This window comes from Prunus avium, chromosome 8 (assembly GCF_965620075.1).
Source record: "Prunus avium chromosome 8, drPruAviu1.hap1.1, whole genome shotgun sequence".
Taxonomy (NCBI): domain Eukaryota; kingdom Viridiplantae; phylum Streptophyta; class Magnoliopsida; order Rosales; family Rosaceae; genus Prunus; species Prunus avium.
The window spans coordinates 28,537,318-28,605,954 of NC_142291.1; the positions used below are offsets into that span (position 1 = coordinate 28,537,318).

The following is a 68,637-nucleotide window of genomic DNA, read 5'->3' on the forward strand; positions in this document are numbered from 1 at the left end:
CCTAAATTGATCTTAAATGTCATGTGGTTGAATTGCATTCATTTTTCTACTTTTAAGTGTTTGACATCCTTCTTGAGATCATATTAATGCAAGTTCTTCATATTTCTATTGCGAGTTAAGTCCCTTATGGTTTAACTCTATTCTCATGTTTATAACTGAGTGTGCATTATAGCCCTCTTCTGAGTGATTCATTTGTGAGAGGACAACTTTGGTGAGATTTGAAGTTGAACTTATGCTTTGTATGATTTTTGAAATTGTGTGAAAACTAAGATTGGGGAATTTGTTGCATTTGGCTATCACACTACTACACTTTGAGCATATTGTGTTTAGAACTTTGCCGCTTTGTAAATAATGTCTAAAAATTGAGCTTTTATTGTTAAAACGTTTAAGTCATGTGCATGAGTCATTTCTCTTCAGAAAATGTTCGGAAAAATTGTTTTAAGTTCTTTGTGTTTTTGTGTTTGTTTTTGTTTTTGGTTTTGCTTAAGGACTAACAATCTTTAAGTTTTCTAATTACTTTGTTTTACAGAGTCAGTAAAACGTTTGTGGGTATCGTATCTGTTAAACCCTCAGGAGACACAACTCCTCCTACTAGGGATGCCTAGAGGTTTAAAGGCTTGTTGCATATGCTAAATGCAATCGAGTTACCTACGAAAGTGGTTTAGTTAACTTCTAGTTTTGTTTTTAACTTTGTTTTGTGTTGTTTTGCTCGAGGACTAGCAAAATCTAGGTTTGGGGGTATTTGATCGGTTCATAATTGTATATTATTTCTTACCCTTCTAGCTTATGATTTGGTTATGTTTTTGAGTTAAACTTGTGCTTTTAATCCTTTTTGTGTTTATCTTTCAGTTAATTGAGCTTTAGGTAACAATGATGGCTTTGGAGAACATAATTCATGCAATTCAAGCATGTTAAGGCCTAATTTGGATGAATTGATGAAGAGCTTAAAGACAAATTCATTATGGCTACAGCCCCCTGCCAGTCCAGTTCCGTAGGTCATATTGCAAGCTTTGTTTCAGCAACCTACATAGCTCGGATGAGGCCACATTATTCATGAAAGTTGCTCCAATTGGTGTGTACTATAACATATCCAAAATTCAGCCCCATTGGATAAATCTGGAGTCCGTTACCTAGCAAACACAGAACCATGCTCAGGATGGATCTTATCAGCGCGGAAAATGAGTTAGCAATTTGTTTCGGCCTTAACTTCTTCCTCCGACCTTGGATTGGCCCAAATAACATATGGCTGGAAAGAAGACATTCTGAACTTCAATTTAGAGTGCTTAAAGTCCTAATTTGATTAAGAGAAGCCCAAGTTGTAAGCCCTTGAAGTTGCTGGTCATGCTGACCTCAGCATGTGCTGGTTGGATGCTTGGTCATGGTGAGCTAGGTATGAGCTATCATTTCTGGTTGGAAGCTTGGTCATGGTGACATGAAGATGAGCTAGGGCTGCTGGTGGGATTTAGTGGTGAAGTGCATCAACCAATTCAAGATTTTCTAATACAAGTGCATCACCCATTTCAGATTTTCTAATACAAGTGCATCAACCATTTCAGATTTTATAATTCAAGTGTTGTATGCATTAGTCTTATTGAATTCTGATTTTCACTTCCCCTAGGCCTATAAATAGGGAAGTTCTCTAAGCTTGTAATAACACCCCAAGGGGGGGAGCTCTCAAACACTTCTCTAGAGCTCCCTTCCCTTCTCTCCCTCAAATTCTCTTAGTTTTCCTTTCTAGTTTTCAATTGTTATAATGAGATCTTTGTGCTGAAATTCTCCTTAAGTTTTTCTTAGTTCCACTTTACTTTTCATTATGTAAATTCTTTTCTTTAGTTTCAAGTTTGATTAGTTTCCAAGTTTCAATTATGGTTTTTGTTCTTATTCATTATGCTTATAAGTTAATATGCTAGTTTGAATGATTGATCACCATTAAGGCTTGCATGTTAGCTATCTTGGTTTGAATTAAGAGTAGACACCATGCTTTAATTCGAATTGAACTATGAATAGGAAGAGTATGTATGGACATTCGACAACAGGGATTAGATACATGCTTGGTTGTTTAAAATGTTCTTCTATGCTTAATGGGTTCCTAATGCTTAATTTTAGGTTAGACAACAAATGATCAAATTAGGGAATTAGGAACACAAGGTTATGACCACACACCATGGCTTAATCATACTTTAGCTAGAATCAATCCGTTAATCTAATTGAACTTGGGAACTTATTTGCTTGAGTTATTTCTTTCTTCCTTGTTTTATTTATTTCCTTGCTTTTTTTTTCATTTCTGTTTTGTGTAGGGAAAATGAATTGGATCATTCAATCACCAATCCTCGTGGGATCGACCTCGCACTTACATACGCTATACTACCGAACGGCTCGTGCACTTGCGAGTATCACAAGTTGAGGATGCAGCTTAATCCATTTTGGTGCAGCTGAAATCCACACAACAGTTGACACGAGTATTTAGATATTTCTGGCGGGTGCTTCGAGGCTGATTCTGTAGAATCGGTATGTAATACCGATTGTAGGCTGTGTTGGGCCTGCAGCGGCTGTTCGTGGCTTTGAGGCAATGCCATCGGTGGCCGATGCCGATTGTCCGAGGCCTTGGGTACTTGGGCGAGTTTATGAGATCCACGTGTCGTTGCACGAGTGGAGGGTCAGATATGGTACAAACATACACGTATGCTATTATTATAATATTAATATGTATATGTGTATATGAGTATATTATAATAATAATATACATGTATATATGTATATGTATATTATATATATTATATATGTATATATGTGTATGTATATATATATATATATATATATATATATATACATATACACATATATGATATATTTATGTGTATATACATGTATATATGACATTATAGTATATGTGTAAGTAAGTTTAATAATAATAATATATGTTATTAATTTTACAATATAATATATGCATTTTATACATTGGTCACCATTAGGACTAGCTAATCCTCCCTTTCCACATGGGATTAGTAGTCCCCTCCTAAGGAGGTGTTTTTGGTGGGCCCGGTATTAGCAATCCCATCTAAGACTAGGATTAGATAAAACAAACATGGTACTAAATTTAGTCCAAGCCAGTCCAAGCCAATCCTGTGTACCAAACGAGCCCTTGAAGAGTTTACAAAGGCTTCCCCTGATTTAATAAAGGAATTTGAGATGAAAAATCTAAAAAGATTATGAAGTTAAGCATATTGCCAGAAGCGATCTTTTGAAGAATACATAGGAATAAATTCTGAGAGATGTAAAATGTCATACATTATATAAATTATTGAAGGAAAATTTCTAAAGAAGTTAAGGAGCCCGAAGCTCAATGTATGTATTCAAATATCATGAAATGAAAGTGATCTAATTGCCTCAGTGAGTGCTTTGATTGAATTATGAGTTCAAGATCAAGTTCAATATCGTTGCAACGTATTCAGATTTTTAAAGAAGTTATTAGAATATTTAGGTCTCTTGAAGAGCCTATGACATGCTAGCATAGTATACAAAAATTTATATGAATAGCTTATTACATCATGCAATTTTACACTCTTGTCCTCGTAACGGTAACGTATTAGTTTGCTTATATTATTATGATATTATAGAATATGATGTTATTTTAAAAATCGTTAATGTGAAAGGATTTGTGAAAATAGTCTAGATATTTTTGGTATTACTCTAACCTCAACAGGGATTCAAACGAATGACACACATACATCCTCCAGTGATGATATTGAAGAAGTTTTTATACAAAGCATTACCAAAGCTTGCTTTGTCGGAGGAAAATGAGATATCAATATCATTTGTGTTGTATCTTCAAATAATTCAAGTTTGTCCTCATCAGGGGGAGGATTCAACAATTTTCTACATATAGGACATATGTGCGCTGTACTCTTTTCCCTTGGACTAGGTTTTGTCCCACTGAGTTTTTCCTATCAAGGTTTTAATGACGCAGCATAAGCACGTCCAACACCATATCAATGATCCAGAAGAATGTTGCACTCTTTTTCCCTTTGCTTAGGTATTGTCCCACTGGGTTTTTCTAGCAAGGTTTTTAATGAGGCAACTATGTCAATTGTATGGTGGACATCCAAGGGGGAGTGTTGTAAATGCATGAGTTGGTGGATGACCACCATACCTCTTAGCATTCACCCTTTCTAATTCTATGTAACCTATACACTAAATACCATAGTTATGGGCTTGTAACTTATGAGTTGTTAATGTCTTGTCTTCTTACCATTGTAAGCCTATAAATAAGAGGTCTTATTAAGATGAGAAATACAAGTTGATTGAACAATTTCTATTGTCTTCCTCGACTTTCCAATTCTCTCTACAATTTTCCTTAGTTTTATAACACAGCTGTCGATTTTTGGGTTTTTTTTTAGTGTGTTTATAATTTTTAAATGGTATATGGTTTCTTTGTAAGACTATGTATGTTTAAGATTGGGTATATAACTAAATTTGTAATTAACTATCCGCTCCCCCATCCCCTAAGAGAAAGTGTAGCGCAGCATACAAACTCGGGCAACAAGCCCCCCCAGGCCAGAGTTGGACCTCCAATGCGTAAAAGAAAGCCCGGGCAAGCCCAAGGGCAATTCTGGACTGGGCTCTTGCCCGAAGTCGCTGACGTCAGCGGCTGAAAATCAAATTTTTTTACACACCCCCCCCCCCCCCCCCCCCCAAAACAAGAAGACGCCACATGGCACTTTCCGGATGCTCCAATCGAATTTTTTGCTGAAATCCGATGCCCTTTAAAAAAATTTGAAATTTTTTTTAAAAAATACCAAAAAATTCTGGATTTTTTCCTTATAAATACCTAACAATTTTATTCACTTTCCACACTGAATCTTCATACAAACTCTTCTTCTTCCAAAATTTTTTACTTTTGACTCTCATTTTTCTCCTACTTTTCATTTGTATCAAAAAACAAATGGCCTATTCAATTTAATGTAACCTTTTTTTTTTCTTGCATTTCCAATTTAATGTAACTTTATAATAAATAGTGACATGTGGCAACCGAAAATATTATCTGAAAAGCTTATCAAAATTAATAGTTTAAGTATTAAAAAAATATAAAATAAAGTAAAGTAAATAGTGTTTGCCATTGCCCTTGCCCTTTGGAGTTGAACCAAAAAAGACAAGGCTGCCACTATTCATGTGAATAGTATCAAACCTTGCCTTGCTCAAACCTTGCCTTGCCCTTGCCTTTTAGGATGGAGGTGCTCTAAGGCTAAGTCCAGTGGGAGCACAAAACCGGGCAAAAGGCAGCCCAGTCAAGCCAAACAGGCCTCCAGCGCGCAGCCTCAAGCCCGGGCAAGTGGTGGGTCCCACCAACCTGGGCAAGCCCACGGGCAGATCTTGCCTGGGTTGCAGCCCGAAGGCGCTGATGTCACGCTGACGTTAGTGAGCAAAAAAATTCAAAAAAAATTCAAAAAAATCCAAAAAAATACCAACAAATTATGGATGTTTTCCCTATAAATACATAACAATTTTATTCACTTTCTAAATTGTTTATATTTTGTTGCATAATCTTTTGTTTTTTCTTGCCCTTGCCCTAGCCTTCATGGGTGGAACCAACCAAGGCAAAGCTGCCACTATTCACGTGAATAGTGGCAGCCCTTGCCTTACCTTGCCCTTACCCTAGTCTTCATGGGTGGACTTGCTCTAATAGTCTTCATGGGTGGACTTGCTCTAATAAGAAAAAGAAACAAAAAAATATCCGCTCCAACGTAAAAATAAAATAATAATAATCATGAAAAACTGAAAAAGAAGGCTAACGAACAAATTCTCTTGTTATTAATAATATTCAAGGAACCCTATTACAAATAGTATTGGTTTTTTTTTTTTTTCCTGTATCTCATTCTGTTTCATGGCTCTCCCAAGCGAGGTCAGCGATCTCTCTCTCTCTAGTGTATTTGATCTTGTTCCTTTCAACAACGAACCATATTTTTCCGCCATAAAATGTTTTATTTGTTAAATTGTAAAGCGTCGTTGCTTCGTGCAGGTCGGGTTGCGCGTACTGCTTTGCCCTCTTGGTTCCAACGTCCTTGTCCGGACTGCCTGGTAAACTTTTTTCTTTTTTTCTTTTTTTTTTGGGTTTTTATTGCTTTCTTAATTCCTTTTTAGGTTTCAGAGTTTATAGTTCTTTCACTGTTTCTATACTTGGTTAGCAAATTAAGTAGTGGGTTTTGTTGAGATAAGCAAATGTTGAATAATGGTTTGTGCAGCTGCTCTGTGGGGATTGCTTTACCCGTTTACTCAACGTTTAAAGCTATTGAGAATAAGAATCAAGCAGAGCAACAAAGGTGGCTCCTTTATTGGGCAGGTCAGAAATCCCATTTCTAATTTTGTGTTCTTCCAAATACACTATCTGTGATCCTTACCACTATTGTTACTTCCTTTGTAAGACTACTATGAGATCAATATTGGGATATTCTTGAGAAATTTAGATACTCTCTAATGGATTGTTAATGTGTTTTCAATGAATTGACTGGAGGCATGTTTTTAATTGTCCCTTTATGAGATTAATATCGCATACACAAAGAATTTCTGGGTAGGTGGTTTATTCCCTTAAATTGAATTCTTTTTCTACCCTCCTAAGATAGCCTGTAGAAAGAAATTTTAGGGAAAACCTCCATAGGGATCATCTTCTTATTAGACAATATTTTAGGAGAAAAAGTACAAAGCAAGAAATGTTGTGGCGAAGAACACCACATTCCATTAGATACCTAACTTTGGGACGCTTAAGGTACAAGATTGGCAGAAAAATGCTGGACTACTAGAGAGGATTTTATTAACGCATGTATGTGTTAAACTGGTGCAGATCAGTGAGTTCCTTGTTTTGGTATTTGGGTCTTTCCCCAGTTGTAGTTGCTGGCGGCAACCCATTGTAGAAGTCCACATTATAATTGCATTGCCCAGGGTTTTCTTGTTCTTTTTTAATGTTGACTTTTTTTTTTGCTACTTGCAGCTTATGGATCTTTCAGTATTGCAGAAGTATTTTCAGACAAGATTCTGTCCTGGTAAAGTTTTCTATATAACATGATTCTTCTTCAATTTTCCTATATGAATATAAAAGTACTCTTATACAAAACAGACCATGGGAACCATAGCCTTTGAGAAAATAGAGTTTGAAGCCTAACCTTAAGGTCTTTCATTTAATGGAAAGTTGTGATCTCTCTTTAGAGGTTAGATATTTCCCTTGTTCTAAGTATTTGATGGAGATATGGAGGTATTCAATGGGAATTGATGTGATTAGGGAATGTGATTTGAGTTGATTTCCGTTGACCTCAATAAATTAGACTATGGCATAACTCTATTGACAGACCTTAATTTGAAATTTAAATCGGATTACCGCCCGCTTTGTTTTTCCTTCTTCTCTTCTCTGCTTCCTCCTCTTCTCCCTCTCTTTTCTTTCTCCCCTATTCTATTTCCTCTCTGAGTGCATTAGTGTTTGTCAATATTCTTCTTCTTGCTAGATGACTTTGAAGGAGTTGGTCCAACTCTTGATGGAAGGTTGGTTTGAATAATGACATCTATGGAAACATTACGTATGATTTGTTTGAATAGATTAGACTGTTGCATTCTCATTTACAATCCTAAATAAGCATAGTTTTTGTTGCAATTGTCTTCATATTTCTGGATTTATGGTTGTGTTTAACAATATCACAATTGTTGCTAATTTAGTAAGCGGTAGTTTCAAGTTTTAAATTTTGTTTTACTGCTTCCCTGAATGAGTAATTGTAATCTGATGAAGGCTCTTTGTGTTATTTCATCAGGTTTCCGCTGTACTACCATGTGAAGTTTGCATTTCTTGTTTGGTTACAACTTCCATCCTCAAATGTAAGCACGGCTAAATTGCTTTTACTATGTAGTGCTTCTTTTTAATTCCTGCTTGCAATTGATTTCTTTGTTAGTGGTATTGATTTTAGTTTGAGAGAACTTCCATTCTTTACCAGTGCTTCTTTTTCTTCTTTTTTTTTTTTTTTTTTTTCTGTTTCACTCCAAAAACTAAATGCGTCGTGTATGTTCAGTTTTTCTGATACTATGAAGGTTTAGAAAATACTCCAAAAAGTACACTGAAGTGAGCTCTTAAAGAGCTTGACTAACTGCTTGCTGTTTAACAGGGGGCAAAGCATCTGTATACAAGCCTTCTGCGTCCATTCTTTCTGAGGCATCAAGCCCGACTTGATCAAGCTGTGGATTTTATATATGGTCAAATGGTAATTACTTCTTTGATATTCTTATGATGTAAGTGTTTGTTTAACCAGCCTTGCTATTTGCTGAAATTATTGTAGATATGGTAAAATTTATTGTCGAATGGTATTCTGCATCATCATGCCACTCATTGAGACCTCATGTTTACATTGACTTTTCTTGTCCACTTCTGAGTGCTGCTGAGGCTTGTTTATGGTTGCACATTCTTGAGGGCTAATAGATTCTGAACTTGCAGAGTAAATTCATCAGTTCACACCAAGGAGATTTACAGTTTGCGAGGGTGCTTTTCATGAAGGTTTTGGCAGCAGGTATGGATGGAAACGATTTGGACTATTTACGTATGTTAGTGTTATATATCTAGTATGATACATGTGGTATTGTTAACAAGAAAATTTCACAAATTATTTGATAAGATTGCCTACTTATATTTTTGTTTTCTTCCCTTTTCTCTTGAATCAGCAAGTGGGGTAGTTAAGGGTGTTGTGCCCCACGGGCAAAGGCAAGCAAGTCCGGCGATTGAAGACCCTGCGAAACAAACTCAGGACTCTGAATCAGAAAAAGATGAGTAGAGCATCACCAGTTTCCGTGACCAGAAATACATGTTTCATAGATCTGGTAGTTAAAGTGTTGAAACTTTTTTCTTTTTGGGTCTCAATAGATCTTGTACATAATACACAAATATTGTATGTTTCTAGTTGCTTGTGGAACCCAAGTCCTCATTCAAGAAGTGATCTTTGACTATTATTCTTGACATGAATTTTACTCTTCACCTCGTTTAACGTCCAATTTGATTTCACAAAGGTTTGTGTATGGGAAAACCATTGACCAACAATGACCAACAGAGTTTGAGGATGACATAAAAAAAATATTGAATGTCAAAATTTGAACCATCGGATTAAAGGAAGTTTGTTTCACTAAAACACCCAAAATGGGGGCTGAAATTATAAAAAAACCAAACATCCAAAATACTTTATAAACACACTCAAAATTCATCATTACACACACTCAAAACCCATTTATAAACACACCCAAAAAATATACAATTGTTGATTTTGGGTGTGTTTCTATGTTTAAATAGTGTTTGGGTTTTTTTATAAATACATGTCTAGGATTGGGTTTATTTATAAATTTGTAAAAGGAATCAAATTGTTCGATGACTACAAGTGCTGCTAAGTTTTTTTTATAAAAAAACTAATGAGCATTTTGTTATGCTAATGATAATTTATTTTAGTAACAATAGTCTATTTTATTAGAAAATAAATAAATAAATTTAAATTTCATGCAATTATTATTATTATTATTTTCTAAATGAAAATGTAAATTCAAGGAGACTGTTGCATTTACCCGCCCCTTGAAATTTAACCATAATCAGGATAAATTAGAATAAGGCTTTTTATCACAAATGGTCCTTGAAGTTTATGAAATTATCACGAATGGTCCTTGAGGTTTTTTTGTGACACTAATAGTCCTTAACGTTTGAACTTTTTATCACAAATGGTCCTTGCTGTCAAAAATTCTGTTAAGTGTATGATGTGGAAGATAAGTGGAGCCCACATGTACAATCACATCGTGACATGTGGATTAAATAAATAAATAAATAATTATTTTTTTTATGAAAATCCATTAAAAAACCATTTAGCCTCTCTCTCTCTCTCTCTCTCTCTACTCTCTAAATGGTTTTTTTAATGGATTTTCATAATAAAAAAATATTTATTTATTTATTTAATCCACATGTCACGATGTGATTGTACATGTGGGCTCCACTTATCTTCCACATCATACACATAACAGAATTTTTTACGGCAAGGCCCATTTGTGATAAAAAGTCCAAACGTTAAGGACTATTAGTGTTACAAAAAAACCTCAAGGACCATTCGTGATAATTTCGTAAACGTCAAGGACCATTTGTGATAAAAAGCCTTAGAATAATAAACCAAAATTAATTAATATTTTAAAACCCATATGCCTTCTTCATTGCTCTAGTCAACCATTGTCTGAAGTTGACAAGTACCAGCTTCCCCTCTCTGCTTCTCTCTCTCTCTCTCTCTCTCTCTCTCTCTGAAGACTCAAGCATTGCTGAGAAGGAAAAAGGCATGGTGGGTCGCCGAGAGAAAGCGCAGTCTTTCTGCAAATCGAGGGTCGGCGTTGCCATAGCAATCGGAGTCCTTCTCGGCTGTGTCTTCGCCTTGTGCTTCCCCAGTGGCTTCGTTTCAATTTCCAATCCGGCCCCTATTCTCAATCACCGCTTCGTCAAATCCATTGCTCAGGTTGTTCTTAATCTTTTTTTTAAATTTGGGTTGTTCTTCGTTTACTTACTTTTCTTATTTTTCTAGTTCTCTGTTTGAGCGATTGCTGAGGGCTTGAAATTTTGAGCATTTTCAATGAATGGATGATTGGTGATTGGGTTTTTTCAATTTGATGACAAATGAAGCCCGTTGACTTGAGATTTTGGTGGATTGACTTTTGATTGAAACCCATTGATTTGTGTGTGTACTCTGTCCCAATGATGGAAATCAGATTATATGCTATCCTTTTTTTTTTGGTCAAATCAGATTATATGCTAGGCATACTGAGAAGTTAGTTTGATTTGAATTTTGATGTATGCTTTGTTTTCAAGCGCTTTCATTCCCCATTTGGGCATTTTTGTGAACCTTTGACATGAGACGACTATCATTTATGCATACTCAGTTAACATGATTGTGGGTTTCTTGTGATCCTTTAATTGCCATACATATAGCTTCTCTGGAGTTCTGAATTGCAATAGCTAATCTTAGAACCGATCGACATAGTTTAATGTGTAATTTTGAGGGTCATAAACATGATATTTATATTTTTGGTCATTTGTGTACTAGGTTGGTTCTACCCTGTGTGAATCATCTGAACGGATCAACCTGTTGAAATCAGAGTTTGTGGCAGCTTCTGAGAAAAATGCCGAGTTGAAGAAGCAGGTTAGGGAATTGACTGAAAAGATTCGGTTGGTGGAACAAAGGAAAGATCAGGCAGAAAAACAGGTTCTTGTGTTAGGTGATCAGAAGAAAGCTGGGCCTTTTGGTACTGTCAAAGGCTTAAGAACCAACCCTAGTGTTCTTCCTGATGAATCTGTGAATCCAAGATTAGCAAAGATTTTGGAGAAAGTAGCTGTTAATAGAGAGCTTATAGTTGCACTTGCAAATTCAAATGTGAAGCAAATGTTGGAGGTATGGTTCACTAATATTAAGAGAGTGGGCATATCCAATTATCTGGTTGTTGCTTTGGATGAAGAAATTGCAAAGTACTGCGAATCAAAAGATGTTCCAGTTTATAAGAGAGACCCCGATAAAGTCATTGATTCAGTTGCGAGGACTGGAGGGAACCATGCTGTCTCTGGGTTGAAATTTCGAATTTTGAGGGAGTTTTTGCAGCTGGGATATAGTGTTCTTCTGTCGGATGTTGATATTGTGTACTTGCAAAACCCTTTCGATCATCTATACCGTGATTCAGATGTAGAGTCGATGACTGATGGTCATGACAATATGACTGCTTATGGCTATAACAACGTCTTTGATGAGCCAGGAATGGGCTGGGCTCGATATGCGCATACAATGCGTATGTGGGTTTATAACTCTGGTTTCTTCTACATTAGACCTACAATTCCTTCAATTGAGCTGTTGGATCGTGTGGCCAATCGACTGTCCAGGGAGCAGGCTTGGGACCAGGCAGTTTTCAATGAGGAACTCTTCTTCCCTTCTCATCCTGGGTATGAGGGGCTTCATGCTTCCAGGAGAACTATGGATTTCTATCTTTTCATGAATAGCAAGGTCCTCTTCAAGACTGTGAGGAAAGATGCTAATCTGAGCAAGTTGAAGCCGGTAATCGTTCATGTTAATTACCATCCTGATAAGCTTCCTAGAATGATAGCAATTGTGAAATTTTATGTCAACGGAAAGCAGGATGCTCTGAAACCTTTTCCTGATGGTTCAGATTGGTAAAAGATTGTTCCCGCTAATCATATATACACGCTTGGGACATTTTGATACTTTGTGTTCAAAAGAATTGGAACGTAAACTTTCCGTAGCATACTTGTGTTCAAAACAATATCCAAGAGTTGTAGGCTTAAAGACTTATTTTTGAATTTTTGAATTATTTTAGGAATGTCAATCCTCTGCCATTAAAAGAAAGGAAAAAAAAATTCCATAAGTGGATTTCGTTAGCTTAGTACTCCTTTACTAAGCACACGTTTATTTACATCAAAATTGCATGAATAAACTTACTTTTGTATCAACACTGCAGAAGTCATTCCATTTACATAAAAATTCTATGTGCTCTTGCATCAAAATGTGTGTATTTTACTTGTACATATATCCCCAAAAAAAGAACACAACAGACTTATTTTTGTTTCAACTATGGCCATTTCTATTTATAATTAGAAAAATCTTTACGGTTCCACTCTCCAATCCAAGTCTCACAACATTTAGTAGAAAACCATCAGTTGGCACAAAACAGGCAAAAATGATGAGATGGGAATATTTTTTTTCCTTTCTTCTTTTCATTCTGGAGCTTTCAACTACAATATAAAAAAAATCAGCAGCGTGGTTATAGCCCCAAACTAAGCATTAGAGGATCGGGACTTGAGTTGTCTCTGCTTGGAGTTTTCGGTTCAGCGCTGTTGCTTTCGCCATCAAAAGATTCAGGGCTGTTGCATTTGCCATCAAAAGACTCAACTTTCGCAGCTTTGAGATCAGAAACAGCATCTGGACCATAAGTCTTCTCTAGTTCATCCTGTTCCATTGGCAAATCAATTTCATGAATTGTTTCTTTCTTCCAGCATTAGAAAGTAAATAAAAGGAAAATAATGAATATCATATTGAAAGTGAATAGGTGAAGCTAAATTCACAAATGGGGTAAAATAAGGGGCAAACGATAATGAATAAGTAGAGTTTAGATGACGAACAATTGTGTCATTGTTTTCTTCATTGAGTTTCTCACATTTCTCAGAAAGCCTCCATAACTTTTGTGGGATCTCGGAAATTTCCCTCTGCAGTGTCTCCGCAGTTGCTTGTAGCTTCTCACATTCCTGCTGGGAAGAAATACAAAACCAAAATATCATATGAAGCACAGCTATTGCCTAAGGGTGAAATAAGTAAAACTTTTGTAACAAATGAGACCAGTCAACTAAGAAGTCAAAATCAACTAAAAACAGAAGAGACAATCCTTGCCTACTCTTGAAATATACTGTACCAAATCTTTTTCTTATCCCTTTTCAATCACAATTCTACAGGATGATACCAGAATGACACTAATAGTCACAAGGCTCCAGCAAAGGTTACTCTATAAGTTCTATAATATGCAACCACAAGATGCCCCTAAGTAGCCCTACTGTCACAGGAAAGACTGCTTTTCAAGCTAAGCCACTACTTCAATATCCAGGCCAAATATGTTTTTTTTCCTCTTGCACAGGCAGAATCGTTTGCATCACTTCTGATTCCTTTGTTTTGTAATCAGTGTTTGGGCCTATATGGGATACACAATGGGTTATTCTATTCAGTTCCTCTTTGGTGCTTTATGTCTCAGACAAAGAGATACATACAAGCAATGAATGAGGAACGCAGATAGACAGAGCTTAGATGACCTTTCTAATTTATCATGTTTAAAATATCTTTTTGATGTAGTATGAACTTCTGCAGCTGATGTAAACGATACATCTCCAATCTACTAATACCAGAATATTTTCAAGGAAGGCTAACTCAGAATTAGATGGAGGAAATTTCAATTTTCACTCATTGAATTCCACGTTAGCTTTCTTAATTATGATACCAGTAATATGAAAAACAAAAGTTCAGGCTAACCATGATGGAATATCCAAAATGTGTTTACTATTGCCTAAGGGTGGTACCTAGGCACCTCAACTAATATCTATACAGTTATCTGATATCTGAAAGTTCACTCATTCTGACCATTTATATAAGCAATCAAAAGTTCAAAATTAGAAAAAGGTTGAGGGTATATCTTGTATTTCCTTGAAATTTTAAATCCCCATTCCAGAGATTGCTTATATCAACTGTCAAGAGTTCAAAGCTAAGGTTGAGTTCATGCTGGTTTGAAAGTTTAAACATCCTTGTACTTTTTATCACTCCTCTCCAAATCCATGAGAGACATAAGCAAATCCTTGCATAGAAACCAAGACACTGTTTTCCTAGAGTGGCAATATTGAACCTTAGGATCCAAGTAGTGTTTGATAGAAGCTGTACTTTTTGTTCTAGAATTTTTTTTTAAAACTTCGATATCATGCATTTTCACAATTAGGTCTTGTTTGCTTCATACTGAAAGTTTAGGCTTTTATTATGCAGTGATTTCCCTCTATTTGTTCGAATTTAATTTGGTTAATAAAAGTGTGCATTCTAAACATTCACAAGGGTAACAAACAAAACTGATCCTAAAATCTCTCACCCTATAATACAAGGAAAGAAAGATGATTGATAAATGAAACCTCTATATATACACGTGCACACACACACACACACATGATAAATGGAACCTCTATAAATTACACACATACACACATGTTGTCAGCTGAAAGACTGCATAAGTACATTACCTGTCTGCGTAATCTTGACCTCTTAGCTGACTCCCTATTAGACTGCTTTCTCTTTTCTATTCTCTGTTCATAATCTTCCTGTCAAAGCAACAGAAGGGGTCAACAAAAGAACAAGAGTTGCATAGGCTTATTCCAGTTGATAGAAGTGAATAGAACTGTTAAAGTTTACAAGAATGATAGCTAATCCAAAGGATCATACGTCCATATCACAAAGGACTCAGGCTATACAAATAAAGATAAGAGCATTTTTCATTGCATATGTTCCTGTAAAGTATTCTCTCTTTTCTTATAAGCAGACAAGTTTGTAATTCTATGAATCATGTGTGCCAAATTCAAAACCTGTGAATCTGTCATGAGTGAAAATTTAAACATGGGATTATACAAGCAGTCTACATAGAAGGTTCTATAGTGCACATCTATGGTGGAACTGCAATTGCTGGTAAAATAATCATCAAGATTTACCAATATAAAAAATAACTTTAAAAGGTGAACATGATAGCTATTCTCAAACATTGATGCTCAAATAAAAATAGAAAGGAAAATCATTGATGAGTACGCTGCTAGTCTCCAACCACACAATACACATCAACAATTCTAAAGTTATTATTGTACCTGAGAAACACAGTAGGCTAGACTCTAGATCATAGCAGAAAAGAAAAAAACACAAAAACAATTGATGAAAACATGAAATCAAACTGTCAAAATAAAAATGAAACCAGTTATGAATCCAGTTCACGTGCATGATTTCTCATACAAGCATCATTGCTGAAGCCACTACAGCTGCGGAACCAGATAGATTTTGCCTCACCTTGGTACGTATGGCTTGACCGCTGGAGACATTGAGGCCCATTCCCAAATCCAAATGGGTCTCAGGCACGTTTACCCCAAAATCCTGAAATGCCAAATCTGTATTTGTACCACTATACTGGTCTGTAGAATTATTCTCAGCATCCCCTGTTCAAGTTCAAGCACCAGAAATCATCAATTAAATGGTTTAAATAATGAAAGCATTGATCTTCAAAGCATACCATCTTGATGCATCAGGTCAAGCATTTGATTTTGAGTTGCTGAAAAATCCTGGAAAGAAAAAGAAAAGGTTTGAACCATATTAGTATACTCATCTTGTGTTCTATCTGTCAGTCACACAATCTCTTCAGAGGAACAGTATTTAATCTGGTCTGCTAGGCCATACCAGTAACCGAGGAAAAAATTAAATTTAAATCTATTGAACATAAGATTAATTAGAATGACATACGCGATTAGCGTCACCACTCTCATCTGATGAGTCCTCACCTCTGCTTGCAGCACTGTTGAAAGAAAACTTTTGCATGAATATATACAAATACATGTTAGGGAAGGGATTAATCATGGAGAGGAATTAACAATACCTTTGTGAAGCACCAACACCATTATTTCCAGAAAAAGAAATTGTCTTCTCACTTTCCGCCAATCCATTACCTACAAACTCCGTACCTACTGAGCCTTCCTCGTATATTGTCAATGATTCTGTGTACTCATCAAAAAACGTTTCCTCTTTCTTCTGAATTTCAAAGGGCGCACCCTGCCCATTTAGTTTAATTGGTTGCAAAAATGTATTCAGTCATCAATGTGCAAGTAACTTCGCTTAATCATGATATAGAAAATATTTTCCTTGGGGAATGCAAGTATCTGCCTTTTATTTTTAATTTTACCACCAAAAACTCAAAATCATAACCCTTCATTCACAATATATATTTGTATGGGATTTTGGCAAACCCTACTAAAGTTTGGTATGATGAAAGGCCAAGAGACAGAAACTAAGACAGGGAAGATATTATAAAATTAAATTAGGATATGCATAATCATCTGGAGAGAGAGAGAGAGCCGCACCTGAGTTGAAGGTTCACTGCTTTCCCTAGTCCCCATTAGTGTGGAAGGTATTGCAAACCTACTGTTTATGAACTCCAATAACTAAACGACTAAGATAAACAAAAGAACTTAAATCAGACAAAGCATGCATTACATCCCATCAAACAAAAAAAAGAAAGGCAAACAAGGTGGTTCTTAATTGAACACACAGTTCTGAGTTCAAATTTCCAATCTTTATTTTTTTAGGATAAGAATACCAAAGCCCTTCCACTCTGAGCTGAGATTAACAACGGATAAATTTCATAGCATTTACTTCGCAGTTTCAAATTGAATACGCAGCCAAAACTAAACATATTGACATAAATTTTCTCAAACAACCCACCAGAAATTATTGGAAGTACAGAACAATGAAAACAATCAATATCAACTTTTCAATGCTAAAATTCTCACAGAAATATATCTGTATATAAAACAAGGCAAAATCAATATCTATACTGCTTACAAACATCATAACAACAAAAAGTAGAGCGAAACAAGAACCTGAAACAAATTATTGATTTTTAAACAAGTTGACAAGAAAAACGAAAAAAATAAAATACCACAAACCCAATTGAATTTGTCACCAAGGAAAAGAAAAAGGGCCAAAATCCCATTCCAAGAAAACTAGAGAGAGAGAGAAAAAAAGACCTGTGGCTGTGTTTGTGGCGCCAAACGAAACACAGAGAGAGAGAGAGAGAGAGAGAGAGAGAGAGAGAGAGAGTGCTGAGTGCTGAGTGGGTTTGGTTTTGCAGTCTTACAGGTTGAGCCCATAATAATACATGGGTATGGGATCTTTCCTATACGAACGAGGTTAAAAAACGAACGGTTAGGATCGTTTGTGGAGGATATCCAACGATCCACAAGCATTACCTGCCTGCCGTGCTATTTCTACCTTTCGTTTCTACTCTGTCCCGCTGCGATTAGGAAATACACGTCTTTCTTCTTTTTTTACAGAAAAAAAAAAATTAAAAAGCGGTCCCGCGCTTTTCTTGCTTTTTTGTTTTTGGTTTTTTTATTATTCTGTATTTAGTTATAGATTTGGTCTCTTCCCATAAAAAAATAAAAATAAAGCCTTTCTTTTTTCTTACATTGAAGGAAAGAAAACCCACTAGGGTTCGATCATGCGTAACCCACTAGGGTTCGATCATGCGTAACCCACTGGGGTTCGATCATGCGCGCCATAGGGAGAAGGGGGAATCCACCACCACTGTGATGGGAAAGCTTATCGATTGTTTTGCTTATGTGCTTTGTGTCAAATCTCACTGTCCCCTCTAAACTTCTATGTATCCATGGGGCTTCATTCCGCATTCCCTGTCCCCTCTAAACTTCTATGCATCCATAGGGCTTCATTCCGTATTCCGTATTCCACATTACTTCATTCCATGTGAAATTTGGTTAGTCAAACCGCTAACTTGTTGATACGATATGGACTATTTAGTAAATTTAGCTATTGAAAAAATTTTAAATCCAAATTAAATATAACAAAACTATCTCCAACTTTCCGAAAAGAAGGAAATGTTCTAACCAAGCCAAATAAATCATCCTCTACACATAAGTTGGTTTATGTTGTGTATGTAATTTCAACCATAACCAAGGTATAATGTCTAAACTGGCAAAGAGTTCGACTGACTGAAAATTTGGATCTGTTAAATGGGAGCCTTTGCATTCCAGTAGAGTTCAATGTCAAAGGTAAAGTTATAAGTGATTTCTGAGAATATGGAGCTATCTCTTTTTCTTTCCATGTTTCCCAGATTTGGACGGTCCAGCAGTTGATGCAGATGCAGCAGGATCCTGCTTCTTAGTCCTGCCGGGATGTCTAGGAACCAACTCGGCAACTTTGAGCATCAGCTGTTTCCCTGCAAATAGTCACCCAAAAAAAGAATAATGAATATAATTATAAATCGAAAGGCACAAGAACAGATATTTCTATTCTGTTTTAGCTAAACTATGCAAGAGTGCAAAGACATCCTTCCCGGGACTAATGAGACAACCAGACAAAGGAATCAATTTCAAACTTTCACTGAAACAACTTAAAAAACAAAGTCCATTTATCTAAACATAACCCTATTTATCCCTGATATCCCAAAACCAAGTTGTTCCGACCTGAACTCTCTTTGTAGATGCTGACATTGCTAAGAACCAATTGTTCAGAATATAATCAATGTACTATCATACTCAGATTTGAAACCAGGATATCTAATTAAAACATTTGTAATGAAACTCTTTGCAAGCAATATTGAGACCATAATGCTGCCATAAAAGAGTGGGTGCCATTCAATAATTTCCTTAACACATATATCTTTGTCAAAACAACAATTCTCTACTTGCCCAGTATCAAAAACATTATGTGAGGGATGCTCAAAAAACCACATTTATTTTAACCGGTATTAAATAATCAGATTAAACGAGTATGTTGCACATTCAAAGAAGCAATTGATAATTAGAGAAGTTCATAAAGTTAAAAGGTGCGTACAGTAGTTGTTAAGCAATACTTACTGGTTGTAATGGCTGGATTATATGGAGTTCCATCTTCCCTTTTCAGCAAGACCCTCACTCTCCCTATTTGCATAAAATCCCGCGAATAAGCCTTATCTATCTACATCATTCAAACACGCAGAATGCATATATTAGTAACACTCACACCCACTGCTGGAACTCTATATACATAAATTCTAAGATACAGATAGTGCATATGTAATGATTGCAAACCTCAATCGCAAATGGGAGCTTGAAATGGCTGCAGCAATCACCGATTTCAGTGCAAGTAGGACTCTCACACGCTTTCTCTACACTTATTCGTCTCCCTTCAGCTACGGTTTTCTTTGAATTAATATAAATAGGATATATCACAACCCATCTCTTTATATTGGGGAGGTCCTTATCCATGTCTCAAATAACAAAAATCCTACAAAAAAATAAAATCGAACAGGAAAACACAAACCCATTACATTTCTTCCTTCCTAAACATGAATAAACAAACATCAATCCAGAAACCCCGAAACTCCGGAAAACCCAGATAATGTATGCATATCTATGATCTATGAACACAGATGGCAAGAAACATAAACAAGAAAAAAAACAAAAAACATATTACACGACATACGACACAACCATTACCACATAATTCATCACAATAGCAGCAAATTAAGAATAATTAAAAAGATTAAAAAAAAAACTAAGTTAAAAGACTACCTTGTCAGTTGCAGGCTGCAGAGAGATTTGGGGCTGAGGAAATGAAGATTAGGGAATACAATGCGCTAGGTGGCCACGGAGAGGAGAGAGACGGAGACAGAGCTTAGAGGAGGTGGCGTTAGAATGAGGAAGGTTCGATCAACCCTAACCCTAAACTATTGCCCTTTTTTATCCTTTTTTTTTTAATTTTTTAATTTTTTTGGTGAACTAATAGTAGTTCACAGGTAATAGTTCAAGAAGTTAGAGGTAGAACACGGTCATAGTTCAAATAGGGAAATAAAGAGAAAAGGGCAGATCAAAATAAAACAAAATCTAAGAAAATAGAAATCTTGTACTCATCTAAATGAATAACCCCAACCCACCAATGATCAGTGGAAGAGAAACCCAGATAAAACAACACCTTTAGAACTCAGAAATACAAAAGGGGAATTACAAAGAGTATATTAATAAAATAAAATAAATTTAAAAGGACTTGGGAATAGAGGCGCCTCTAGCAATTCCACCGCCCCTGCAGAACTTGATCTTCCTGCATCACAGAATAACAAAGAATATATTAATATATAAAAAAGTTGGAACAAAAAAAGCTCATACAAAAAACAAAATACAAGGAAAGCCATGACTGAAGCAAGCCCTACTCTAGCTCTGAGATCTGAGATATGAGATCTGAGATTTGAGATTTGATCTAAAAGGACCGCCCAGAGCCAAAGAAATGTCCTAGAAAAACTAGGGAGATAACAAACTCTGTCAAAAGCAAGGAGATAGCCAAAAAATAGAGGGATCGGGGTGAAAACCACCGGATCTAAAAAGAAAATTAGACGAGAAAGGGGTCGCCGGGTTGTTTTGGGAGAGAAGAGCTTACAAAAGAAAAGTGGTAAGTTTCGATTTGTTTGAGGAGTAGGAGACGGGAGGTTGAGGAGAGAGAACGAGAGGTGGGTAATCCAGCGAATATTTTATTGGATTACAATTATCAGGCTCTAATCAAATACTAGTCATGAAAAATTACCGTTTTGGTGTTAATCACAATAATTAGTTTTATATTTATTATATTTAAATCAATTGTCACCAAAATATTAAATGGGAGCTTCATTAATATATCCAAAATGGGGGCTGAAATTATAAAAAAATTCCACATGAAAAACACTTTATAAACACACCCAAAACCCATTTATTAAATAACAAATTAGTGCTGAAGTTCCAATAAATTACACGCACTACCACTACAAAGCCCAACAGAAAAAACTCAAAAAGCACCCAAAACAACCCCAGCCCAATTTTATAAAAAAGGCCAAAGATTTTACCATCTCGAAAATCGTAATTTCGTTCAAAAAAATGGAAAACAAAACCGTAACTTCCAGCACGCGACTTCAATTAACCATCTCTGCCAAACGTCCCTTCAATCACCGTCTTCATAAAAGCGTCTTCTTCATCTCTCGAAATTGAAACTCCACAACCACCACCAAGCTTGATCTACTGTCAAAAACAAACACCACACACTGACCTCCACCTACAAAACCAAGACAACATTTCAAAGAACAATTTCAACAAAAAAACGCTTCAAAGGTAAGACATTTACAAACCAAACCTTAATCTGCGTTTCTCCTTTTCAATGCTCCTATCTGTGTGTTGGCATAATCCAACATCCGTTGCGACTTTGCAATTTGAGCCTCCAAGGAAGCCACAACCCTGTCAGACCTTTGTGCTATATGCCGATGATCTACCCGTGTGAGTCTACTGACAGCCATGCCTCCCAGCAATATTACTCTGTTTGGCATTGCCTCAGTGAAGGTTGAGGTCGTGCCATGATGGTAGGAGGAGTTTGGGAAGACATGGTTTGGAGGAGTATTTATTTGGGCCGACGATGGTGCAATTGATAAATTCAGATTGAGATCATCGAGGGGAGTGGATGAGGCTGTCATTGTTTTTCTTGATTATTTGATGATTTTCTCTGAGTTTTCAGGAAGAAATGCAGGGCACTCCTCAACTTAACCGAGACGTGATTCAAATATACTTCTGTTGATGAGGGAGCCGACAACACTTCAGATCTCCAAAGTGTTGTCCTTTCTTTTGCCCTTTTCTCTCGAATTCCTTCGCTTCCCGAGCATTTTGCAGTCGTATCCTTTTAAAAGGGAGTATTTTCTACACCTTCACTTTACTTTTAACCTCCCTGTTTTATGATGGATTGTGTTTTCTACTGTACTTTCCAATTGTCGTCATTCTTTTGTTTAAGTTTGGGAAGGATGTTTTCTAAATTTAAAAAATAATAATTTTTTTTTTTTGCAAACTTTATTCTTTTATTTCCAAGTTAAAGAAAAAACTAATAATACAACAGAAATCATTTCTTCACGGCTCTCTGTGTCTCGACCATATGAGCTTTTAGTTTGGCCCTCTGGATGTCCTCTTTTGGGTTTTCACGTACAGCCTTATGGGGCTCATCACTTGAGCTCCCAAAGATCACACTCTTAGCTTGAGCACAACTTCTCTTGCGATCTAGTTTCTTGCATTTACCCTGTCGCTCTAGGGCCTCCAGCTGCTTTCGCATGTCTTGAGAGTAAAAATCTACCATCTTTAATAGCTTTTGATTCTTTTCCTTCAATACTTCCAGCTGATGTTGATTCACCTCCGCCTTCTTTGACCTCTTCCTTTTCAAGCTTCTTATAACACCCTGACATTCTTCAACCAAATTATGATACGCCATCAACCGAGCCATAAGCACCTCCACCTCATTGGATTTCACAATTAAGCGATAATCCACACTTGCGACACATGCCGCACTTTGCACGCTCAATGCCAGGGCATCGCTCATGATTCGGTTTTCATCCTTTGTCTCCAACACACATATATCTCTGGGAGTTAATAAATATCTCTCAACTCCAATGGCGACATCGTTGCCCAGGAGTATTGAGTCATTTACTGTCACGGGTCCATGTGAGGAAGCAAAGTAGGGCATCCATACTGGTGCCGCTCCCTGACCCCATGTCTGGGAAGGAAGACGCCATTTGATTTCTTTCTTCTTTCTTTTCTCTTCTATGTGTTTTTTATCTTATGTTTTCCCCCCTCTTTCCCTTTTATAGACGCAATTTTTTCTGAACCCTAGCCACTACACTTTTAATTTTCGTGTGCCCTCTACGTCTTACGTCCATTGGAGTTGCGCCCACCGACTCAGACATGGGGTCAAGGAGTGGCACCAGTATAGATGCCCTACTTTGCTTCCTCACGAGGACCCGTGACAGTAAACAACTTTGCTTCCTCACGAGGACCCGTGACAGTAAACGACTCAATACTCCTGAACAATGATGTCGCCATTGGAGTTGTGAGAAATTTAGTGACTCCGGAGATATACGTGTGCTGGGGACAAAGGATGAAAACTGAATCATGTGCGATGCCCTAGCATTGAGCGTGCAAAGTGCGGCATGTGTCTCAAGTGTGGGTTATCACCTAATTGCGAAATCCAATGAGGTGGAGGTACTTATGGCTCAATTGGTGGTGGAGCAGAATTTGGTTGAGGAATAAGAAGCTTGAAAAGGGAGAGGTCAAAGAAGGCGGAGGTGCATCAACATCAACTGGAAGTATTGAAGGAAAGAATCATAAGCTATCAAAGATGATAGATTTTTACTCTTAAGACATGTGAAAGCAGCTGGAGGCCCTAGAGTGACTGGGTAAACGCAAGCAACTGGTTCTTAGCATGATCATCTCTGAACAACTGGTTCTTAGCAGTGTCATCATCTACAAAGAGAGATGATCATGGACTCTCTTTGTAGATGCTAACACTTCTAAGAACCAGTTGTCCAGAGATGATCATGGACTTATTATGCCCCAACACTAGAGACAAGGATCTCTATTGCCTTACATGTCATTCCCATTACCCACCCCCGCCCAAAGCGTGACAACCCAAAGCATGAAAACCTGATAAGGGTGACCAGAAATGATAGAATGGACAACTCAGGAGTATAACACAGCTTGAGTCACGGATTAGTCAAACCCTATGTATAAGGTGATAGTAAACTGAACTGCCAAATATCACAATAGTTTTTTTTGTAGCAATATACATAATGACTGTACCTGGCTAGAACTGCCAACAAGATGAGGTATACCTCAAACCAAGGATTAAAAAGAATAGTAATCGAGATTTTCTACCTACAATATTCCCCCTCACTATTAATCATATGCAGTCAGGGAAAGAAAAATGGACAAGCTATAATTAAGGGAACTTATTTCACTGTACCCTCTGAAAATCTTTCATTACTTGATGCAATATTGTTGCACGACATTTTACCATAAAATCATTACTAACCGATGCTCCTAACCTTGATAGAAAAATATAGAATTATTCTACTTTTTCTTCTCCTGAAAACAGAATAGTAGCACCACACATCACACTGAACCACTTAATGCGTGTAAAAATTATCACTTATCAATGCTAATGCTTTTGTTACACCATGTTACAATGATTTGGTCATAGGCAAAAATTCCAAAACTTTCAGGAAGAAATGGCCAGCTAAACGTGAACTAGAGGAAAAGAGGTTTATTTCTTTTTGGGAGCTAATATAATCAATGTACTGTGATACTCATATTTGAAACCTGGATATCTGATTAAAACATTTGTAATGGAGCTCTTTGCAAGCAGTATTGAGACCATAATGCTGCCATAAAAGAGTGGGTATCATTCAATAATTTCCTTAACACATATATCTCTGTCAAAACAACAATTCTCTATTTGCCCAGTATAAAAACATTATGTGAGGAATGCTCAAAAACCACATTTATTTTAACCGGAATTAAATGATCAAATTAAACGAGTATGTTGCACATTCAAAGAAGCAATTGATAATTAGAGAAGTTCATAAAGTTAAAAGGTGCGTACAGTAGTTGTTAAGCAATACTTACTGGTTGTAATGGCTAGATTATATGGAGTTCCATCTTCCCTTTTTAGCAAGACCCTCACTCTACCTATTTGCATAAAATCCCGCGGACAAGCCTTATTTATCTACATCATTCAAACACACAAAATTCATATATTAGTACCACTCACACCCACTGCTGGAACTCTATATGCATAAGTTCTAAGATATAGATGGTGCATATGTAATGATTGCAACCTCAATCGCAAATGGGAGCTTGAAATGGCTGCAACAATCACCGATTTTAGTGCAAGTAGGACTCTCACACGCTTTCTCTACACTTATTCGTCTCCCTTCAACTACGGTTTCTTTGAATTAATATAAACATGATATATCACAACCCATCTCTTTATATTGGGGAGGTCCTTATCCATGTCTCAGATAACAAAAATCCTACAAAAAAATAAAATTGAACAGGAAAACACAAACCCATTACATTTCTTCCTTCCTAAACATGAATAAACAAACATCAATCCAGAAACCCCGAAACTCCAGAAAACCCAGATAACGTATGCAGATCTATGATCTATGAACACAAATGGCAGGAAACAGAAACAAGAAAAAAACAAAAAACATATTACACAACCATTACCACATAATTCATCACAACAACAGCAAATTAAGAATATAAAAAATGAAAATAAAAAATTAAGTTAAAAGACTACCTCGTCAGTTGCAGGCTACATAGAGATTTGGGGCTGAGGAAATGAAGATTAGGGTATACAGTGCGCTAGGTGGCCACGGAGAGGAGAAAGACGGAGACAGAGCTTAAAGGAGGTGGCGATAGAATGAGGAAGGTTCGATCGAGCCTAGGTTCCGTTAAACCCTAATGTTTTATTTTTGAGGTGCCTCCTGGTTATTTTGAGGTGCCTTCCTCATTCTATCGCCACATTTTGGTGGGTGGGTATACAGTGTGCTAGGTTGCACGGTTGTATAGAACAGTACCAACCAATGTCGGCAACGTATTCATTATTTATATAATTTCTTACATATTGTCCCCCCGATTCCGTTAACCGATGGTATTTTATTCTAAGAACCGACCGCCAAACTAGATCATCCGATTTGATTCGGCTTATTCACCAAACTTCAAAACAAGTAGGCCAAGTCAAATTGTACCAATTTGTTCAGTTCGACTTGTCTCATTTGTTTCATCGTCGGTTTGGTTCGATTTGATTCTGTTTGATTCGGTCAATTTTTGGTCTAAATGTCCCGCTCTAGTGACCAACATGTAGGCCCTCTTCAAGTGCATGTGAGAGAAGAATAATGTCGGCCACATTACCCGCTTGCATCATTTGGTCCAAACCCAACTACTGTTTGATTTGGGTCATTCATTCTCAAATTTTCTTTTTCAATTAAACGGCCCAAATGTAACAAAGACCCAAAAAAAAAAAAATCTTTTTTAAATTGCTACCTTGTTTCCAACATTCCTTCATTGTTGGGGCACAAAAAAATTTGGGTTAACCCTACACTATTCACATCGCTCTTAAGGTCAAAAACTCTGAGAGGTCATTGTGCTAAACTACTTCATGTCTTTAGAGCATCTCCAGGAGAGCCTCCAAATTTTATTTGAGAAATAGATATTGTAACCGACTCTTTGTACGCGTTTCACGCGTGATGCCTGACCTTGCATCTTCTTCCCTATTTCGTTGGCTGCTGGGACCTGCTTCTCCGGCAGTCTCCCAGCCTTTCTGATATTCTCTCCTACGTCTTCACCAGTAGTTCTTGGATCCATGGAGGAACGTTAATCTGGTGGTGCTTGTAAAAAATATCGGTTCTCTAAGCGTGTTCGGACCGTGGAAGATTGCGATCCTAAGCTCAATCTTGACTCTGCCCCAATTGCAGATCCGATGCAAGATGTTGAGTTGCCTTCGCAGAAGAGCTCGTTTATGGGTGCTAGCAGCTTTAGGGATAAGGTGATGAACAAAGTCAATTTGGTTAAAAATGTGGGTATTGATGTTCATTCCCTTGATGATAATTATGCTGATCTAACTGATGCAGATGATGTGGTGGTTTCTCGTGGTGATAAGGGACCCAGTATCCAATTCTCTGAGAGAGCAATGGATCGCATCTGTAAACCTTGGAAGAATGCCTTAATTGTGAAATTTCTTGGTAGGTCGCATACTTATAACAACATTCATGATCGTTTGCAGCAGAAATGGAGTTTGAAAGGTGGTTGGAAGCTAGTGGATTTAGTGAATGACTATTTTGTAGTGAAATTTGAGTTAGAGGAGGATTTGAATTTTGTTTTGACTGAGGGACCTTGGAGTATTGCTGGGCAGTATCTGGTTTTAAAGAAGTGGAGGCCTGGGTTTTGTCCAACGACTACACATGTCACTCGAATGGCGGCTTGGATTAGAGTCTCAGCTATTCAACTTGAGTGCTTCGATGTTTGGGCTTTGAAGAGGATTGGAAATTTGTTGGGTAAGTTGCTTAAGATTGATGCTCTGACTACTGCTCATAATATGGGTAAATTTGCTCGGCTATGTGTGGAATTGGACCTCACGAAACCTCTTGAGGCTTTTATTCAAATTAACCAAGTGTGGTATAACATAAAGTATGAAGGCCTTCCTGATATCTGTTATTTGTGTGGCCATTATGGGCATAAAAGGGAGCATTGTACTTTGAAAGAGAAGTTTGCCTCAAACAGGCCTGGGGCAGATTCATCTACTACTGGTCTGGAGGGTGGGTGAAGATATTGTTATGGGTCAAGAAGAGAATAGTAAGGAGCTAGATAATCTTCTAGGCCCATGGATGAATGTCCCACCACGGAGGCGACCAAAGAATATGTCTAAGGGGATGGGTAATCAAGGATCTGGCTCTAAGAATCAAGGCTCTTGATTTGATGCTTTTAGGAAGGTTAGTGAAGATTTTGGTTTTGATAATGTTGATTCTGGTGAACTGACAGTTCAAGGGACTGCAAGGAAGTCTTATGTTTCTAAAAATGGTGCTGGTTTTGAGAAGAAAGTTTGGACTAAGGCTAGGCAAACTAATGTTGGGAATAGGGTTGTGCTTTGTGATATTTCAAATAAGCCTGGTAAGTCAAAGGCGTCAGGATTATTCGGTGGTAAAACAATTGTGGGTTTATCTGGGCTTTCTAAAAGTAGTGTGAGTGCTAAAGGCAAGAAGGTTGTGGATGAGAGCAGGGCTCCTGTTTTCGACTCTGTGAATGCCCATATGGATACTTGGGGGAAGGGTCAGAGTTTGTACCAGGAGAATGGGGTCTATATATTTGGACATCAACCTCCAAATATAGCTAATAATGGTGATCATCATGGAATTGATTGTGATCCTGTGGATGATGAGGATTCTGTTGCTTCTTCTCTTCATGGTGGTCAGCTTTTTGATGAAGGGATGGATGTCTCAACAGGTAAGGTGAATGATTCCAGTCGGAATGTGGTAAGCAATGCCTTCAACAATGTTGAAGGTGGGCCGTTTGTCTTTTGATTGTAGGGTTTAGCCCTTGAGGTTTCTTTTCTTGTTGTTGTTTGTTTATGGGTATTCTATGTTGGAATGCTAGAGGTTCGGCTTGCACTAAATTTAGATACACTATGAAATTGATTCATGTTCATCGTGTTGATATTTTGTTTGTCTATGAGCCGAGAATTGGGGGGACAAAAGCTCTTGATGTGGTGAAGTAATTGGGGTTTTCGTGCTTTGAGGTGGTTGATTGCATCGGTTTCTCTGGCGGCCTTTAGCTCTTGTGGAATGATAATAAGGTTAGCATTGAAGTAATTGGTACTACTGATCATACTATTTCTGTTTCTATTGCTTGGCCTGGTCAAAATCCTTGGGATTACCTGAATTTTGTCCCTGAATGTCACCAGTTGCCTTGGATTCTTGCTGGGGACTTTAATGACATGCTGAATTATGATGATAAGTTAGGAGGAGCTCCTCTTTGTAGACTTCAAGGGTTCAGAAGGTGGTTTGATGATAATGGTGTGATTGATCTTGGGTATTCTGGTCCTAAATTTACTTAGAGTAATAAAAGGGTTTATGAAAAAATTGATCGAGTTGTTTGTAATGTTTAGTGGCGAAGGCTTTTTGCTAAGGCTTTTGTTAAGCATTTGCCGAAAACCAAATCTGACCATTGTCCTATTAAGATAAGCCTTAAGTCTAGTTTCTCTTCGTCTCCTAGTTTGCGTCCTTTTCGGTTTAAGGCTATGTGGTTGAAACATGACCACTTTAAGGATTTTCTTAATCAGCAATGGGCTTAAGGAGCTTGCTGTTAATTATTTTTTGGGGTTGTTTGTCAAGGAGCAACGTAGCTGCATTAGTTGGGATCTTCCTAATTTGTTTCCTAGTATTGAGGCTGTTGATTTGGCCAATCTTGTTAGAAGCATTGATGTTCTTTAGGTCAAAGAGAATTTGTTTCATATTGGTGGTCTAAAAGCCCCTGGAGTTGATGGGTTTCCTGCGTGTTTCTTTCAAAATCTGTGGGACCTCTGTGGGAATAACATTTATACTATGGTTTGCCAAACTTTTGTCTCCTGCAATATTCCAGAAGGTTTGAACTCTACCTTGATCACTTTGGTTCCTAAAGTTGATAATCCTTCTTCCATGGTGCAATTTAGGCCCATCAGTTTGTGTTGTATTTTATATAAATTCATTTCTAAGGTTTTGGTTGCTCGTTTGAGGCCTATTATGCCTGGTTTGATCAGCCCCAATCAGGCCAGTTTTGTGTCTGGGAGGCACATTACTGATAACATCCTTATAGCTCAAGAATTAATGCACGAGTTTAGGATTGCTAAGGGAAAAAAAGGTTTTATTGCGTGGAAGATTGACCTTTCTAAAGCCTATGATAGATTGAATTGGCGGTTTATTGAGTTTGTGCTCAAAGAAGTTGGGTTGCCTCCTTCGATTGTCCAATTAATTATGCATTGTGTCTCCTATGTTAAGTATCAGGTTTGTGTGAATGGTGAGCTGACTGAGCCTTTTATTCCTCAAAGTGGCATTAGACAAGGCGATCCACTCTCTCCTTATCTTTTTGTTCTTAGCATTGAAAAGTTGTCCCACATTATTTTTGATGCTGTTAGAAGAAAGAAGTGGAAGCCAGTCAAATCATGCCAGTCTGGTCCTATGGTTTCGCACTTATTTTTCGCAAATGATTTGGTTCTTTTTGCTGAGGCTAGTTCCCAACAAGCTAGGTGTTCGTGCCTAATAAATCTCGAACAACGTAACGTTCTCTTGAACGACGTAATGGCCTGACAACTCACTTGAACGCGTGATGACGTGTCAAAACCCTAGGGTCCGTCGTTTCAGTTGATGAGACGAAACGACGGCTTGCGAGAATCAAGGCAATGATAGCCTGAACGACGTGCTTGAGCATTTAAAGCACCAACTGTCAAAGTCGCTGCGAAGGAATGCAAAGGGTCCATCCCCTAGGATCCATTCGGCCCTTGCCTCAAACCATGGTCGAATAATCCGGGAATGTGGGGGCAATGTTCGTGCCTAATAAATCTCGACTGATAAGGCCGACCAGAAGGACTGCCTCTCAACCACGGCACCTGCCCAAAAGTCGAGCGCGGCAAGGTGTTATATTTCTCAGGATAAGGGTGAGCCGAGAAAGGCGAAACCATCACGGCCTCAGCGATCTTGAGCAAAGAAGAGTAATAACCCCTCAAATACACGGCCAAGATAAGAGCGCCACGTGGTGTCAAGGTCCCACGCTTCATTTAATGAAGTAACGCCTCTGACTACAGCAGAAGACCCACATCACGTAAGAACATTTAATGTGCAAGAGGCAAGGTGATTGAAGTCAGAATATAACGAGTAAAATCAGGGCGATTAGGTGTGAAAATCTTACAACTTGTGGGGTTAAGTCACCAACCATCAGACAAGGGCATTTAATGCTCCTTCAAGACCCAAGAAGCAGAACTCACGATCAGGGCGGCAGCCGGGATTTATGGGGGTCACACCACCATACTCCACGTTCCCAAATGTCGACTCGACTGCCCACTAGCTCTGATCAGCCTCATCATGCAGATTTTCAGAATTGCTGCCTCTTCAGGATTTCTCCTATAAATACAAGGCCCCAACTACGTTTAAAAGGTTCAAACACCACACAAACCTCTCACTGAGCAAATTATATTTTCCTGTCATTTACCTTCTGTCATTTATCTTCCTGTAATGCACTTTCGATACCTTTACTTGCTTTCTTAGGAGTAGTGGCAGTTCGTAGGAAAATCCATTCATCAATATATCATACGACCCTTGATTTTCAAGGCGCTGGAGCACCATCTTTGTCACTCTTCCATTCATTTCATATATCATACGACCGTTGCCAACCAGCGATGCGCCGGAGCACCGCCTAAAAACCCACCATCAACACCACCACTAAAGGCCTTGTAGTTCAGGCCGTGAACCTGACGGCCGAGATCAGTTCCTCTCTCGGCCACAGTCGCTCTGATTAGAAGTCAGACTCAACCAGGAGCACAACTCACCTATTCACCCAATCATACCAACCTCAAACGCACGGTAAACTGTGCTGACACGCCCGCGCACAATCGTACCTCATCAAAGAAGGACGACCTGTGTTGACACAGACCCCCTCAGCCCGGAGCACCAGGCCGCGAGATTTGTGAGGCCAACACTAGGGTGATGAAGGGTTGCTTAGAGTTGTTTTGTAGTGCCTTTGGTCAGACTATAAACTTTGATAAATTTTCTATTCTTTGCTCCCCTAATACCTGTAAGGAGGTGGCTAAATAAATCAGTCTCATATGTGGTTCTCCTCTTATTGAGAACTTGGGGAAGTATTTAGGAATGCCTTTACTTCATTCAAGGATCACTAAGGCTACCTATGGTGGGCTGGTGGATAAAGTTCATGGTAGGTTGGCCTCTTGGAAAAGCAAGGTGTTGTCCTTGGCAAGGAGATCTACTCTTATTCAAGCTGTGACTTCTGCAATTCCTAACTATTCTATGCAAACTACTAAGCTTCCTATAAGTGTTTATGAGGAGCTGAATCATATTAATAGGAATTTTTTCTGGGAAGGCAGTGAGAAAAAAAATAAGGTTCACTTGTGTCAATGGGATTTGGTGTGTAGGCCAAAGAGGAAAGGTGGGTAGGGGTTTAAAAAATCTCATAATATGAACCAAGCTCTTTTAGCCAAGGTGGGGGGGGGGGGGGGCGGGGGGGGAGGTTGTTTCAGAAGGATGCAAGTTTGTGGGCTAAGATTTTTGAGGCTAAGTATCTCAAAGGTCATTCCATTCTTGAAATAGAGTTGATCTCTAGACAAGGATCTTCTTCAACTTGGAAAGGCGTTCTTTTTGGGGCTGAGCTTTTGAATAAGGGTCTAACTTGGAGGCTTGGGAAGGGTGATAGAGTGAATTTTTGGAAGGATAAATGGGTTGGTGATATTCCTCTAATGCAGCATGTTGAATCTATGGAGGGTGTTGATGTTGATTGTCCTATTTCTCATTTTTTTCAAACACTGTTGGTGGGATGTGGATAAGCTTCGTATTTTTCTTGCTGAGGATACAGTTTAGAAAATTACTTCTTTGGTTGCTGACTTTGGTGGGAGGTTGGAGGATATTCGAATTTGGCAATATACTGCTAATGGGAGGTTTACTGTGAAATCTACTTATAATTTGCTGTTAAAATGGCCTGAATGGTCTGACCCTTTGTGGAAAGTTCTATGGAAGATGCCAATTCCCCCTAAATTGCAAATTTTTTGTTGGTTGGTGTATCAGGGGAAAATCCTCTCTAATGAACAACGAGTGAAAAGACACCTCACCTTTGATTCGACTTGTCAGTGTTGTGGTTGGCCCATTGAATACGTGCTTCATATTTTGAGGGATTGTTTTAAAGCTAGGGCAGTCTGGTTTCTTTTCCTTATGGGTAGTGAAGTTGCGAGGTTTTTTCAGGCTGATTTTAAAGCTTGGCTTTTAAGTAATTTGTGTTCTAAGTATGTCTATGATCATCAACCTTAGCTAGTGGTTTTTGTGTTTATCTGCTGATAAATTTGGAAATGGAGAAACATCAGAGTTTTTAATGCTGAAGCTGAGTTGCCTTTTCATCCTAAAAGGATTATTGCTTCTGATGTTTATGAGTGGCTCCAGGCTTGTCCTAATCCTATCTCCAAAAGGATTCAAGTGCAGATTATGTTGGCTTGGGAGCCCCCTGTGAATGGTGTGTTCAAGTTAAACGTTGATGGCTCTCGCAAGGGTGGTACTGGCTATATTGGTGCTGGGGGTATCATCTGAAATTCCCTTGGGGACTGGATGGGTGGTTTTGCTGTCAACTTGGGTAATGGACAAACTTTGGATGCTGAGCTCTAGGGGTTATTCTTTGGCTTGAAGCTTGCTGCGGATAAAGGGGTGGCTAGGCTTTCTATTGAAATGGATTCTATGACGGCTGTTCAGCTTATCAAGCAGCATGTTCGTAGTTGTCTTCATCCTTTTGCTGGGGTGATTGCAAGTTGTGTTGCTTTGATGAGTAAGTTTGATTCTGTGGAGCTTACGCATGTTTATAGGGAAAAGAATGCTGCTGCAGATTGTTTGGCAAATTGGAGTTTGAATATGGATCTGGGGGTCTGCTATTGTGATAAAGCTCTGATTTGGATTAGCTCTGGTCTTATTGATGATTTGTTGGGGGCTGTGAAGCCTCAGATGATTAGTGTTGGCTAGTTGGTCTTGCTTCTAGGGTTTTCCCCCTCTTCTTCATCAAAACCAAAAAAATTTAGCCAAATTTTAATCAAAATAACTAGAAAGCCATTATAGCAAACTATTTAAAAGTAGTTTCCTCCAACAATGTTCTCTACTTTGGCTAATCTCTAATATTTTATTATTTCTCTCACATCCTCTCTAAATTTATTTAAAAAATCAAAAAGTAAGAGGTGAGAGTGGGTTGTGTGCCTAGAGAGAGAAGACGAAGAAATGGAGAACCCTCAATTTCTCTTTCCTCCTCTCCAAATGAAACAAAAACAAATCAAGATAAAATGAAACAACAATCAATAAACAAAAATAAAACTAAGTACTCTAAACATACTCAAACAAAACAAATAAGCAACCGTGCCAGTTCCCCGGCAATGGCGCCAAAAAGGGTGTTGCATTCCTAAAAGGACACAAATTAATGTGCAAACAACCAATTAAAAATACCCGCAAGTGCACGAATCTAATGAAGTATAGATTATGTAAGTACGGGGTCGATCCCACGAAGAACTTGTCGGTTTCCTATAAGTTCTAATTTGAGTACGTAAAGAACACTAATTTTACACAACACACAAACACAATACAAATTGGAAACTAAAAATGAAGTAAGGAAGATAAAAGAAATGAAACAACACAAGAAAACAAAGAAAAACACAAACAACACTTTCTATCACCCGTTTATCACCATTTGGACAGATTCGTTTCTCTGTTTTTCAGTTTCGACCTCTGTCCAGTTTTTGACCTATAACTTTCCAACCGTTTATCCAAAATTCACGTTCTTTATACGGTTGGAATCAGCACAGAAAATTCAAGAACACAACGTGGACCAAAAGTCCAAAACAATTACGGAAACAAACAAAATTCAGTGACAAAGACACAAAACGTGTCAAACACGCAACTCACACACACATTGGGGGGGTTTTTTGATTTGGTTCAAGTGACCTATTTCTATTGCATGAAAGTAAATGAACTTTGAATTTAAATTTGAATGGCAGAGATGAATTATCAAAATGTGAAATTAAAATGTAACAAACACTAGGGTTTCGGAATCCACCCTAAACAATTCTACCCATGTTCATGGATACTCAAGTGATGAACTCTAAATGTATTGATGAAGATGTTCGCAATCAAGACCATGGGTCGTGGCTCAAGACGCATTGATTCTCTCTAATATACGTAAAGTGCATGGTTCGTGCTACAATACTTGTGCCCTCCTCATAACCGAACCTAGGTATGGTTCGTACTTCGATTCGATTGCAAGGAAAACCCATTAAGTTCAAAGAGAATATGAACATCACAAGAACCCTAATAGCATGGTGTTTACATTAGGTATTCAAGAAACCAATTCACATGGATGGTTCTTACTCCATCCATCTATTGCTTAGGAAAACATGAAGATACACATAATCCCAACAACCTCAAGAAGCATGCTTTCAAAGGTAATCAATCAAGGAAAACACACATCAAGGATAGATTAATTTGGTGAATTGGAATTCATCAATTGTTGTCAAGAAACCAATTCACATGATGCTCACTTAAACAAGTTCAATCATTTGTTGCTAATTAGAAATTGTGTTCTTGGTTATCTTACACAACTTCTCAACTTTAGCTACATGCATACAACCTAAGGTGATTAAGCAAAGGAAGCAAACACATATCATAAAATTCAATTAGTGAATGGGGTTCATCAACAACATCTAGAAATTCATACACTCAAGCATCAAAACAATAAGGTAATCATGTTTAGGGCTTCAACCTAAGCCCTAGCTATGGAGTTTAGTTGCTCATACTTATTCCAAATACAAACTCGAAATATAACTAGAAGGAGTTTACAGATTTGGAAATGATGAAAGCTTGAAGTCTTCAATGGTGGAAGTCTTCTCCTTTCTTCCTTGGCTGCACCTCCTTCTCCTTCCTTGCTCTTAGCTCCCCAAAAGCTGCTCTCAAGTTGTGTAGAATGTGGAATAGCCTGATTTCCCACGATCAAAAGGCTCCCAATATCAGATTGCAATTTTGACTTCTCCTCCCTCTCTCCTCCTTTCCAGCTTTTACCTTTTAATATAAAACTACCACCTTTGATAAAGCCTTAGCCCATTGTCCCCTTGCCATGATGGAGCTTTGACTTCACAAAGATGCCAAAAGCTCAGAAAATATCTATTTTACAAATGTAATTCCTTGTTACCAAGAGTTATGGTAACAAGAAGTTAAGATGACACAAGGGAGGTAAAAGCTGGCCAAATCCGGATTTCCAGAACTGTGGTAACATGATGGATTGGTTGGATAGGCAATACTTGTCCAATGGAGCTCAAATTTGGATATGTTGTAGTTAACATCCATTGGAACAAGTCTCATGAAGATCATGACCTCATCCGAGCACCAGAGCATGTTGATCCCAGGCCAAGAAGTTGACCTACGAAAATGAACAAAAACAGAATTTATAACTAATAATGCACTTTTAGCTCATTTTCATCCCAACCAAGGCAAAATCTAAGAAAACACAAAAAGGAAGTAAAAAGCTATAAAATGTCAAGAACTAACTCAAAATAGTGGGTGAATAACATGAAAAATCATGTGTAAAAATGAACCGAACAAAGGGCACCTAGTATTTTTGTCCACATCATATTAAAATAAGAAAATTAAAAACTCTTAAAATCAAACAACATGTAATACTCACTATTGATGCTCTTTAGATAGCTCCCCTTGGGGGCGAGGGTGGTTGCCTTTTTTATAACTCATCCCCTTTAGGTTAAACTTAAAAACTTGCAGGTTTGGCAACAGGCCCGGCCCATAGGGTATGCGTGCTGTGGGACGGCATAGGGCCCCCAAAAATTTGGGGCCTCTTATACATTTCCAGTCCAACAAATAAACACAAAAAAGGTCTTTCATATGTATGAAACTAATATTTTTTAGGCTATTTTGAAAATTTTCTATATCTTTCATATAATGGGTAACCTACTTACAACCTAAGTTTAAAGTTTTTATTATAATTTTTGTTCAAAATAAGGTAAGTGTTAAACAAAAAAGGCCTCAATTTTCATTTTTGCCCAAAACTTCCAAAATCAATGGACTAATCCTGTTTGGCACTCAAACTTTGATTTGGGCCCATGATCAAGCGTTTCAAGGAGAACAACCAGACGAGTCAAATTCACTACTTTTTAGGCCAAGTAACATAGTTTATTAGGTTAAAACAACATTTTAAGTTTCAAGGGTACTTTTGAAAATTTATTTGTATTTTGCTTGCAACTAAGCTTCCTAGTGCATGCATGGGCTTAGCCAAGTTGGCTAGAGCAGATGTGCTTCCTACTCGTCACCCGAGTTCGAATCCCTCTCCCCGTAGTTTAGGTTATATTAAAGTAGAATATCGCTTGTATCAAAAAATTAAAAACTTCCTAGTGATTCTATGGTTTGAGGTAGCACTAATAGTAACTTTAGTTACGTGATTAGGATTGTTATTCATATTATTATAGTCTCAATAACTTTGAGGTCTCTCTCAACTTTCTGGTGGATTCCAAGCTCTCATGTTCTAAGATTATCACTTGATTGTCTTCCCTTTAATATATTGCGTCACACAATACTTCATTCAACAAACTCCATCCAAAACAGAATATATATGTTTTCCATCACTTAAAGATCCATATATGCAAGATAATTTAGAATATGAAACCACAAAGTCGTAATTAGCCATAAATACGATGATTAGCATGCAAATAATAAACATCAATGTGCTCCTAAACCAGTAGAAACCCAAGGTTACACTCATTCCATATCATATGCAACTTGCAAGTGACCTCCAACTCTACATCAATGGCATGGTTGTTGCGCTATTCACATGTATGAAATGATCTTGGTCCCCTCCATCATCTCACCTCTTTAATTATATATAGTTTAGGCATAAATTGCGGAAAAATCCTATAATTTTACGCATGTGCCCTTCCCCCTCAACTGACCACTTTCATCCCACTTTCTTCTGCCACATAGAATTTTTCCATATCAGTTAGATTCAACCAAAGATTTTTTCTGTTATCACCTTTAAAACATTTCTATGTTAAGATGAAGCAACAATAATACCATTCATCAATCTGTTACCAATTCAGTGCATACGCACTAACTTGCTTCCTCTTTTGTCACTCAGTATACCAAGACACGCGTGACCAATAAATACATGACAGATCAGTGATCACTATTCACATTCCATGGCTGACCATATTCTAGCATAATAGATCACAAATGAGCCAATAGAATAATAACAAAATACTTCTTCTCTCAAAGGTGTGCCTGTCAAGACAAACTTTCTGTGCACAAAAAATATTCAGACAATTGATAGTTTATGATTATAATCATTCATCATCTAGAGCCTTGGTGTACAGTGCACAGATAAATGGTGGGTTCATGCAAAGTATGAGAAATCTGTACAGCATTCAAACTAATATATTAGGGCAATAAAAATATGCATCTTGCAGGTATTTTGAACTGTAGATATTAACACAAGATCCATTTGTGGGACTCACAATTGTAGACAGCTTGAGTGGGCCCACTCTAATTCATTCAAGCACTGATCATTAGGATAAAAACAGTACTACTTTTGGAGAGTGTTATTTGCACCCACTTTTAATTATATGAAAACATTATAACCCAATTGTAATGATATCAAAAGGCTTATTTTGAAGTGCATACACATAAAAAATAATTAGAATGCAAGTGATTAAAAGCATTTGTTCGTGCATCTAAGTTCGATTCCCTCTCCTCACTATTTAGTTATGTCAAAAAAGAAAAAGAATTAGAACCCAATTTTTAATTTTGATTTTCAGACCACGAGAACACCAAAAAAAGAAGAAGAAAAAAGCACGTCTTTATAAAAGATGGGTTATGGCAGCGGACCCAACAGTTTGCTAAAATGGAAGCAGAGACAAAAATAAAGCGAGCCAGTCAAAGTTTCCCAAAGTGAAAGAGACAAGTTTCTTTCACAATTTTCACCTTTAGCCACAATTGCTCAAATTTTAGCATTTCAATTTTTTTTATCTGGTCAGTTATTCTCTCTCTTTCCTTATTGGGCTTCACAAAGGACTGTAGTTTCTGTGCTCCGCCAGCTTTCATTTCTGCCAGGAAGAACAAAAATAATGTGTGGGTTTCAGCCACACACACTCCACTCTCAGGTGCTCTCTTGTGCTCTTTGAATTTTGAAAATGGCTCCTTTGCGTCTTGGCGGTGGATGCATTGGCTTCGCTTGGTGATGAGTGTCAGTCTTCGAAGAGGTTAGTGGGTTTCTCTGGTTTTTCAATTTTCTCCATTGGGTTTGGATTATTTTGTCAAGTTTTTGCCTTTCTTGATTTGCTTGTGGCATTTCACCATACCTGTGTCTCTGTCATTGTAGTTTTGGTGAAGATTAGTCGGCACATTCTTGATTTTCTTTCTCTAAATGTTTACTTCGTGGGTTTCCTATTGAATCTGATCTGCTTCTTTCAAAGATTTGTCTTTTTGGGTTGCACTTATTGAATTTCAGTAAATTTTCCCAGATGGAATCCGCTTTAAATTTTCAGTTTTTTTTTTAAGAACAAAAAAAGAATGCTAAATGAGTTAAGGTTTTACAGTCGATATCCTGTAAGGTTTTACAGACAAGACGTTTTGATGAGGACGTCTTTGTCAAACCCATTAGGGCTTACCAATGAAAGAGATGGAAAAGGAAATTATTTAATTCGGTCTTCAAATCCCGCAATTTTGGAGCAGTAGATGATTCCTATGTTTCTAACTTGTTTCCTAAGTTTTCTACTTTCTGGATTTCTTGTTTGACTAGGATATGGTTTATTTATATTTGGATTAGGATTTCTGTTTTAGCAAGGGATTTTTATCCTATTGTCTCTAGGTTTTAGTTTGCTGTAAATACCCCTTCTATGTAATTCATTATGGGGATTTGAGATTTGAGTTATTGAGTAAAGTTTATTTTCCAGAGATTGGAGAATTCTTGGTGTGAAGCTAGCCAAGGCATCTTTATCCATCGATTTTATGTTTTTTCATTGTTTTCGCTTCCGCTAAACTACCTAAATCTATAATTCACCCATATCCTACATCACGTTAACAGTTCAAAATTGCTATTGACATTGGTACTATCTGATTAGACTTGAGATCCACTCCAGATTTCAATGGGGATCTCCATCACGAAAGTTCTTGATACCCATGCACCATGGGATATATGCTAAAGTTAAAACATTTCTGACTGCCGGTAACCTACTACTTAAAAAAATTTTGAAACTCCTAAAGCTGAGTGATAGGTACGTCTTAGGTTTGTTTGTCATGTTGTACAGAATATCACTACTTGGCTATAGAATACTGTTGTATTATTGATAAGATAGAACTATGGCAAGATATATATCCATTAGCATTATGCAAAGTTGACATGAATGAAACCATTATTACCACAGTTTTGGTGCAAAAAAGCTATCTTAAAACTGAACTGGGTATGACCAAAACAAAAAAATGAAACTGAACTGGGTGAGGTAGTCAAAGTTGCTCATCTCAAGTTACATATTGTAAACTCTGAAAGTATATGGTACTTCTTGTAGACAGTGTAACATAACTAGATATTAAGATTTGTGACTTGTTATACGCCAAACTAATTGAGAATTTCAAATGACAGGAAATATTCTTTGCTCCAATATCATGAGGCGTTTTGCTGCAATAAGACCAATTATGTAGGGAGATAGAGAATAATACCGTGATTTCTCTCGTGCATGAGAGAGAGAGAGAAGAAAAATATTGCTATTTCTCTTATAAAAAGATGTTCTTTTATTTCAATATAAATAGTGGTGTGATACATATGAGTGCCAATCTTGATCTTTTAGGTTATTATAGATACAAAAAGAAATGATAAACTAGATATGTTATTTGACCTTAATATTTTCAAGAAAATGGTGTATCTTGTCATAATTTACTTTACGTTGATTTTTCCAGGTCTTGACAAGGTATTTATTGATTCCTGGTTTCACCCTTCAGCATGAAATCAGGACCAAAGGATGGCTGGCACTCTATTATGCCTCTTTGTTTGAGAGGCAAAGCAGCCTCTCGTTTTTGCATGTTTCCAAAGGTGAAGACAGCAGGCTACATTCCAGGGAGCGCACCTGTCTATCTGAATGTCTATGACTTGACACCAGCAAATGGCTATGTCTATTGGGCAGGCCTTGGTATCTTTCACTCCGGGGTAGAAGGTAAGCATACTTTAATCAGTACATAGTTCCTGATAAATCCAATATTAGTGGTTGCCATGTGAACAGACTAGTCCTACACTCCCCGAAGATTATGTGGTCAAATAGAATTCTTGATTGTAAAAGCACTTTCTGATTAATGAATTTAAACTGGTGTCCAATTTTACTGAGTCTCAGGTTTATGAAGGTGATGCAATGTTTATTGATCATTTTTGCTTGCTTACAGTTCATGGTGTAGAATATGCCTTTGGAGCGCATGAGTACTCATCAAGTGGTGTCTTTGAGGTTGAACCTCGACAATGCCCTGGCTTCAAGTTTAGAAGGTCAATTTTCATTGGCATGACATGCTTGGATCCATTCCAGGTTAGAGAGTTCATGGAGCGTCAATCTGCAATTTACAATGGTGACTCGTATCACTTGATTGTAAGGAACTGCAACCATTTCTGTGAGGATATATGTTATAAGCTCACCGGAAAACCAATACCAAAATGGGTCAACCGACTCGCAAGAATAGGTATATGGCATGTCTTTAACAACCACTGTTTATTTGATGTTTGACTTGCAATAATTGTATTCTTCTCAAATATCATGATGAGGACCAAACACTTCTATTAATTGACCGTGGAGAATGATTGAACTGAAAATCTTTGTGGTTTAATTCCGTGTAGAATTATCTGCCACATGCAACTCTTTAGAGCACTAGGCTTTCATGAGTCACTCAAATATGCCATGAGGCTCACCATCTGTATAAATATTGCATCATAGTGAAGAAATATATATAGTAATTTATTGTCAGATAAAAGATTAAGTAACCCAAAAAGTGCCTCCTTTTCTAGAAATGTTCAGTGTCAAGCTTGAAGAGTATTTAATTTTGGAACATACTTTTCCTTCATCTTCTTATGGAATTATTGTGTTGGTGAGACCAATTCATACTTTATTCATCTTTTCTTCTTCCTTTTAGGTTCACTGTGCAACTGTATACTCCCGGACACCCTTAAGACGACCACTGTTCCACATGACCCCAATTTCCAAAGATGTGAAAGTGAAAGAAAGAGACTAAGAAGTGCTTTCACTTGCTTGTCATCAATGTCAATGCCTCAGAGGGAAGTATCAATGTCGTCGTTGTTTCTACATTCTCACTATAAAGGCTGCTTACCACCGTGGGAGTTTAAAAGGTCTAGAAATGACTCATTGAAGGAAGGTTGAGAAAATCCGTCAACATTTCCTTCGGTTCAAAGAATCCCGACCAACCATCCGTCTGCAATGCTGAGCTAGTGGGGAAGGTCACTTTCATTATTCAAGAGTCGTAGGAGGGCAAACATGTTGTTGTTTTGAGATTGGAGTGTAAAACCACTGGGTTACTGTGATTTCCTGCTAACCAGTGATTGTGAAGTTTGCTTGTTGTATTTGTACGATTGTATTTTAAAATCTCTGATGTTAGAGTTACTCATGTGCAGTCATATAATTACAGGAGAGAGCAATGCCTTGCGTCATTGCTATTGAAGTATATTGAGCTTCATGTTCTTCTGGCACTCTCATTGGCAAAAAGTGTCATTTCTGTGGCTTTACTTCCAATTTTTTCATATCTAATATCTTCTTGTTCCATAAAGGTGGGGTAGGGGTTGTGTTGTGTGCTGTGCAGGTTCAAGATTAGGGTGTAAAATATCATTTCGTACAGTTTTGATGACTTATTATCAGTAAATATATACTTTTATGGTAACCCTAATGTGTTGCATATGCTTTGAGAAGGTACTGAATTTTTATTATGACCTAGAAACATTTGATATTAGTAATTCCTGCATTAGGTTGCTTCCAGTTGGGATTGTGAAGCTGGCAAATTTAAGGAATCTCTTGATGAACCATTGGACTAAATTGCCTGAAGGTCTCAAAGCTTCCAACATCAACCTTTACCACAAACCAAAAGTTGGTTGGTCTTCTCGAAAGCTTTTTGGCTTAAGCAACAAAATCCTTGATTGATAAATTTGTCTATCTAAAATTCATTGGAAATTTGTCTATCTAACGAAACATTTGACCGGGATAATGAATCCTATCCAGCTATATAATTCAGTGACTGGGATAATGAATCCTATCCAGCTATATAATTCAGCCCACCAAACGGGCTATGGGTAATTGAGAGGATGAGGCCTCACCAATTCTGGAATGGGGTCAGAATTCGGAGAGCAGCCTCATCGCAGAGGAGATAGCGTTTCAACTAAGAAGTACTGGGGAAAATGGTTATAAATGAACACCAACTGCAATTTTATTGAGAATAATAATGTTTCAATCAACATAAAACATCATATACAACTGAAACAATATTAATGAACAATGGTCGAAACCAGTAACAATGAGAAACTGCTATAGTATACAATTGTTCAAAACCATAGGACTCTCAGCTATCAAAAATTTATCAACACCATTTACCCAAAAAACCAATTTCTATTAACACACGATATCAGAAGACCATCACAAAACAATGGAAATGCACAAGAATGTTGGTCTATCAAAGGTCAAAACTAGTCCAGTCCATGACCTGGCGCACGAAAAGAAGGTTGTGCAAACCTCTTGACTATTCCAGCCATGTATTTCCCTTGATGCTCTGCGAGAGCCAGCTCTGTTTCACTTGGTTTCCTTGTGCCATCACCGGAAAGGACACCAGCACCATATGGAGACCCTCCTCTAAGAGAGTCCATTTCAAACATTCTGGCACCAAATGTGTAACCAATAGGAACATAGAGCATTCCATGGTGTGCTAACTGAGTAATTGCTGTCCAACTGCAGGAAATACATATAATATTAGCATATTTATAGGTGGATGAGATTGATCACATAAAGATATTAATCAATGTGGTAAGAGAGGAGCTGGAAATAAACCAAGCATACAGATTTATCTATTGTTAATATATATTTTTGAGTTTTACATAGACAAACTAAAATGGAAAACACAAAAGAAAAGTTAACATGATTTAGAAATTCAGAATCCATTATTTATTTACTTCCTCAAATTTCCAGTGTAACATAATTTGACAAGCCAATAATGCATATAATCAACAGAGACTTTACACTAGCCGGGACCTATGGGATATATTAGTGGAGGTACCCTCTCCTTTCCATAAACTCATTTCAGTCTTTTCTGATAAAGATCAGACTCAATCACAGACCTACAGTATGGCAAAAATTTAATATCAATTAAGCTGTAGCTGGTGCTTCTAACAGGCACTATGATCTAATGCATTGATGTCAATCTTTACTAAATAGGAAATAAATTATACTGGATGGTTTAAAGTTGACAAAAACGGAACATTCGTGGCTGATTTACGTCTGGTCCGACAATGACGAAGTTTGCAAAGAGTCCCTCATTCGGGATGTAATTCTTGGGCACCTTTTGTAATATCTCCAACAGTTTTCAGATAACCTCATGAAATACAAAACGAGTTTTGTAATATTTGGTAACCTAATTAAATAAACAAGTTTCTTATTCAAGCACCTTATAATTTATACCCAAAGGAGATGTCTCGAAAAGGGGTTGAAATTTCCTTCATTTCACATCCCATGGATGAACTATATGAGAACCTTGACATCCAACCCCCTTCTCTCACTCATTTCAAAGCAATTCAAAAGACAAATTACCCTACTCAGGAAACAACACTTAATGTGATACTTTCACTTTTCTGTTCTCTGAAATCAAATTGGAACTACATCTAAAATTGGAAAGCTACCAACTCTCACTCATTTCAAAGCAATTCAAAAGACCAATTACTACTCAGGAAGGCACACTTCATGTGGAGAAATTTTTGTAGGTACCCGGTACACTCCTTCATGTGATACTTTCACTTCTCTGTTCTCTGAAATCAAATTGGAACTACATCGAAAATTGAAAAGCTACCAACCACTATATGATATCTACATATAATACAAGTAATGCTCAGATACAAACTCCAATGCTCGTGCTAATTACACATAACAAATAGAAATAATACATTTTTTCTGACATATCAACTTCCAATTCATCTTATGCTACTGACAAATCAAAAAGTGCACAATACTCATATCAGCATACCAACAAATCAAAATTCACCAAAACCAACATGAAGAAAATAAAGCACAACTCTTGAAACAATGTACTAAAAAACAAAAACCAAGGGTGTCTTACTTACGCAGTGGTCTCTTGCCCCCCACCCTGTGTGCCAGTACTCACAAAGAACCCAGCAGGCACACCTGCAAGCCTCTGCTCCCTCCACAAGTGCCCTGTGGAGTCAAAAAAGGCTTTCATCTGAGCAGCCATGGATCCATACCGGGTCGGAAACCCGAATAAGAGCCCGTCAGCCTCCACCAACCTCTCAGCCAATATCACAGGCACTTCATCTGCATTACCATCTTTCTTGGGCACCTTCATCTGCTCCAATACTTCAGAGGACAGCGTCTCCGGAACCCGGTACAGAAACCCTTCAACCCCATCAATGGAATCAACCCCTTTTTTCATCCTCCTGGCCAAGACCTCCACATGCCCATACATTGAGTAAAACACTATGAAAACCCTCAGCTGTCTTTGTGCAATCGCATGGTCAATTGGGTTTGTTTGTGTGGTTTGGGTTTGGTTTTGGTCTGAAACAGGACCATCGCTTTCTGGGTTTTGAAGATCTTTATCAGAAACGCCTTTGGGTGGCCTGTTCTTACTTGGCACACAACCACCTCCTTTACCCATGAAATTCAAAAAATGGGTTTGTGATTATGGTGCAGTAGGACAGTTCAGAAGCTGAGAAATGTCAGGACTCTGTGCTCTCGCTGAAGATTTTGATCAAAGAATAATGGCCAATGGGATAGCTTATTGTAAAAGGAAATGGATAAGCAAGCTGTGTTCAGATTCTGAATTGTAGTTTAGTTAGTAATATAAACAAGAAGACCAAGAGAAATGAAGCTTGGTGAAGATTTGGAGTTAGTGGAAATGAAGTTGGAGTTTGTTTGACTTCAATCCCGAGCTGTCTGGACAGACTGGACTACAGTCTCTGACTCCAAGAACTTCGCTGGCTTTTTGGGTATATCCAATTCATACTTTTTTTAAGTGAGTGATTTTTATAAAGTTGACAAATTCTTAAATACTTTCATAGAGTTGATAAAAGTCATTAGTAAATTGGCAAGACTTTTGCTCTTAACAATTAGTCTTAAAAGTATGGAAAAGTCATTCATTTAATAAGCTTTTTAAAAGTCATTAACTTTTTAGATACCACCAAATTTTTAAATACTCTTTAAAGTCATAACTGGATACCACCAAACTTTTAAATACTTTTTAAAAGTCACAATTGAATAGTACTAGACTTTTATATACTCTTTAAAAGTCTAAATTGAATACCTCTAAACTTTTAAACTCTATAAAAGTCATTAAAAGTTTGAATTGGATACACCCCCCTTAGTTAAGTACAAATTAAAATTCTATAATTTTCTTTAATTGTTTTGAAGAGTGTTCTGAAAAATAAGAGATAATGGGCTGCGTTCCCTGTTTACATTGATTGACTTAGGTGTATTATTAACAAATAAAACATGAGATTGATCATGCAGTAGTGTGACGGTCAAACCGAAAAATTAAGGGTTATTATACATAAAACATGAGAAAATTAATGTTAAAGGTTAACATATTATATATTACTAGCCTCTCTGCATGTGCTTCCGCGCCTGCAAGAGGCTTTTTTTAAATAAAAAAAATTATTTTAGAATTAAAAAAAATAATGGGTAGTTGCATAAAAATAGGATCCTTTATTTGATTTTTCTTTTAATTTTATTATTTTTAAATATGAAAAAGTGTGAATTTACTATATTATCCTCATTTAATTAATAATTTCAATTCTTAATGTTTGCATTAACTAAGGGCATTTTCTGGTATTTTGAATGTTTCACCATTCTCTACCTTTTGCTTTATATATATAGATTATTATTACATAAAGTATGAGCAAATTGATAACATCATGTAATACTGTGACAGTCACACTAAAAAATTAGAAGCTTAATTGTAATTTGTTCTCGACTCTTAATTGTATATGGATTCTAAACCGTGTTGTTCACTTGGGCAAGTGCTTATGATATTTCTCTTTTCCAGAAAGTTTTAAAAAAAACCTTGTGACATGTTCGTACTTCATATTTCTTATATTATGTCTTCCAACTTCCATAGAAGTAGACCATCTTGAATGAAAGAGTGATGGTAACACAATCTAAAATGAACGGCCTCATCCTCTCAGTTACCTTGCACAATGTTACAGAAGTATTACAAGAGCAGGGAAAAATGTACACCTTGTAAAGTTTTGGCTTATCCACAATTATTACTTCTTGGCAAATGTCTCTAAGTATAAAAGCTCATTGGGTTGCCCTTTTTTATTCGAACGATAGTGGCGGCAAGGAGATTTGAACACATGACCTGGCAAGGAGATTTGAACACAAGACCTCAGATACAAAGAGTAATTGCTCTTAACTGCTTGCAGATTGTGTTTGCTCTTAACTTCAGGCAATTTTGTTGGAAGGTTCATCAAGAGATTTTGAAACTTGGTAACTTCACAATTCCAATTGAAAGAACCTCATGTTGAAATTGCTGATTTCCAAGGTTTCAAGTTCGTGAAGTTTTCTAGTCTTTTTAGGAAGTCCTTTTAACTTTTGTGCTTCTCAAAGTTAAATGCTTCAAGTTAAAAAACTTCACTATTATAATTTATATCTAGAAATTGGGATCAGCAAGATTCGTCCATTCTTTGAGAAACTTAAGTTTGATTTCTTGAGGCAACTTCCTTATCATCATGCATTCAATATGGTTTGCAACTGGAAACAATTAGGGCAATAAGGCGGGGAAAAAGCATCTTCTTTCCCATTTTAATTTAGGAAACAAATTTAATAAATACATCATTGAACCTCAATTCTAGAATTCCCCAATGATCATCGTCACACTTATGAAAATATATAATGTTTCCAGCCAATATCACAAACATTTCACAAAGTTACAACAGGTATAAGCTCTCTCTTACCCTTGCCCGATCCGAAGAATTTGCGTCCCAGCAGCACACTAGAATAGAAGCTTTAACGACCAAATGTACAGCCCTTGACCAACCATTTAAGGATGAATTTGGTGTTTAAATACAAGCAGCTCTACATGCAGCGTGGGAATAAGGTTTGCCCCACGTACCCACCAGCCATCGCCCTTCTCACGTTGGACTCAAACATCTTCGGGTTATCCCTTAGAACGGCTGCTGCATCATGATTAAGGGGATCTTCATAATTGGGTTGCTGCAAGCAGAAGAATAAGTTGTGATTAAAGAGACTTGCCAAGTTGTGAGAATCAACTTGTGAAAGAATAATCAATACCGTAAAAAGATGAAATAGTCCATAAATTATAGTGTTGATATTCAAAACAGGTTTCCAGTCTTCTCTTAGAATGTTGAGGCAGACATTTCCTTCCAAGTCAATATTAGGATGGTAGACCTGTAAGTTGAAAATACCGTTAAGATGACTTTTATACTTACAAGAGAACAAGTAGGAACTTCAACTAGAAAAGCACCATGTTTAGCAAATAGGGCATGCTACTGTACCTTTGTCTTGCACTTGACCTTTGGCGCCTCATGAGGGTAGACAGGAGAAACTTGAAACGTGAACATAAATGTGCCACCTCTGTGATCAAAGATACTGAGTTAAGCACTTAAAACTCTCAAACCAAAACTTACTGCACTCCTCCCCGGAAAAAGTATAAGTAATCATAATAAAACTAAGTGATCATAACAAGAAAATGAAAGGATAAGAAGTTAACACCTATCTAATTTAAGAATGCAGATCCCTATACTAGCACCCCGTAATTTTCATATCTTAGAAGACTTTCTTACTTGATAAATGCTTAGAAGAGACACAAGATGCTCCGAGAAGTTGAAGCTTTTATGTTCAAAATATTTTTGAATGGAAATAACCATTAAGGTGCACATCTTACTTAATAGCATACCAACTACAGGGCATGTGTTTTGCATAACATAAACACTTACAAATAATATCCTTCATCAGGGCGAACAGTAACCTCGAAGTTCATCAACTCATCTTTGCCATTGGGAAATGATATGGTACACGTTTTTTGTAGGTTCAGCTCACTGATATCTACAAGATGAGAACAGTAGAAAAAGTAAGAACATAAGGCTATATCTATAACTTTTTTTTTTCACAATATTTTAGTTTCTCTTGGAGAATTATGTTCATTTGTCTAGAAAGAGGGCTTTCGAGTTCTGACATCAATTCCAATAAGAAAGTTACCAATCCAAGCCTCTGCAATTTTGCATCCAAAAGTAAAGAATACAAAACTAAAAGCTGAGGAAGCATGCCTCAGCAAGTTTCATTCATGCATAGTATGTGAGTTGTCATGAGCATGTTGCATATTATAATCCAAAAGTATTAAGTAACGAATAGCTAGAATGCCAATGAAGTTAAAAATGAAAAAATTTATTTTGTGTTAAACAATGAGATACTACGTCCTATAGAACCTTTTTTTATTTCAAAATTTGTGATGGAATACCTCTGTGAAGACGTAATTCTCCTGCACTTTGCTTCTTAACAGGTGGTTTTCCATTGGCATTTGCTGCAATCTCCCTCTGCCTTTCCTTCACTTTAAATAGCTTAATCATGTTTCCTACAACACAACATCAAGATAAATATACATGCACCTCACAGAGAAGTTCCAGATTTGAGATTTGACGTCTTAATTAATATATAGGTATATATTTCAGAGTGTTTCAGACATATAATGTTAAATATTTTAATAAGATAATACCATGGTTCAAATTGTCAGATTAAATCCAACGATTAATGTACTATTTATTTACATGCTCTAAGCTTCTGTGACTTTACAGGTTGGATTTTTATCCAAGGATTTCAAGCATGGTAGGTGTATAATTGAAATACATAACGATATGTGTTGAAGACTCTTCTATATTTTATATACATCGCGATTGAAATAACATGCGAAGTATTATAGCTCTGTCGCTTTCTTGACTTTAGTTGGAATGCTATGTGATATTCAGCTTCTTTTCAACCTATTTACATCCATAGATATGCTCGCATCAATAAGCACACACAGAGGCATGAACTTCACAACAACCAAAAGATCGTTGCTTGATCAGGTTCAGCAATCCTAGAGTAATGAACCAGATCCTACTATTAAAGTAACCAACAAACAGATAATAAACGCATGTGCATAAGCCAGAACAGCCAGTGATCTGAAGCAAAATATATGGAACTAAAAACCCATTATAACCAAGCCCAAGTCCTAACCCTTTTTATGTAACCACAAAAAAATATACACCAATACTCATCAAGGGGTCAGAGGTTTCTACAAATATTACTTCTTGAGACTAAAAAAACATTCTTTTTCTAAAACAATACAATTCAAAACAACAAAATTTAAGACCATACCGCTGAGTCTGAAGGCTCTCCTCGATTGGAAGCTTGGGTTCAACTGTTGGATTCACCAAACCAGCGAAAACGATTGAGGATTTTACCTAAAAACAAAACCCAGAAGCTCAAAACACAAAATTTAAATTCTTAAATCAAATCAACTTTAGACTCAAATAGCTCTCCAACCGCGCGTTTATCAACCCAAAACACCCGATCAATCAAAAGGGCTCAAAATCAATCAAACAAGAAGTAAAAAGCCAATAATTTATACCCATAATAAAACATATATGCGTGCGCTAAGCTTAAACCCAGGATCAGATTACTATTCTTATATATAGTCGATAAGAAGCCATGAGCTCTGCGATCGTTGAAACGAAATTTACCTGTTGAAGCACAGCGAAGGTCTTTGCAGAGAGAGAGAGAGCGAACAGAAAGAAGTTGAAAGGAATCTGAAAGGGCAAAAGCGTGTGAGATTCAGAGAGTGTTCTTGTTTATAGAGAGGTGGGGGCCCTGGTAGCCTCGCTTTCTTTGTTTTTTATATTTATTTTTACTTTCCTTACTTTGTTTGGACTCTCTCTACCGCCCTGCGTCAATTATCGTCATCACTGCTCTCCGAAAGCGACACGGCTTTGTGATCTGTTGGAATGCAGTGGGCTCATTATTACAAGGGAGCGAACTAATCGCGTAGTGCCACGAGGCCCACGACAATATATGAAGGTAAATTCGGTCAAGGGCAAAACGGTAAAAATCTCTTAATTCCTGCTTCTGCATCCGAGGTTATGTGTTTGAGGTTGGTGGTGGAAGGTGGTGATTGGGTCTATCGGTTGGTTAGGGGAGGATTAGGACGGTTGTTTGGAAGGATTTTTTTATACAAGTGATATTAAGGGAGGGGGAATCGAATCTAGGAAATTATTATGTAAGGGTAAATGTTTTTAACCAATTATCAGATGTAAGGTAAATGATACTCTTAACCACTTAAACTGCAAGTTTCTTACTTTGGAATGATTTTTTTTTCTTTTTTTGTGTTTATGTTTTTATGTTACTTTTGTTTTATAAATTTACTTTTGATATTTCCAATTTTTGATATAAAAATTTAGTCTATGAGGAGTCCACTTCACTCCAAACAAAAATGAGATTTATAGTTGCCAAGTCGGTAATTAACATATGTACTAATGGATCAATTTATCAACTTTAGAAGTTTGTGTATGAATTTTTAGATTATCAACAATTCATGCATGACTGTAAATAGTGAGTAATAATTGCATAGCATGTTTACTTATTAAGGATGCATATTGAAATGATTTCAATTCATGTTTTTTTTGTGTTTACTCACACATGAGTATTAGAATGATTTTATGGCATGTTTACTAATCCGTAATCGGGTATGTTTACTAATCAGGAATTGAATTCCAATTATGGAGGATTCATGCGTTTACTTCACATCAAGGAATTAAAAAGTAAGTGAGGCCTACACAAAATCAGGAATTGAATTCCTAATTTTCAAGGAATTCAATTCTTGAGTGGGATGTGGTATTTTTAATTCATGGAGAACTAACCCATTAGGAATCCATCTCTTTTACCCATTATATCATAATCCATCTCTTTTACCCATTATATCCTTACACAATTTTAAAAATTCCAAATTTGTCATCTACTTTAACCCAACAACGAGGACATTTTAGTAATTAGTACCACTCATACCCCAATTCCATATGGTTTAGTAAACAACTTCAATAGGAATTTGAAATCTAACTCTCCTCAATCCATATGGTTTAATAAACAACTTCAATAGGAATCCGGAATTTAATTCTCCTCAATCCAACTCTTTCTTAATTCAATTCCTTCTAATCTGATTACGAATTAGTAAACATGTCATAGGAGGAATTTGTGAGAACCTGTAAGTATATATATATAATTATTCATATTACATATTAATTAATTATTAATATGAATTTTTCTTATTTAAGTATTTATTGTGAAGACTTATATGTTATTAAATCTTAAGCCTAGTATGAGATTATTCCTTTAGTTGAAAGATGACACCATTCTTGTTTTCCATGTGTAGAGACTTAGAATTGGTTTTAATCGAATCATCATTGCCATGCCACCTTGCATGCTAATAACAAGTGGTGTTGTGATATCATTGGCCAAATGTGGATGACTCACATTATTCCCTTACTTTCTCTATCATATCTTTTTGTGGTGATATTGTGATGTCATTGGCCAAAGGGAGATGAGTCACCTTATTCCCTTACTTTTCTATTTTATCTTTTTGTGGTGATATTGTGGTGTCATTGGTCATAGGGAGATGAGTCATCTTATTCCCTTACTTTTCTATCTTATCTTTTGGTGATTTAAAATATTGTATATATAAATATTATTTGGTTGCATACGTAGTCTGTCCTATAAGTATCATGCTTCCTTACTTCATTCATTCATTCCATTCCTTTAAGATAGATTTCTACCATAAAGTAGTGTAAGAGAGAGAGAGATATATATATATATATATATCTTGTAGCGTGGCTTGGGCCCCGGGTATTTGCGTGGCTTGGGCCCACTTAAGCTTGTAGCGTGGCTAGGTGTAATAATAATGATTTTCGCTTGGCATTGCATGTCGCTTAGCGTGCTTGAATTTTGCAGCCTTTAAAAGGGATATGATGCCTGACAGGATAATTAGCATGGGCTTGTAAGGCTGGTGCTTTTTATAGGCTCATTTCAATTCTTAGCGTGACGGATTGCACATTTATTTGGCATGGCACGCGGATCGTGGCTTGTGCAAGCGTGCATGAAGAATTTCGCATGCTCCGAACCGGGTTTCTTCTTAATAAGGTGTTGCACTGGGCCGAGAATTTATTTGGGCCCAACCCTGGATTTTTTGGGCCTCAACACATGTCTAATTTGTGCAATATTTTACACAATATATATTATTTGGAGTTTTTGTGAAATATGTATTATTCATGGAACATGAGAACTTTAGTGACCGGGTATCTGAAGGATAAATGTACCAGACGGGGACATAGAGCAGTGAGGCCGATAAGGCTCACGTACTGGGTACAATTTGTGAAGGATAACTAAGATATGAAGTAATAATGTTATATGATTTGGATTGTGTATCTTTTTATTATATTTTTTTAGAGTGTGTAAAATGACATTGCTTGACTGGCATATTACATAATCTACTCACTGAGTGGTGGTTTGCTCATCCCTCACCTATTTTGTTTTTTAAATCAATTAGTGGGCAAGACAAAGTTGAAACCAGAGAAGTTGGATTAGTTTAGAGTGATAAACTTTTATTAATATCTTGTACACTTGTAAGATTATATATATATATATATATATAATGGTAATGTATTTTAACCAATTTTTCAGTCTTTTCATTTATTTATTTCAATTCACGCACCTTGATTTTGAAATATTCTTTATTGCCTGATCGGGGCGTGACAGAATTGGATTGAGGAGGAATTAGAATATGGATTCCCATTGAATTTGTTTACTAAACTATTTGGAATCGGGGTTGGAATGGTATTGATTTTCTATAAGTTGTTTAGTAAATTCACTTAAATCAGAATTGAAACCAGTTGATTACTAACTGCCCTTTTTGTTGGGTTAAAGTGAATGACAAATTTGAATTTCTTTTTTATTGTGTGAGGATATAATGGATAAAAACGATGAACTCTTGATGGCTTGGTTCTTTAGGAATTAGAATATCACCTCACACCGAAGAGTCCAATTCTTCCAAAATCAGAAGTTGAATTCTTGATTTTGTATGGACCCCACCTGCATTTTTATTCTTTTATGTGAAGCAAACACATGAGTAATCTGTAATCGGAATCCAACTCCTTATTTTGATTTTGATTACGGATACACGCCCTTAATTCATGACTTCACATGTATTTACTACCATATGGCCCCGTTTGGTTAATAGGAAATGAGGCTTGGGTATGGGAAATCAATTGCTTTCCCATATTTGGTAAGTTTATGCACGAGAAATGGTTGCGCGACATATGACAAAGTAGGGGGCGAAAGTGAAGCCCTCCTCCCCCCTTGGGTTTTGTTTTCATTCTCATGGGAAAATTTGGGAAAATGAGCCAACATTAAATGCACATTTTTCATGACCATTTTGTCCCCCCATTAACAATTTAGAATTACAATATAGCATTAAGTGCCTGTTTGGCATTGATTATTTGGGCTAAAAAGTGATTTCTGATAAAGTTTTTGAAGTTCACCTTGTTTGGTAAAAGGCCAGATAATCACTTTCGGTATAAAATAGCTGTCAGCGACCGTGATTTTGGAAAGCAGCTTAAGGGCTGATTTTATTTCAGCTTTCGCGGAAAGCTAAACAAGGAACCGGGTTGTTTAATGAATTTTAATGAATTGCCTATAATATCCTTGTTAACTTTTCTAATTTACATCATCTATCCCTCATCTTCTTCCACCCAAGCACGTTCGAACTATCCCTCATCTTCTTCCCACATATACCATCTCATCTCATTCTTCTCACAACGTTTCAAAGGTGGAAACCTCTCAAATCTCCAGGGAATGTTTTGATAAAGCAACCCATTCCAACTCCTCCCATTTTCATTGACAAAGCATTATTGCACACAACAAATTGAAATATTTGAATAATTTGATATAGCAATAGAAAGTTTTTCGTCCTTAAGCTTCAATCAGCCAAAGAAAGGTAACTATCTATATCTACCACGAAGTCAGAGCACAAGGTGGGGAGTGGATTAATTTTGGATGGATGTTGTAGTCTGTGATGGTGCCGCCATCCTGGAGCTGCTTGCGAGCAAAGATAGACCTCTATTAGTCTGGCAGAATACTCTCCTTGTATTAGATCTTGACTTTGACATTGTTGAATGTGTGGGAGCTTTTCAGGACGTTGATTGTCAAGATTAGGGTGGATCTGTGGGAGGGTGGGTTGGGGTGGGGCTGGCATGAAGAGAGGTGCAGAGAGGGTGGGTTAATTTTGTTTTAATTTTTTAATGTTATTTTCTTTAGGGTGTCTCTCCAAAAAAAAAAAATCTAATAAAAGATTTGCATACTTGAAAGTGACAATGTTTTGGCTAAAAAAAAAAAAGTGCGACTATTTTTTTATATATAATGCCAAACATTTGAATTAAAAAATAATTTCAACATCATATCCTTTTTAGTCATTTTGCCCAGCTCACAGCTATTTTACACAAATATTTACCAAACACTCTTAAATTGATTTTTGTATCAAAATCACTTTCAATATAAAGTTTACCAAACGCCAAACTACTTTCATTCACAACTGATTTCTCTTACAGCAAATCTGAAAGTAATTATTTTCACAGCACAGCAATCCCAAACTGGCCCTAAATGTATTCTTTTTTTTATTTGATTTTATATGGGTATAATTGGAAAATTAAACAAACTTTGTTTTACATTCCTATACAAACCAAACATGTGAAAGGAAATAAAGTGGCATTTCCTGGTTACTTTCCGAGGATTACCAAACATGGGAAATCTTCCATTTCCCATCTCTTGAGAACGACATGGGAAATTATTTCCCATCAAATCTTTTCCGCAAACCAAACAGGCCCTATAAGGAATTTAAAAAAATCATGTGGGTTCCAAGTTAAAATCCATAATCGAATACCCTTAAAATCAGGAATGGGATCAACTAGGGGAGTAATTGATACGATTCCCATTACTTGATTTCCTATGTAAGGGCATGTTTATGTATCAGTAATATGGGTGTGGAAAGAAAAGGAATGATTTCCATTTCGGACTTCCTCCACGTTTACTTGCAATCAAGAATGAAAAAATACATGGGTCATATCTCAAAATCCGTAATCACATCCCCTCAAAACTAGTAATCGGATCAACTAGGGGGAGTAGTTGATTCGATTCCCATTCCTTTTTTCCCGTACTACCTTCCAAAAATACCCTTCCCACTTTACAATAATTCCAAAACACCCTAAAGCCTAAAAGAAAAAAATCAATGGCTATTTATTAATCATTGTTGGAAAAAGAAAATTTTTAATCTTTTCACCTTGGTTGCTAGCCTGTATTTGTCTTGTTATGATTCTTATCATTATGTCATATTTGCTTTTTTTTTTTCTATTATATTATGTATATTATTATATACTAGTTTTTTCATCACTCGCCATATAGTTTCTTATATTATACATTAGTTATAAAATAAAGTTTTGTATATTGTCTTTTTTACAAGTTACTTAGGTGAAAAATATATATTTATACGTACAGGGCATTTTAATAATCAAATTAGTTTAAGTTTTGATTCATGAGAATCCGTAAACAATAACAATAGGATTTGTTGAGGCCCAAAAAAGTCACGGGAAGCCCAAAGACGTGTAAAGCCCAATATAACATATAATGTTGGTCATGCATTAATCCAAGTTGTATTTTGGGAATTAATTCATTAAATAAATAATAGTGTCCATGCCATGCGAAGCCAATAATACATTTTTCATATATCAAGCTCACATGAACCCAAGTCATGTGGTTTACGGGGCTTGCATGAGGGATTGTGATGTGGAAGGTTACGGAGATCCACAAGGCCCACGGAAGCTCTTGGATATTGGAGACTTTGGGCTAGCTACTTGGGAGCACCAAAGTCCAAGCACATTACTTAGAGTTCTCCAATGTGGGTGAGCAAATGAGATATTTTTCAAGCCCATTACTTATTTCCTTTTACCCTTAGGAAATAGTCATTTTCCAAATGCCTAGCTCTACCCGATGGAAATAAGAATGTCTCAATACTCCCTATTATCTGCTGGAAACAAGTCAATTCCAACACTCCCTCTTACCCATAGGAAATAGTCATTTTCCAATGCATAGCTTTACTTGCTGGAAAATAGCATGCCCCAGTGCTCCCTTTTAACCATTGGAAATAAGCAGGTTCCAGCACCTCCCTTTACCTATTGGAAATAAAGGAAAACCTTCACCCTCTATAAATTGGGAGGCATTTGCTGGGCAAAATAAACCTCTCTTGGTTGCTGCAAGCTTTTCAGCAACCATGAGAACTCATCTTCTTTCCTCCCTTCGGCTGCTGCAAGCATTCCAGCGGTCATCCCAGCCATCAACCTCCATCCTTTGGTCGCTGCAAGTATCCCAGCAGCCATCAACCAACATCTCTTGGTTGCTCAAGCACCCCAGCAACCATCAGACCACTTTCCTTCCTCCCTTTGGCCTCTACAACATTCCAGCGGCCATCCCAGCCATTCCTCAACCATCACCACCATGTCTCCTACTTTCTCACCCTTGAAATCCATTATATTCTCTATAAAGCCTCACCAAGTACAACTCCAAGCTTTTCCTTCATTCTAAGCTATAAACACCATAGCCTTCAAACCTCAAGCTTTTCCTCACATTCTCCTTCTCTTGAGACTTTTGAATCCATAAAGCCTCACCAAGCATAACTCCAAGCTTTTCCTTCCTTCCAAGCTATAAACATCATAGTCTTCAAACCTCAAGCTTTCCCTTCCATTCTCATTCTCTTGAAACTCTTAAATCCATAAAGCCTCACCAAGCATAACTCCAAGCTTTTCCTTCATTCCATGCTATAAACATCATATCCTTCAAATCTCAAGCTTTTCCTCTCATCCTACTCTTGAAACTCTTAAATCCCCATAGCCATAGCCACAAATAACAAATTATCAACACCCAAACTCAAGCATATCCAACACCAAGCCAAGCACATGCATTCTCATTTGCTAAACTTGTGGGTCTTTAGCTCCCACACTCCAAGCTCTCATGCCAAGCTCACACAATCTCATATCAACATCAGCAAGTCATCTTCAACTCTTCGTCAAGCTGCCGGAAACATCAACACCAAACACGCAGCCACTGGAAGAAGAACATAGTACTCTCCTGGGACTTGCTTCTCCCTTCGGATGCTTTGGGTCTAGTCCTCGCTAACTCAGAAAAAGGGGTAACGAAGGCTTGATCCACCACTCTATGGTGGTCCGAGAATCAATAAGCCCGAACGAGCCTTCCGACGAAAAAAGACCCCAACAGGATTCAACTTTATTACTGTGCTAATTCTATATAATTAGTAAACAACTTAATTGGAATGATTCTTCCCATACCAATTCATTACTTTCCCAATTTCTAAATTCCCCAATTCCTTACTTCCTCCATTTCTGATAAGTAAACGGCCCTTAAAAGTTTTCTTATTCATGACTTCTCACATTCTTGAGTCACGACTATCGTTTGGGAAAATATGTCCCAAAGAAATATAAAATAAAGAAGGCTGTTATAAAGTAAAAAGTGAAGTCCACATAAATAAAGCGAGGGGGTATTAGTCAAAAGATAAAATTATAATGTTGGAAAGAAATCATTATGTCTCCCTTAAGAGCCATTTGTTTTGCCTATAAATAGGCATTATATTTGCTTGTAAACAGACACGAATGAGAATAAAAAGAGAGTGAGAGCAAGAAAAGAAAAGAGAGAGCGAAGTCTATCTGAAGAGAAACTATATTAGTGTAAACACCACAAAGAGCAAATATAATTCCACTCCCAATATTTAGTGGTACTTCCTATTCTCTGATTATTTTATTTTATAACACGTTATCAGCACGACAGTCTCTCCACCTTTAAATTTTCTCAGCTCAACACCATGTGTTATTTCTCTTTCTCCTCTCCGTCATATGTCTCCTCTCACTATACTACTACGACGACATGCAAACTTTCTTTTTTGTGCTCTCACAATTTTTGTGTTGTTTCATCCATGTTTGTTTAATTTATTTCTTTGTAATATAATTTGGAATGGCGCGGTTTTATACCCCATTCTGTTATTTTATGGTGGTGTAATTTTCATTACCCATCGCGTTGTAACACAAGTTATCATAATAAAATGATGGTGTGATCTTAAAACCCATCTATTATATCTTGAACAGTGGTGCAGTTATATTGCCCACAAAATATAATATATTTAGTGGTGGTTTTATCCCCACATTTACTATGGACGGTTTTCACCTCCTATATTTTTAGTGGTGGTTTTATCTCCACACTTATTTTATTTACTGTATGGTGTAGGTTTATTACCCATACGGCAATATTTATTTAAAGTGTGGTGCAGGTTTATCGTCCACACAACTGCTTTTATTTAAAAGTATGGAGCAGGATTAGTGCCTATACCAGCATGTTTACTTTACCGCATATTTACTTTTATTTAAAGTAGGGTGCGGGATTAACGTCCATACAGCAAGCAATTTACTTTATGAATTTACTTTATCGCACATTTACTTTCATTTAAAGTATGGTCCGGGTTTATCGTCCCTACCAGCAAATTTATAGCACTTTATTTTTATAATCAAAATGAGGACCTGGAGTTCCTCAAACAATTACAGGACCAGAAGTTCCTATTAATAAATGGCTTAATGTCCCATATCTCGAGCTTGAAATTTTGGGTAAAATATGCATGATATCTTTTGACCTGAAGTTCAAAAATATATCAAGCTTGAAGATTATTGCGAATTCTAATGCATCTCATTTTTCTTTTGAAGATGGCCAATTTGGCAAAATTGGAATTCGCTGCCCTAGACATTTCTGGGGACAACTACCTATCATGGGTCCTGGATGCCAAGATCCATCTGCGTGCTAATGGCCTTGGAAAAGCAATTGAAGATGGAAGTGATGCATCACCTGAGGAAAATGCGAAGGCCATGATTTCCCTTCGCCGCCACATTCATGAAGCGCTGAAAAGCGAATATGTGGTAGTTGATGAATCATTGGTCCTATGGAAAGCTTTATGTGAGAGATATAATCATCAGAAGACGGTGACTCTCCCAAGAGCTAGATATGAATGGACACACTTGAGATTTCATGATTTCAAGACAGTGTCTGAATACAACTCAGCTATGCACAGGATCACCTCCCTTATGAAATTATGTGGTGAGAATATCTCTGAGGAAGATATGCTCGAGAAAACTCTGAGTACATTCCATGCCTCAAATATGCTCCTGCAGCAGCAATATAGGCATAGTGGTTTCACGAAGTACTCAGAACTTGTATCTTGCCTCCTGTTAGCTGAGCAGAACAACGAGCTTTTATTGAAGAACCACCAATCTCGCCCAACGGGCTCAGCACCACTTCCTGAAACAAATACTGCATCTCGGGAAGTGAATGCCACCTCATCTCGTGGCAGTATCCACAAACGTGGGCGAGGAGGCAAGCGTGGCCAAAGGCAAGGGAGTAGAGAAGATCGTGGTGCTCATTCATATGGCTTGAGGCCAAGGAGCAATCCATCCACGAATGGAAAAAATGCATCCAGAAATAAGGGAAAAACACAAACAAGCCATGTACCCAGAAATGATGAAAGCACTTGTTACAGATGTGGTGCAAAGGGACATTGGTCGCGTACATGTCGTACGCCGAAGCACTTGGCGGATCTTTATCAAGCTTCACTTAAAAACAGGAAAGTGGAGACAAATTATGTTGAACCAGATCCGCCAGCCATAGAAGGCTCATCGGAAATATCGCATCAGTTAGACAAGACGCATCTAGATGTTTCCGATTTTGTAGCCGAAGGGGGGAATGAAGTTTATGGGTTCGAATTGGATTAAATTCCTTCATGTAACATTTGTATTATCTGAAGCACTGTTTTTTTTATTCCTGTCTTCATTTCAATCCAATAAAAGTGGCAATGTTTGAATGATTGTTTATTGATTCAACTTATTTTATTTATTTGAAGGCATGGATATAAATTATGGATGCCCCCAAAACACGAGTTCTAGCAAAGAAATTTGTCTTGCAGACAGTGCGACTACTCATACAATCCTCCGAGATCGAAAGTATTTCTCAAACTTGATGCTTACAAAAGCAAAGGTAACAACCATATCAGGTCCTGCAGATCTGATTGAAGGCTCAGGAATAGCCCAAGTTATGTTACCAAATGGAACAATACTGTCCATTCAAGATGCCTTGTATTCATCTAACTCCAGAAGGAATCTGTTGAGTTTCAAAGATATACGTTTGAATGACTACCATGTTGAAACAAAGAATGAGGAAAACATGGAATATCTTTGCATTACTTCCAGTGATACCCAGAAGCGTATACTAGAGAAGCTTCGTGCTCTATCATCAGGATTGTACTATACAACCATACGGACAATTGAGGCACACAATGTCAAGGACCAGAAGTCCATTGACTCAAATACTTTTAAGCTTTGGCATGACTGGTTGGGTCATCCTGGATCCACCATGATGCGTAGGATCATCACCAACTCTAAGGGACATCCCTTATTAACAAAACACATTATGGTATCAAGTGACAGCTTTTGCCAAGCTTGTTCACAAGGGAAGTTGGTGATCAGACCATCACAACCGAAAGTTGATGTTGAGTCCCCATCATTTTTGCAGAGAATCCAAGGGGACATTTGTGGACCTATTCATCCTCCCTGTGGACCATTTCGGTACTTTATGGTCTTGGTGGATGCATCTACCCGATGGTCACATGTTTGCCTTTTGTCCACTCGGAATATGACATTTGCTAGGCTTTTGGCTCAGATAATTAAATTGCGAGCCCAATTCCCAAATTATCCCATTAAGTCAATTAGACTCGATAATGCTGGTGAATTTACATCTCAAACTTTTGATGATTACTGCATGTCGCTAGGCATTGACATTGAACATCCTGTTCCCCATGTTCATACTCAAAATGGCTTGGCAGAAGCTTTGATTAAGCGTCTTCAATTAATAGCACGCACACTGCTAATGAAAACAAAGTTGCCAGTTTCTGCTTGGGGATATGCCATTTTACATGCAGCATCTCTGGTGCGGTTGAGGCCCATCGCCAACAATCAATACTCTCCAATACAACTTGTGTTGGATAATCAACCAAATATTTCACATTTAAGAGTTTTTGGTTGTGCGGTATATGTGCCTATTGCACCACCGCAACGTACTAAGATGGGCCCTCAACGCAGATTGGGAATATATGTTGGCTTTGATTCACCATCTATCATCAGATATCTGGAACCCCTGACGGGTGATATCTTTAGGGCACGATTTGCGGATTGTCATTTTGATGAGACAATTTTCCCACTATTAGGGGGAGAAAAATCTGTTCCTAAAGAACAAGGCAAACTCGTTCCTGAAGAACGACGTGAATTATCATGGGATGTACCCACTCTATCTCATCTCGATCCTCGTACCGCTCAATGCGAAAACGAAGTGAGAAGGATCGTTCACCTCCAAAGTATTGCAAATCAGATGCCAGATGCATTTAATGATGCAACAAAGGTGACGAAATCACATATCCCAGCTGCAAATGCACCTGCAAGAATTGATATTCACAATGGACAAAGCAATGCGCCAGCAAATGGCTCATCTGTTGCACGCCTGAAGCGTGGCAGACCACTAGGCTCAAAGGACTCAGTTTCTCGAAAGAGGAAGTTGATGGCCAAAATGAATCCAAATGAAATAAATGGAGAGCCCACAATTCATGGTTCAAATCCCTCTCAAGAGGGACAGGTACTTCCTGAAAAGGAAAATGTCCTTGATGAGACACGTGCTCCTGAAATGGCAGCTGTACTTGAAAGTCAAGAAATCTCCATAAATTATACATCCACTAATGAATTATGGAACAGAGATGAGATAATCATCGATAATATATTTGCATTCTTAGTGGCTACTGAGATCATAAAAGATGATGATATTGAGCCTTGCTCCATTGATGAATGCACACGGAGACAGGATTGGCCTAAATGGAAAGATGCAATCCAGGCAGAATTAGATTCTTTGGAAAAAAGGAGTGTTTTTGGACCCATTGTTCCAACTCCACCCAATGTGAACCCTGTAGGTTACAAGTGGGTATTTACAAGAAAGCGCAATGAGAAAAATGAGATTGCGAGGTATAGAGCACGACTTGTTGCGCAAGGTTTTTCACAAAGGCCTGGAATTGATTATGTGGAAACATACTCTCCAGTAATGGACGCAATTACGTTCCGTTACTTGATAAGCTTAGCGGTTTCAGAAAAACTTGAAATGAGACTTATGGACGTCATTACCGCATATCTGTATGGAGAGTTGGATACAGACATATACATGAAAGTCCCAGAATGACTTAAGCTGCCTGAAGCAGCCAGGAATAAACCACGGGCCATGTTCTCAATCAAATTGAGAAGATCATTATATGGGTTAAAACAATCTGGGCGAATATGGTATAATCGTCTCAGCAAGTATTTACTAAAGGAAGGATACACAAATGACCCTATTTGCCCATGTGTATTTATTAAGAAATCAGAGTCTGGATTTGCGATAGTGGCGGTATATGTCGATGACATGAATTTAATTGGAACTCCTGAAGAGCTCCAAAAGACCGCTGATTATCTCAAACTCGTTTGAGATGAAAGACATTGGAAAGACAAAATATTGTCTTGGCTTATAGATTGAGCACAGTGCTGATAGAATTTTGGTGCATCAATCAAATTATACTGAAAAGGTATTAAAACGGTTTGGCATGGATAAAGCTCATCCACTTAGCACTCCAATGGTCGTCCGGTCGCTTGACATTAAGAAAGATCCATATCGTCCAAAAGGGGATGATGAAATGGTCCTTTGTCCAGAAGTACCATATCTTAGTGCAATAGGTGCTTTAATGTACTTAGCACAATGTACCAGACCTGATATAGCTTTTTCAGTAAATTTGTTAGCAAGATACAGCTCTGCTCCAACAAGCCGACATTGGACCGGCGTTAAACATATTCTACGATATCTTCGTGGAACGACAGACATGGGCTTATTCTATTCCAGTGAATCGACCAATGCCCCGAGTATTGTTGGATATGCTGATGCAGGATATCTCTCTGATCCACATCAAGGACGCTCACAAACTGGGTATGTATTTACATGTGGAGGAACTGCAATCTCATGGCGCTGAACGAAACAAACGTTGGTAGCCACATCTTCCAATCATTCAGAAATACTTGCCCTCCATGAAGCCAGTCGTGAATGCGTTTGGTTAAGGTCGATGATTCATCACATCCGAAGCACATGTGCCTTGCCCTTGGCAACAGAAACTCCAACCATCCTGAATGAGGACAATGCAGCTTGTATTGCTCAAATCACAGGAGGATACATCAAGGGTGATCGGACCAAGCACATATCACCCAAGTTTTTTTACACGCATGAGCTTCAGAAGAGTCAAGTAATCAAAGTCAGACAAATCCGTTCAAGTGATAACTTGGCAGATCTCTTCACCAAGTCTTTACCCAAGTGCACATTCCAGAAGCTAGTGCATGGCATTGGATTGCGACAACTCTGCAAGCAATCAAATTGGAGCATGCAAAATCAGGGGGAGCATTCAAGAGTCCTCTAACACATGACATAAGCGCGTTGTACTCTTTTTCCTTCGACTAGGGTTTTTCCTAGCAATGTTTTAATGAGGCAACATGAGTGCACTTCACATTACCCTAATGTCCCAAATGTTGTTGTACTCTTTTTCCTTCGCTTAGGTTTTTTCCCATTGGGTTTTTCCAAGCAAGGTTTTAATGAGGCAACCAATCTAGGGACATGTGGCCTTCAAGGGGGAGTGTTATAAAGTAAAAAGTGAAGTCCACATAAATAAAGTGAGGGGGTATTAGTCAAAAGATAAAATTATAATGTTGGAAAGAAATCATTATGTCTCCCTTAAGAGCCATTTGCTTTGCCTATAAATAGGCATTATATCTGCTTGTAAACAGACACGAATGAAAATAAAAAGAGAGTGAGAGCAAGAAAAGAAAAGAAAGAGTGAAGTCTATCTGAAGAGAAACTATATTAGTGTAAATACCACAAAGAGCAAATATAATTCCACTCCCAATATTTAGTGGTACTTCCTATTATCTGATTATTTTATTTTATAACAAAGGCAAATATAAGGAAAAAAAAACAGAAAGAGAAGAAATTACGAAAAGTCAGCCAACCCAGTGCAGAGTCCACTCTAGTTTTGCGATCTGAAGGAAGAAAGTCGAAGCAGCACTTCTCACAGGCGCATTTCTCCTCAGTCCCTCCCAAACCGAAACCATGCTGAAGCTCCTCAGTGTCCTCACCTTCCTAACCCTAACCCTCCCATTTCTCGCCCACTCTTTCTCGCCGGACCACCCAACCGATCGCCGGATCCTCGTCTTGCTCGACGACCTCGCCCTCAAATCCTCGCACTCCTTGTTCTTCAAGTCCCTGCAATCTCGAGGCTTCGAGCTCGATTTCAAGCTCGCCGATGATCCCAAGATCTCCTTGCAGCGTTACGGCCTGTATAGCTATGACGCCTTGATTCTCTTTTCTCCTTCGGTCGATCGTAAGTCTCTCTCTTTTCGAAATGTTGTGTTGTGGAAAACGAAAACTTTGGTGAATTGAAATGGTTTTGGGAATTCAGCTTGACTGTATTTATTTATGATTTCTGTTTTATCATGTGATATAGGGTTTGGAGGGTCCATTGACCTGGCTGCTATTCTTGATTTTGTGGATAGCGGTCATGATTTGATCATTGCAGCTGATACCAATGCATCTGATTTGATCCGACAAATCGCAGTCGAGTGCGGAGTTGATTTTGATGAGGTTGGTTTAAGCATTGAAGCATTTCACTGGTTACTATATCAATTATCTGTTTTCAGTCTCCTTTTTAATATTCAGAATTTCCGTGAAGTTGGTTTCTGTCCAGTATGCATGCATTGCTTCTTTAAATCTTCTACTACCAAGAAAAAAAAAGGACTTTTCTTTGAAGAATTGATCATTTGGGAATAACAGAAACAGCCATAATCACTAAAGTGCATATCCATATCAATGTATTACACTCATGTCTTTGTTACAACAAAGCCAATTCTAATGCAAATTTAATTCAGGTTTGGATGAAATTATAATGCTTTATTAACAATTGCAGAATTATCATCTATCGTGTCATGAACTGTTGCTATATGTGAGCTCTTTATGAATAGCTTCTGATCTTTCTAGTGGTGTATTTTCTGCTGCTTCCTTAATGACAGCAAGAATAACTTCACTAAAATGAGCATATTGTCAATTACTAGCTCCTGTCATTAAGTACATAATAATGCTCACAGACCACTGTCATACACTACACTAATATGACTGAGGTTAGCAAAATCATTTTTGTTGAAATAGCTTGGTGTATTTTCTGCCACTTCCTTAATGACAGCAAGAATGACCACTGTCATACACTACACTGATATGATTGTGAGGTTAGCAAAATCATTTTTGTTGAAAGGGCTGTTCTTTATATATGTTTTTTCACTTCTCTTATCTCATAGTATTCTACAAGGTTTAATGACACTCAATATTCATATCCTTGCCTAGAATTCATACGTGTTTCTCTAGGTCATAGCTTTTCGTCCAGCATTTTGAGCTTGATTAAGGAACTGATGTTTTTGAGTATGTTATTTATAATGGGTACAGGATCCAGCGGCTGTGGTCATAGATCACACAAGCTATGCAGTTTCCGACACTGAAGGAGATCATGCAGTTATTGCTAGTGATGATTTCATCAAGTCTGATGTAATTTTAGGAAGCAAGAAAATTGAGGTATCTATTCTTAACAATGTTAATATTTGTTGTCCAGTTGAATTATGTTAAATCTTGCTCATGTGTATTTCAATTGGTAGTATTTACAAAATATTGTTTCCAACGCAATTAATTTCGTGTATGAAGTGTTCTGAATTTGTAATTTCTCGTTCTCATTTCCTAATTTGCCTTTTGTTTCTTCTACTTTTGCTCTTCCATCAACTTATATGGGTACTGGCCTGGCTACAGGTCATGACATTTTTCCTCAAGCCATTCATCATTTTTGTCCGATCCAATAATTGCTTAAGCAAAGTGTTTAGAGAATTTGTAACGGTTGCACTCAGAGACAATTCAATGCACACTATTAGTAAATGGTAGTGGTAATTATAGTCTTTGTGCCTGATATTGTTTATGTTGGCGCTTCTGCCACAGGCTCCTGTACTTTTCCAGGGGATTGGCCATACGGTGAATTCTGAAAATAGCCTGGTAAGATTTTTCAATTTTCCATCTTCAGTGCATTGCAAAACAATAGAATGAACCTTTGTGCTAATTAAAGTTATTCAACTGTTATTGTTTTTTGGTTTTTATTTTAAAAATTTTAACCCTCACTTTTTCATGTAAATATATGCATCATTTTAGGTTCTGAAAGTTCTCTCAGCTTCACCTTCAGCATATTCTGCTAACCCCAAAAGCAAGCTGTCAAATCCTCCATCTCTCACGGGATCTGCTATATCTTTAGTTTCAGTTGTGCAGGTGTGTTAACACTTCACTGCCTGTTTTCCTCTCCTCTTTTACTGCATTACTGTGTATATTATTTTTGTGATACATAGATGGTTTCCTTCGTTTATGTGTTTGTCTATGCTTTGTTTAGAAAATTCAAACTCATGGTTCTCTGTGATGTGTAAATGATATTGAAGATATTGTTAATTATTTACAACGTACTATTTGTTTCATAATGTTTTCTTGAAGATAGTGTTTATTTTTTACCTCTCTCTTTCTCTCTGTCTCTATTTTTTCCTGGAGGGAAACATAGGACTAATTGCTATAACATAATTTCTCCAGAAAACTATTATAGAGCATCCTATTTTTTCTCATTACCACTTTGTATTATGTTCTGCTTCCTCTTTTGCCTATGAGGCCAGTGACTTTTCTCTAATTCCTGCCCTAGCAATTGGAAATGGATGTTTGATCTTCAGTATCGGGATTCAGCTCCTTATTGTCTGGTTACATTCATAAACATTACTAAATCAGTGAGTTCTTTGAGTGGAGAGATCTGTAAATGATATATATATATATATAGAGAGATTCTGTAACAGTTTTCATGTGTTTTTCATGTCTATTTTGTAGGCAAGAAACAATGCTCGGGTTTTGATCTCTGGTTCATTAAGTTTGTTTAGCGATAGGTATGTGATGATTTCCTGCCAAATGAAGTTCTCTAATTTTTTGATTGTTTCCTCTGACAAGATTTGGTTCTCTTTTTCAGGCTTTTCAGATCTAAGGTTCAGAAGGCTGGGAGCCCAAAGAAGTGAGTGATGCTATGAATTCTAATTTAATTTCTTTTCCATACATGTTACAAACATTTCCTATTCTAACTGCCACATAATGTATTAACTTATATAATCAAAGAGGAAAAAGAACCTTTTAGTGGAGAATGGAGTTCCTGCTTGCCTGTTGTCAGTTAACTCATAGCTATATATCTGATATGTTGAAATGGTCATGGTGTACTTTAGTTGGTAGTCGCGCATCTTTGAAAAGAAGATCCCAAGTTAACTGGTCTATTGGGTATGATGAAAATTCAATTGTTGATTGGTTATAAACTAATAAAAGCTTGTAGGCTATGGCGCCTATTTTGAAGTAGGGATGGCCTTTACAACTTATTGATGAGCTATGATTCATGCAGAGATTAGGCTAGACATTTAGGCATCAATAGAAATATGGATGCTGGAGAAATAAGGGCTCACAAGCAGTTTATAAGATATATTTTTTCCTAATGTAGCTGCCCAAAATGACTAATGAATAAAATATGCATTTTTGGGTGCGTTTACTGTACATACCTCTTAATACCACAGAAGACTTTCCTGTTTGAAACAAGAAATTAATGAGAAACTTATTTTGTGATAACAGACAT

The 68,637-nt window shown here is 37.3% G+C and overlaps 10 protein-coding genes and 1 pseudogene across 14 annotated transcripts in view; 6 read left to right on the top strand and 5 right to left on the bottom strand.

Moving 5' to 3' along the window:
- Window positions 1–5,779: 5,779 nt before the first annotated feature.
- On the top strand, window positions 5,780–8,986 carry LOC110769290 (HVA22-like protein k). Its single transcript, XM_021973236.2, has 8 exons — window positions 5,780–5,899; window positions 6,017–6,075; window positions 6,240–6,337; window positions 6,983–7,034; window positions 7,791–7,854; window positions 8,139–8,234; window positions 8,465–8,537; window positions 8,689–8,986. The coding sequence occupies exons 1-8, from the start codon at window positions 5,882–5,884 to the stop codon at window positions 8,796–8,798; spliced, it is 570 nt and encodes a 189-aa protein (XP_021828928.1). The 5' UTR covers window positions 5,780–5,881; the 3' UTR covers window positions 8,799–8,986.
- Window positions 8,987–10,200: 1,214 nt separating this feature from the next.
- LOC110769295 (arabinosyltransferase RRA2) lies at window positions 10,201–12,244 on the top strand. The gene is made up of 2 exons (XM_021973242.2): window positions 10,201–10,496; window positions 11,082–12,244. Exons 1-2 carry the CDS (start codon window positions 10,323–10,325, stop codon window positions 12,195–12,197), a joined length of 1,290 nt encoding a protein of 429 aa, XP_021828934.1. The 5' UTR covers window positions 10,201–10,322; the 3' UTR covers window positions 12,198–12,244.
- Window positions 12,245–12,594: 350 nt separating this feature from the next.
- On the bottom strand, window positions 12,595–17,590 carry LOC110769296 (uncharacterized). 3 transcript variants are annotated; one of them, XM_021973243.2, is made up of 9 exons: window positions 17,339–17,590; window positions 16,673–16,761; window positions 16,192–16,364; window positions 16,059–16,110; window positions 15,832–15,880; window positions 15,612–15,757; window positions 14,804–14,881; window positions 13,160–13,285; window positions 12,595–12,987 (listed from the first exon to the last, which is right to left on the bottom strand). In XM_021973243.2, exons 2-9 carry the CDS (start codon window positions 16,706–16,708, stop codon window positions 12,802–12,804), a joined length of 846 nt encoding a protein of 281 aa, XP_021828935.1. In that variant the 5' UTR covers window positions 16,709–16,761; window positions 17,339–17,590; the 3' UTR covers window positions 12,595–12,801. The 3 variants fall into 3 exon arrangements, with proteins under 3 accessions (XP_021828935.1, XP_021828937.1, XP_088101496.1); XM_021973245.2 differs by having other exon boundaries at window positions 13,160–13,282; window positions 17,339–17,585; XM_088245370.1 differs by lacking the exon at window positions 17,339–17,590 and adding an exon at window positions 17,251–17,270.
- A 542-nt stretch (window positions 17,591–18,132) lies between these two features.
- Window positions 18,133–20,830, bottom strand: LOC110769297 (signal recognition particle 19 kDa protein). The gene is made up of 5 exons (XM_021973246.2): window positions 20,518–20,830; window positions 19,883–20,408; window positions 19,400–19,595; window positions 19,187–19,286; window positions 18,133–18,546 (listed from the first exon to the last, which is right to left on the bottom strand). The coding sequence occupies exons 3-5, from the start codon at window positions 19,574–19,576 to the stop codon at window positions 18,413–18,415; spliced, it is 411 nt and encodes a 136-aa protein (XP_021828938.1). The 5' UTR covers window positions 19,577–19,595; window positions 19,883–20,408; window positions 20,518–20,830; the 3' UTR covers window positions 18,133–18,412.
- A 3,898-nt stretch (window positions 20,831–24,728) lies between these two features.
- LOC110769288 (signal recognition particle 19 kDa protein-like) lies at window positions 24,729–25,154 on the bottom strand (annotated as a pseudogene).
- A 1,473-nt stretch (window positions 25,155–26,627) lies between these two features.
- LOC110769292 (uncharacterized) lies at window positions 26,628–27,470 on the top strand. The gene has a single exon (XM_021973237.1). It carries the CDS (start codon window positions 26,628–26,630, stop codon window positions 27,468–27,470), a length of 843 nt encoding a protein of 280 aa, XP_021828929.1.
- A 10,983-nt stretch (window positions 27,471–38,453) lies between these two features.
- On the top strand, window positions 38,454–42,129 carry LOC110769300 (deSI-like protein At4g17486). Of its 2 annotated transcripts, XM_088246280.1 has the most exons (5): window positions 38,454–38,678; window positions 40,058–40,112; window positions 40,372–40,625; window positions 40,849–41,136; window positions 41,584–42,129. In XM_088246280.1, exons 3-5 carry the CDS (start codon window positions 40,415–40,417, stop codon window positions 41,826–41,828), a joined length of 744 nt encoding a protein of 247 aa, XP_088102406.1. In that variant the 5' UTR covers window positions 38,454–38,678; window positions 40,058–40,112; window positions 40,372–40,414; the 3' UTR covers window positions 41,829–42,129. The 2 variants fall into 2 exon arrangements, with proteins under 2 accessions (XP_088102406.1, XP_021828942.1); XM_021973250.2 differs by lacking the exon at window positions 40,058–40,112 and having other exon boundaries at window positions 38,457–38,678.
- Window positions 42,130–42,857: 728 nt separating this feature from the next.
- On the bottom strand, window positions 42,858–45,650 carry LOC110769289 (putative NAD(P)H dehydrogenase (quinone) FQR1-like 2). The gene is made up of 2 exons (XM_021973235.2): window positions 44,780–45,650; window positions 42,858–43,397 (listed from the first exon to the last, which is right to left on the bottom strand). The coding sequence occupies exons 1-2, from the start codon at window positions 45,325–45,327 to the stop codon at window positions 43,139–43,141; spliced, it is 807 nt and encodes a 268-aa protein (XP_021828927.1). The 5' UTR covers window positions 45,328–45,650; the 3' UTR covers window positions 42,858–43,138.
- Window positions 45,651–47,430: 1,780 nt separating this feature from the next.
- On the bottom strand, window positions 47,431–50,561 carry LOC110769294 (NEDD8-conjugating enzyme Ubc12). The gene is made up of 7 exons (XM_021973241.2): window positions 50,408–50,561; window positions 50,043–50,128; window positions 49,147–49,260; window positions 48,626–48,734; window positions 48,185–48,263; window positions 47,961–48,077; window positions 47,431–47,882 (listed from the first exon to the last, which is right to left on the bottom strand). Exons 3-7 carry the CDS (start codon window positions 49,253–49,255, stop codon window positions 47,745–47,747), a joined length of 552 nt encoding a protein of 183 aa, XP_021828933.1. The 5' UTR covers window positions 49,256–49,260; window positions 50,043–50,128; window positions 50,408–50,561; the 3' UTR covers window positions 47,431–47,744.
- Window positions 50,562–55,095: 4,534 nt separating this feature from the next.
- On the top strand, window positions 55,096–60,580 carry LOC148292473 (uncharacterized). The gene is made up of 2 exons (XM_088245835.1): window positions 55,096–55,104; window positions 59,522–60,580. Exon 2 carries the CDS (start codon window positions 59,522–59,524, stop codon window positions 60,578–60,580), a length of 1,059 nt encoding a protein of 352 aa, XP_088101961.1. The 5' UTR covers window positions 55,096–55,104.
- A 4,267-nt stretch (window positions 60,581–64,847) lies between these two features.
- Window positions 64,848–68,637, top strand: part of LOC110769293 (dolichyl-diphosphooligosaccharide--protein glycosyltransferase 48 kDa subunit) — a 5,820-nt gene continuing 2,030 nt past the window's right edge. Inside the window, exons 1-8 of one of the 2 annotated variants that reach the window (XM_021973238.2) lie at window positions 64,848–65,292; window positions 65,416–65,552; window positions 66,405–66,530; window positions 66,942–66,995; window positions 67,149–67,262; window positions 67,857–67,912; window positions 67,993–68,034; window positions 68,634–68,637. The exon at window positions 68,634–68,637 is cut by the window's right edge and continues 72 nt beyond it. In XM_021973238.2, the coding sequence (XP_021828930.2) occupies window positions 65,022–65,292; window positions 65,416–65,552; window positions 66,405–66,530; window positions 66,942–66,995; window positions 67,149–67,262; window positions 67,857–67,912; window positions 67,993–68,034; window positions 68,634–68,637 (804 nt within the window). In that variant the 5' untranslated portion in view covers window positions 64,848–65,021. The remainder of the gene's footprint in view (window positions 65,293–65,415; window positions 65,553–66,404; window positions 66,531–66,941; window positions 66,996–67,148; window positions 67,263–67,856; window positions 67,913–67,992; window positions 68,035–68,633) is intronic. The other variant, XM_021973240.2, reaches the window with a different exon arrangement.

What these genes read in the sequence shown, in the direction of transcription:
- LOC110769290 (XM_021973236.2), top strand. An exon ending in TCAGACAAGATTCTGTCCTG is followed by an intron (nt 7,035 to 7,790) that starts GTAAAGTTTTCT and finishes TTATTTCATCAG; the next exon opens with GTTTCCGCTGTACTACCATG. An exon ending in TACAACTTCCATCCTCAAAT is followed by an intron (nt 7,855 to 8,138) that starts GTAAGCACGGCT and finishes GCTGTTTAACAG; the next exon opens with GGGGCAAAGCATCTGTATAC.
- LOC110769295 (XM_021973242.2), top strand. Translation starts at nt 10,323, where the DNA reads ATGGTGGGTCGCCGAGAGAAAGCGCAGTCTTTCTGCAAATCGAGGGTC. An exon ending in TCGTCAAATCCATTGCTCAG is followed by an intron (nt 10,497 to 11,081) that starts GTTGTTCTTAAT and finishes TTTGTGTACTAG; the next exon opens with GTTGGTTCTACCCTGTGTGA.
- LOC110769296 (XM_021973243.2), bottom strand. Translation starts at nt 16,708, where the DNA reads ATGGGGACTAGGGAAAGCAGTGAACCTTCAACTCAG. An exon ending in GCAGTGAACCTTCAACTCAG is followed by an intron (nt 16,365 to 16,672) that starts GTGCGGCTCTCT and finishes CTAAATGGGCAG; the next exon opens with GGTGCGCCCTTTGAAATTCA. An exon ending in AGAGTGGTGACGCTAATCGC is followed by an intron (nt 15,881 to 16,058) that starts GTATGTCATTCT and finishes TTTTCTTTCCAG; the next exon opens with GATTTTTCAGCAACTCAAAA.
- LOC110769297 (XM_021973246.2), bottom strand. Translation starts at nt 19,576, where the DNA reads ATGGATAAGGACCTCCCCAATATAAAGAGATGGGTTGTGATATATCCT. An exon ending in AGCTCCCATTTGCGATTGAG is followed by an intron (nt 19,287 to 19,399) that starts GTTTGCAATCAT and finishes TGAATGATGTAG; the next exon opens with ATAGATAAGGCTTATTCGCG. An exon ending in TAATCCAGCCATTACAACCA is followed by an intron (nt 18,547 to 19,186) that starts GTAAGTATTGCT and finishes GACTATTTGCAG; the next exon opens with GGAAACAGCTGATGCTCAAA.
- LOC110769292 (XM_021973237.1), top strand. Translation starts at nt 26,628, where the DNA reads ATGCAAGATGTTGAGTTGCCTTCGCAGAAGAGCTCGTTTATGGGTGCT.
- LOC110769300 (XM_088246280.1), top strand. Translation starts at nt 40,415, where the DNA reads ATGAAATCAGGACCAAAGGATGGCTGGCACTCTATTATGCCTCTTTGT. An exon ending in CTTTCACTCCGGGGTAGAAG is followed by an intron (nt 40,626 to 40,848) that starts GTAAGCATACTT and finishes GCTTGCTTACAG; the next exon opens with TTCATGGTGTAGAATATGCC. An exon ending in CAACCGACTCGCAAGAATAG is followed by an intron (nt 41,137 to 41,583) that starts GTATATGGCATG and finishes TCTTCCTTTTAG; the next exon opens with GTTCACTGTGCAACTGTATA.
- LOC110769289 (XM_021973235.2), bottom strand. Translation starts at nt 45,327, where the DNA reads ATGGGTAAAGGAGGTGGTTGTGTGCCAAGTAAGAACAGGCCACCCAAA. An exon ending in GGGGGGCAAGAGACCACTGC is followed by an intron (nt 43,398 to 44,779) that starts GTAAGTAAGACA and finishes TATTTCCTGCAG; the next exon opens with TTGGACAGCAATTACTCAGT.
- LOC110769294 (XM_021973241.2), bottom strand. Translation starts at nt 49,255, where the DNA reads ATGATTAAGCTATTTAAAGTGAAGGAAAGGCAGAGGGAGATTGCAGCA. An exon ending in AGAATTACGTCTTCACAGAG is followed by an intron (nt 48,735 to 49,146) that starts GTATTCCATCAC and finishes CTCATCTTGTAG; the next exon opens with ATATCAGTGAGCTGAACCTA. An exon ending in CCTGATGAAGGATATTATTT is followed by an intron (nt 48,264 to 48,625) that starts GTAAGTGTTTAT and finishes CTTTGATCACAG; the next exon opens with AGGTGGCACATTTATGTTCA.
- LOC148292473 (XM_088245835.1), top strand. Translation starts at nt 59,522, where the DNA reads ATGGCCAATTTGGCAAAATTGGAATTCGCTGCCCTAGACATTTCTGGG.